This window comes from Rhipicephalus microplus, chromosome 6 (assembly GCF_043290135.1).
Source record: "Rhipicephalus microplus isolate Deutch F79 chromosome 6, USDA_Rmic, whole genome shotgun sequence".
NCBI lineage: Eukaryota > Metazoa > Arthropoda > Arachnida > Ixodida > Ixodidae > Rhipicephalus > Rhipicephalus microplus.
Window position 1 is genome coordinate 157,301,864 of NC_134705.1, and position 71,332 is coordinate 157,373,195.

Sequence of the window (71,332 nt, forward strand, 5' to 3'; positions counted from 1 at the left end):
CATAGTTACGTTTTTACCGGTAACTTGTGACGGCGCCCGGTTGTTATTTTGTAACATGTTCGTTACGGTGAACGGATAAACAGGCACATCATTTTCATAACTAGCAGGAAGTACAACGAGCGAACAGCGAGTCAGATAATGATGAGCCTAAACGGGTGGCGCCTGTAGCTGGCGGTACACCTTATAGCGCAGCAATGTTGAAACATTTTGTGCTAAACCCTGCATTTCACCACTTTTTTTTCCTTAGCGTGCCTGTCTAGTACGCCTGGCGCTGTTCTCAAGAAGGCTGTACGCAGCGAACCTCACGGTGAGTGAATTTTCTCCAACATCGCACGAGAACAGCTTGCTAAACTGCTTTCTCCAAGTTTGTATGGGCGCATTTGCGTTAAGCAAGCGAATTACTCGTTAACGGGCAGTGCTCTCACGCAAAGCAGTGGACAGGTTGAGGCTCCTAGATGAGGCGAAAAGCTTAGATACCTCGTCATTCGTGAGAAATGACTGTCAGCGTTCCTCGACATCGGCGTAAACAAGACTAATGCAAATATACGTTCAAATAATGATCTCACCGTACGACGTCACCGGAACGCCGTATGTGAACAAAGTTAGTAACGTAATCATGGCGTCAATACAGCGTCTCACCATACCACGTGATATTGCCACACGCTTTTCCTAGTTCACTTTTGCGGTCTCTACTGGTTCACGCGATACTTCACGAGAAGCTTCGCGACTGTAGCAGATAATTTCGTTATTATTGCGCTCAAGACGCGAACACTCGAGCTATTCAAGAGTTTACGCGAGGACCAGCGATGAGGCTGGAAAATTTGATTTGTGGTGTATAAAAGACGACGCATTTCAACCATCACCTGTTTTTATATGACCGACGCTCTGTGCGCCAATATCCACGTTCATCGTGCATTGCTTGCTGTAATTTGAGTTGTCATTTCGTGGCCGCAAGTCGGACCAAATAAAAAGTTTCACCTAGGAGAAGCTGACTGCTGGCTTCGTCACCGTCAAGCCCGCATCACAATATGATGACATTATCACATGCCACCGTCTGTGGCTCGGAGGAGGCCCGATTATGCAGGTAGTGCAAAACCAGTCAAGACGCAGAACGCTAGCGATGCCTCCGATTCTCGAGGCAGCCAAAAAAGAACATGTTAGGTGCACAAGGCTTCCTGAAAAGGATGAGCACGGACCAGTGCATAGTCTGAGAAGAAATACAAACCCTCTTAATCCAGTGCCTAATCTCGCACTAATTCTGCTCCAATTCAGCGCAAATTATATGTTAATACCGTGGTAATCTATGCGTAATTGTTGCTCTGTAGTATTGGTGTATTTCTTTATCCTGTGCTTAATGCAGCTGCACTACTGTGCAATTCGAGACACAGCGTAGTGCGGGCAAGCCAGTGTTTTCCTTTTAAACTGTACGCTTGGCAAGGCGGTGGCGTGTTCTCTAGCGTAGCGTGGTTATCAGCTGTGTTTAACAAACATTCTTCGTGATTTTAGGTAAATTTCTACACTTATGTCTTGATCGATTCTGTAATTTATATTCTTTCAGGCCTTGCTGGGTTATTTTGCGCTGATTTTGATTATTATTAGCCTCAGTATAGATCTGCATTGATCACTGTGTGATTGTACCATATGAAACCGTAGAAAACAAGCCAGGACCTTGAATTCTTTTTCCCGCTGCGTATATTGACGACACCAAACACACACGCAGAGTTGGTCCTGCCACCCCGAAAACAAAATTAAACGATGAGTTCTTAAGCAAGCATTTTTTCAATGGTCCGCACTGTGATCGACACTACGTTTTCGCATTTTCACTGTGTTTGCAGCCACTAAAAACAAGTAGCTTGATCAAAGTAATAGGTCACTCAAAGGCACGTACGCTGAGGCAGATGAGCGCAGTTGTCTGCGTGAGAAGACGAAGTCCCGTCTTTTCACGCACTCATATTATGGGTACTTCCCGACAACCCTCGAGACGAGGAAGCAGGAGGCCTACGCCTCAATTTTGAAGGAAGGAAGGAATGAAAATAGAGGGAAAAGAAAGGAAGGGAGGTTAACCAGTTTATAGGCATCTGGTTTGCTACCCTGCGCATGGGAGAAGGTTGGGAGAGATGAAAGATAGAGAGCAGAAAGGAAAAAAAGAAACAGCACATTCGGCAGCACACGCGCGCACACTCAGTCATAGTCCAGTCTTGTCTTTCGCGGTGTGTGACATTGCTGTTACAGTCGCTTGTTCAAGTCTGTGTCGCGTAAAAATTTCAACAGAGCTTTCGTCACCTTCTGTTGCAATGTCTTCTCTCGGGCACTTGACAGAATAGTGTCCACAGACGTTTGGCTGTTGTCGATGCGCGCAAAAGCGGACGCCAGTGACTGTCTCTGGATTTCATACAGCGGACAGTCACACAGGATGTGGTCTAGCGTCTCTTCGCAATTACAGTCATCGCAGAGAGCGTTGTTGGCCATTCCTAGGACGAAGGAATAAGATTTTGTAAATGCCACTCCTAGCCATAAGTGATGAAGAAGGGTGGCTTCTCTTCGGTTGAGTCCAGTGGGCATGTGGAGAGCCATCAAAGAGGACAGGTCGTGTTGACGATTCGTATCGATGCTTGGTGGGCACCATAGTGAAAGCGTGATTTCACGCGCAAGTCGTCGAAGATTACTGGCAGCATCGGTCCGCGAAAGTGGTATGGCTTCTCGTGTTCCTTCAAGGGCTGCTCGCGCGGCAGTATCTGCATGTTCGTTCCCTATGATGCCGCAGTGACTTGGCAGCCATTGAAGCGTCACAGAATGCCCTTTCTCGTGTGAAGTGTGGAGAAGGCATCGAATTTCAAACACAAGCTGTTCGTATGGCCCGCGACGCAGTGCTGAGAGCACAGAATGTAGGGCAGCCCTTCAGTCGCTGAAAATCGACCATTGTTGTGGTGGTTCCCGATTGACCACACAAAGTGCAGTGCGCAAAGCAGCTAGTTCCGCTGCTGTAGCTGCCATGGAGTGGTCAGTTCTAAAGCTGATGGTCACCTCTTGCTGGGGTAACTACTGCCCCTGACGAACACTGGCGGTTCGTGGAACCATAGGTGTATACATGTATGCTGTCGGAATATTTCTCGTGCAAAAGAAGAAGAGACAGTTGTTTCAGCATGGGCGACGAAAGCTCAGATTTCCTCCGGATCCCTGGTACACTAAGATTCACTGTGGGTCGAATAAGACACCAAGGCGGTATGCATGGTTTAGATGCAGGAGTGAAGCCCGAGGGAAGTTTATCGTTGTATTTCACAATCATTTTGGCGAACGATGCTTGGCGCCTCTCTGAAGGCAACAGTGCAAGGTGATGGCTGGGAGCACGTGCGAAGTGTCTGATGTGGGTTCTCAGGACTTCTACAACAATGTGAATTTGTATCGGATAGTCACCAGCAATTGCAATTGTAGCTTCCGTTGACGTAAATCTGGGCAGACCGAGACACACTCTCAGCGCTTGGGCTTGTACTGCCTGTAAAACACGAACATTGGCCTTGCAGGTATTGCTAAGCGCGGGCAAGCTATATCTAAGGAAACCGTGAAACAGGGCCTTCATTTCGAAATATCTAAGGCTCTTATAAGGCTAATAATCATTCACAATGCAGTCCTGCTGTAGGTTTGGAAAATGCGCATGAACGTGTTCTCCTGAGACCATACTCTGCCCCGCTATAGTGAAGCATTCCTACAACTATGGTCATTGGCACCAGATACCCACCACAAGGTCTTGGTCTGGCAACTGGATCACACTGTAACCTATCACCGATCTGAATAACTGGGAGGTGGTCCTAATTGCGTGCTCTGACCTTGAGGCCCAGAAGACATTAGTTTGGAGGAGTTTGCTGGCGGCTTCGACCAAAGGGGTCCTAGGCACACCACCTATCACGTATAGTGTAACTGTGAAGCTTAAACCACCCATTTTTGTGGCAGACACGTTTCACCACCATGACCGATTTTAGGTAAAAAAACTTTCATACTGTCAAATACAAAATCTGCCCTGATTTCGGATGTTTCAGTGAGTAGAGGGAATAAAAGAACCATTTTCTTTGTTTCACGACCATTGAGCCCTGATGAACTAATTTGACACCATGTTCGTACTTTTTCAACTTCTGGTTTGACGCCATGCATGCATGCTTTCTACCTCTGTCCCAGTTGTTGTCTTGTGAGGTCATAACTGTAGTAATAGTAAAACATATGCAAAGCGTTTTCGACATAGACAATTTTAAGGCAGAAAGGGCTACCTGCTGCGCACCTGAAAAGTGAAGGTGACTCTCGCCTTCCAGTCGTGGTTTACGGTTGGGAATATTTTCTCGGAAGGAAATTGTGGTACGTCTGGTTTGTAGAAGTGAAAGGACTGCCAGAGCTGCTTATCATTGTAATACGTAATATCATCGGTAAGCAATTGAAGCCTACGCTTGTCCTTGACTAAGGTGGGTGGCAGTGGCAAGCGCTCGTCAGCTTTCATGTGCACGGCCACGCTATTCCTGAACGAGGATACAAGCGAAGAACAAGGAGAGTTGTGTCTATTGTATCTTCGTAATTTGGTTGTGACCCACTAAAGAATAGACCTGTGCCTCCGCACCCACGGACACCCACTTCTTCTCTACACATCCCTAAACAAACTCGCCCAAACTGTAGTTTTGTTGCCGTTGTTGGCTTTGGCCTAGTTGGTTGCGAGCGAAAAGCCGGTGTTGTTCTTGAGAGAAAACCTAAGATCCATAACCGTAAATAATTATTAAAAAACGTCGGCTTTTGTGGGATTCAAACCCAGGCCTTCTGCGTGCCACGCAGGTTTTATTCCACAGAGCCAAGCCAGTTCTTGACAGTGCTTCGTAGAAGAACGATATAAAAATATCCTGCAGTGGGATGCATCTCCTGAACGAATGTAACCTTGCGGAAACAATCGGAGACCAAGGTGTGACAAAGCATGTAATTTGCGCAATAACCGGCTGGTTTAAAGTGGTCGAACCATTGAATATTCTGCAGGTCCACTGGTTCGCGGTTCCCCTTGCTGACACGTAGTGATTATTTAGCCAATTCGCGAAAGGAAACAACTATTGGTGTAGTGTGCGGTTCGGAACTGTACTTGAAGTAGGCATTAGGATAGTTGGAAACGGCCATTGTTAGGCCAAGAAGTGTTTCATTCTTTTCGGCGTGCTTGAATCTGAAATGCATGGGGTCTGCGTACTGTATTGCTTTCTGCGCTTCAAGGCGAAACTTTAGCGCTTTACTTTTATTTTTCAGAGTCAATGTAGTCAACGGCCCCTTCAAAAGCCTAATGCAAACACCTAGTTTTTCACTCAGTTCACGTTTATTCAGCATATTATTGAATAAAATCGTGAAGACACGTTGTATGACATCGCAGATACTGACAACACTGATACCAGGATGACTTCATTGGCTGACGTCACCACATCATGGTGATTGCTTGCGTTTATGATTTCTTGTTGACTATTTCTTGTTGACAATGGTGCAGCGGGAGACCACCGACGCCCGCGGTGAATTTTCGCTTTGGACAAGACATCCCATATTATCTGTGGTTGATCATTCCAAAACCACGATATGATTATGAAACACGCCGTGGTGGAGAGCTCAGAAAATTTGGACAATTTGGTGTTCTTTAAGTGCGTGTACATCGCACACGACACGGGCCTAACCGTTGTTTCACTGAGCCTGGCTATGAGACATCTATATTATGGTCACCTTGATAAAACCTTGCGCAGAACACAAAAAAAAGCAAAACACCGAGTATTCCTTTCTTTTGCATTTCGCGAAGCACAATAAGAGTTAAGTATTAACAAACTTAGTCGGACAGGAAAATTTCCCCGGTAGTCGACGCTCCTCACCAGCAGAGTTCTACATTAAAATTTACGAGCAGATCTTGGAGAAAGTTTTGGAAGATTGCGTTCTCATTTATTCACGACTCACGTGCCTCGTGAATGTCAGAGCAACACAATGACCGAAGACCATAAAGAAATACCGGCTCGTTTTTTCTTCTTACCATACTTCTCGTTAGTGCAGCAATAAGAAACCTCCAATTTCAAGCTCCGTGTTGTGTGCAGAAGACTGCCACCGAGATTGCTATATATGCGATGAGAGTGGCTGTCTAGACAGGTAGAAAGTGGCGCAGGTTGCGAATATTGGTGCACTGCGACAGCTTTCAATGTTAAAAATGAAAGAAATCATGACTCCTTCGAAGCAGTGGTTACTTTTGGCGAGATAATGTTAGCTGATGCTGGCACACATTACTGCTACTGTGTCACGGGGAGATATTTACATTTGAATTACTGTCGTGAGTGGTTTTTCGTGCAGGAAACAATATTGAAAGCAAACACATTTAAAGGTAAACGGCATTTTTCGTCTAGAAGACGTTTCTGCATGTTGGTTTTTTTAAGCCTTTATTTCTTGTGAGAAAATTATGTTTTTACAAGAAAATATGTAACAAATTATGGCGTTGACAGACGCAAGCGTTGTTTTATTTTACAGATGTGCTACCATAACGTTCATGATGTGCTACCATAACAATGCCGCAGATAAGCAAGGGTGTCTGGAAGGATTAGAAATATCCATACGTGATAAGACACGTACGCTCTGGCTACATTAAGAGCCGGTCTTATAAAAACTAACTACTAGAGAGGTTCGGTCCAGTTCTGTGTGAGGCCTGCGGGATGGCTTTATGCTCTCGCGTAGTAGAGTACCAAGTACTCTAGTTTGTTAACTTCTTTTTTAAACACACCATTGGAAGATGCGTTGGCACTTGGTTCGACGAAGGGAACATGGAAACGTGGAAAATTACTTTGCGGAACACTAGCACCTTGTATACTCATGTTGAGTACTGCGGCAACTCGCGCGAGCTTCCGTGTTCCTGAGACCATATCCCTCGTGTTCCTCAGAAATGCATTGAGATGAGTTGCTGTCCGGGTAAGAAAGTCGGAGGAAGCGTGGAGTTTCATGTATCTCCTTCATTCCTTCTTGGGATAAAGCTGCTGCATCTACAGTCGGAAGCGAGACGTGCTCGCGGAATACGAAGGCAATTTTCTCATGGAATGAAAGCACGGTGTTTCCTGAGGCGAATTTCGTTTGTCTTTCATCTCGTAACACGAAAACACGACCAGGATCCTTCGCATTTGAATATTTATATTGATGAATGTTTGCGTCTAGGGTTGAAACTGCCATGTATAATGGCAAGCTCTGTGTGAAATATTAATCTTGAACGGACTGTACCGTCCTTCGGTGTATCATTGAAGGAAAGCATGACTACAAGGAAAAAAAACTATAGATACGTACACAAGCGTGCAGGAGAAGTCATAAAGATGGCGTTCGCGTTGTCTCCATCTCTTGTCTCCGCATGCCTTCCTTCTTTTATATTTAACGACTACTTGGTCCGCGTAGACATTCAAAAGAATATCAGGTGTTGATTCTTCACGTCAGCACGTGTAAAAAACAAAGGTAAAAACTAGATATTAGACTGTGGCGAGAGGTATACCGAGGCTGAATTTCAAAGCATGACGCTATGTACGGAAATGGACAGGACTGATTGTTCGTGCTGTAGTAAAGACACACCTAGAGACGGCATGTGTGCTTAAGTTAGGGATTCGCCATTTAGTAGGCACACCAATGAAGGGTTCGTCACTTTACAACTGCACTGGAGTAACGGGTTCTGCAGTCGTCATACACGTCAAGTAGCTGAAGCGTATTGTGGCACAGCATTCATCTTTAGGCTTGAGGACTCGGCACGTGTCACTTGGGTGTTCTGATATACAGTTGAAGTCTCCACGTGTTTATGATGAGCCCTCTCCGGTAACCATAGTGAAGTGGTTGAAGTAAGAGGCGGCGTCAGTGTAGTCATTTCTAATGCTTCATAATATGAAATTTACATAGTAATTCAGTGAAAAAATGTTGCATGAAAAAAATCAGTATTGTGGATACAAAAGGCTCAGCTACTGTCCAGTTTTGACCTAAACTTATGTCAATATGGGGAAAAAGACCAGCAACCAAAGAAACAAATAGGGTCAGTGCATTCAGCAGACCATCTTCACTTTCTACTGGCTTCACTTTGAAGCCAGCTGAAATCCTGTTAATAAATAAATAAATAAATCTTATTCAAATAAGACCTATCGGACCCTACTCCAGACAACACTGATTCTGTGCCCTTCATTAGCGAAGCTTTTTGGCGATTATAGAAAAAAAAGCTTACTTACGAGATTAAAAGTCTTAAGAATTCCGTCACAGATGCATGTATACACAGTTTTATCAGTTTCTGCCAATGCGCACTAAAATGGGTGGCGTGACATCATCGGGAGCCTTCCCAAATTCGAGCGAATTGCGCCCTCTAGGCCGTACATAAGAGTGGTCACATTAGACCAAATGACTTGCCCCTTGATGTCGCGAGCTTCGTCCTTGTTAGCACCACTGGCGCACGTTCATTAAGAGCGTTGATGAGATCGCCTCAAATGTACACCGTCTTTTAGTGCCGAGATTGGGACATCCGACGCGCAAGCCAGGTCTGCCAGTTAAGCTCATTTCCCCACTGGGTACACACACTAGACATATAAAGCTTTTACCCCGGTCCGACTGGTAAGAGTCCACAAGCACCGTGGCATTAGGACTAGCTAATTGCATGCTTACTCGTTTATCTACACCAACAACCATACTCCCCCAACTACTGCCTTCGCGGGATGCGTTACGAAATGTATGTGACTTAACAATGAGACTTTTTTTTTCGGGAAGTTGGGGTGGGGGGTGGTATGCATTAGGTTGTGAAACTTTCAGGCGAAGAACAGAATACCTGAACGGCGCTGTGTAAGAAGGGTTCGTCAAAAACGTCGCTACGTGCTGTGACCAGGTATGATTCGTGTTTATTGGCCAAATATCGCTGATGGCTTGCATGCTCTTACGAATGGCTAGGTGGACAACAGTGCGGATTATTGGGAGAGCCATGTATAAGTTTTGGAACATTTAGGGATGGCATTCCGATTAACACGCCCAGGAATAATACTAGCACGCGTAACAGTATCGCGCGTGCTATTTATAAGGCGTCCGTATGTCTCCCGCCGGTGGCCAGATGCTTCATGATGACCTGACATCCCCTCCGTTATTATTTTCATTCATGCTCTCTCAAGGTGCGTTGGCTTCACTGTCGTATATTCACACACAAACATAAGCGCACGCACGTACACTTGTCAAGTTACCTCGCGTCTGGAAAGAGAAACAAGGAGAGAAAGAGGACAGCTTTATTAAAAAGAAAGGAACCCCTGTCCGGGTCACTCTAGATCTATAATGGTCCATGTTATGCGAGCCCTGTCTAAAAGAAAGAGGGGCGTAGGAGAGAAAACTACAATAAGCACTTCGACGAGTATTTATTTGGTTTACAAGCCTCTCTTCTAAGTACTAATATGTTCTTCATACAACAATTCTGATACAAAAACGATGAAGAAATTTTACTCTGGAACGGAAAAAAGAACAAAAACTTGTGGGTGAACAAAAAAAAAAACACGGCGACCTGCAAGCAAAACTGAAAAAAAAATTGAAAGGAACAAAATCAATAAACCATTTTTCCTCTATTGTATAAAATTGCAATGAGATAATCACGTTCTTTCGTATTTCACTAATTTCGTGCAACTGCTGTTGCTGTAATAAGGATGTCAGTCGTACTTAACCTGATTCTATTGTCACCTACGTAAACATGGCGAAAACGAAAGAAAAAAATTTTGCCCGAATGCGATAATGAAGTGGGAATTTCAGCCGTTAATTATGCTTTGCGCTTCTATAGCAGCTTCGATTACACCATTTTTGACGTACTCTGAATACCTTCTCTCCGCTATGAGTAGGAAATCAAATCGCTTTCTTGCTTTTAACCTTTCTTGTGTTTTATCGATGTACTTGAATACATGCGTCCAATCAATGTCGTTTAATCATCCTACGAGCATTTTTAACTATAAGCGCAGTCACTTCCTAAATACTGAAAGCAGTGTAAGAATTGACATGCAAGGGCTGCGTCTTACAGTATATTGATGCTTACGAAAAAGTATGTGATGTCTGACGGTGTGTTGAAAAGTTCCTCACGAAAATGTATAGCTGCAGCTTTGAGATTGAACAATTACTCAATGTAATCCCTCCTCAAGCGGATGCTTTTTGTATTATTGATTCATTTTTTCTTGTGGAATATAAGCAAAAACATATGACAGGTCGCCAAAAAAGATTTCAACTGCATTTTTTACTTGATCAATGATTTTTGTAACTTTTTATCCCGTCCAGGCTCACTGTTTTTCACGCAGCATGTCTCCGAGTGTCTCTTTCAATTACAAATAGATGGTTTTTCGAAGGAGCAATGTCCAGTGTCGGTGGGCACATTGAAAACCAAGAGTCTTCCATCTGGCAGCGACATTATTGGACGTGGTTTATTGGTCCTTATTTGCTGTTCAAAAATTTTCTATCACAATTAGCAGACTTCTGAATATTGTGTAGAATAATTAATTGACATGTGGGTTACAACGTACCAAAACCACCATACGTTTACGAGAGACGCCGTAGTGGAGGGCTCCGGTAATATCGAGTACCTGGGGTTTTTTAACGTGCACCCAAATCTGTGGACAAGGACCTACATTTCCGCCTCTATTAAAAATGCTGCCGCCACAGCCGGGATCCGATCCAGTGACCTGCGGGTCATCAGCCAAGTACCTTAGCCACTAGACCATGGCGCGCCGGGGCAAATTGTGTAGAATATTAGTGCAGATAGTAACAACACGTTACCGTCGAATTCCGAAAAACCATCCCACCTTTTTGGCAGATAGACGCATAGCTATTATCAAGATTTACATTGCAGGCAGCTCGATTTTTAGCTGATCCCTCTAAAATATTCGCAAGCCACAGCGTGGTTGATATTTCATTGTAAAATGTGATGGCATGCAATGAGCGAGCCAGCTCTCAGTATGCTTTTATAGGAAAGCCCTTCTCCCCCAATGTTTATGGATTTCGTCTCAGCGCTTTTTGTAGACCTTTAACTAGAAAAACCAACATCATGTCAGGTGAAGAAGATACCTTGAAGATACCTGCTTACACGTTTCACATCTCACGTTCAGTTCCACATGGAGTGTAGTTATGAAACTCAGACACATCTCTCACTTGCACAATTTCCTAACAAGGTATAAAGCTTTTGTGTGCTTCTCTGTTTATATTTCGATTCTAAGCGAAAGATTAAAAGGTCTGGAACTCTTGTAGGTGAGGCACGCTATCTGGCAGAAAATTCCATTTTATACAGAGCAAGAAAAGAAAGTGAGATAGATGGTTTCCAGAAAAATGGTGCCAAGAATTAAACGAGAGTGGTTGGGGAAGTTGCGACTCACGTCGGAGACCTGACTAGGTGAGGTGCTTTTGTTAAGGCGACAAATGGCTTTCTAATTAATGCATTTCACATGGAAATGTTTTCATCTTCGCCTGTCGTTTCGCCGCCGATGAGTGGCTGGGGCTTTGTGAAGCTGTCGTTGGACAGCTTTTTTCCCGGCCACCTTTTTTCACCGTAAATGTTTTTGTTTTTGGTGAAAATAAAGTTCTTTGATTGATTGATTGATCTTTGTCAATGGTTGAGGTGAAGCCGTTAGAGGAACTGAATTTTGTTGAACTTGAAGCATTGAGTAAAACTGGAAAGTAAAAGGCAGCGAATAGTGTGTCACAGGCAGGTGGTTTTGTTTTTGCCTAATGCCTAAGAAAAATTGCTGTGGGGGCTGCTGTTGGTTGTTCCAAGAAGCAGGGTTGAGTTATGCTGAAGAGATTGAATGCGTATCAACCGGAGGCTTTGTGGGTATGCTTTACGGTGTTTTGATATGAAGCAGCATCAAGCTGTTCAAAGCAAATTTGTCAAAAACCCCCTATCTCCCTCCTCTCTCTCTCTCTCTCTCTCTCTATATATATATATATATATATATATATATATATATATATATATATATATATATAGTCCAGTAGATTCTCCGTGAGCAGTCACAACGTGGTTTATTTCGACGTTTCAGCCAGAGTCTGACTTTCATTAGGATTGAGGGTACAGTTTGCTGGTGCTCAGCTTTATACATCTTAAATGAGAGAGAGAGAGAAGAAGGATAGAAAGGAAGAAAAAAAAAGCATTGAGAACATGAGATGGACTACCCGGGCCACTCCCGTCCACCCTTTCTCTTTCTTTTTTTTTCTTCTGAAGTTTACCTTTACGATGTCCGCGGTCTGTGTATCCTTCCTTCCACTTCCGACCAGATGGCGCCGCATGACTCTGGTGGTACGGTGAGGAAAAAAAATAGTTTTTTTAAAGAAGTTTAAGCCTCTAACTACTCAGTGCCTGGTGATTATCTCGTCATTGAAAGAAGGGCACCGCGTATTGCGTATAAAAAAGGCGCCGCGTTCGATGCTGTTCAGAGCATCGAACGCGTTATTCGAAGGTAGCAGGTTCGGTTCCTGCCAAGGGCAAGTTATCTTTTTACCCAATTTTCTTTATTCACAGTTTCCTTACAATTAGGTCCAATAACCTCCCCTTTACTTTCCTTGGCATCATTCTCTGTTAGAACTCACTATATATATATATATATATATATATATATATATATATATATATATATATATATATATATATATATAAGGGAAATAAGCGTATACCTAAGGGCTCGTTTTTCCGTGTTTTTAACACAATAATAATTTATTTATTTATTTATTTATTTATTTATTTATTTATTTATTTATAAATACTGCGATCCTTCAGCTGAAAGATCATGGCAGGGTGGGAAAAAAAAATGTTCGAGAATCGGTACATACAAAAAAATAATGAAAACACAATAAATCGTACGATTTGAATATACAAGGCGAAGGTTCACAAACGCTTATTTCAACAAATTTTTCGAGTAACATAACACATAATAACGTAACACGTAGAATACGGGTTATAGACTAACACAATAATTACAATAAAACAAATAATACAATGCAATGTGTAGTGATGGTTTAGGCGATGCTGTTTTCAAACAATGACAGATTCTTCTGTAAAACGACATCATTTGTCAGGCTATTCCAGTCATTAATAGTTCTAGGGAAGAACGAATACTTGTGGCAGTTAATCCGTGAAGGTAAAGGAGTTATCGTTTTACTATGTCGCTTGCGAGTTGCGTAACCGGAAGAATACCGAAGAATGCCTGCATTGTCAACATTTAAATGACCATTTATTAATTGATAGAAAAACTTAAGCCGGCAAGTGCGGTTTCTGTCCACAACGGGTTGCAGACCGCTTTTTACCAATAATTCAGATACGGATGTTCTACCGTAGGAGTTATAAATAAAACGTAAGCCCTTGTTCTGCACTTTTTCTAATTGATTAATGTTACGTTTAGTGAATGGATCCCATATTATTACAGCATATTCCAACATTGGACGAATGAGTGTTTTATATGCCAACATGCGTACAGACGGGGTAGAATATTTTAAGGATCGCTTTAGAAAAAAAAGTTTCCGTAGACATTTACCTGTAGTTATATCGACGTGTTTGTTCCAGTTTAGATCATTAGTTATCCATACTCCAAGGTACTTGTATTCTGCAACTTCTGTAAGATTGACGCTATTTGTGCCGTACTGATAACATAAAGGATTTTTCTTTAGTGTTATTTTCATATAAACAGTTTTGTTGTAATTAATTGACATTTGCCATTCCTGGCACCAAGAGACGACCTTGTTGAATTGATTATTGAGCCTTATCTGATCTCCAGCAGTTGATACCTTCGTGTATAATACACAATCATCAGCATAAAGCTTTACACTTACAGAAAGGTCATTCATTATATCATTTATATATAATAGAAAAAAAAGAGGGCCGAGGACCGAGCCCTGAGGTACGCCGGAATCCACAGGTAGTTTGCTGGAACAACTGTCATTAAATGAAACAAATTGTTGCCTGTTTTCAAGATACGCTCGTATCCATACTATAAGTTTCGGATTTTTCAAGATATATTGCAATTTATGAAGTAATTTTTTATGTGAAACTTTATCAAAGGCCTTTTGGAAGTCCATAAAAATGGCATCTAGCTGTTCACCTTCATTTAGTGCGGTAGCAAAATCATGGATGGTTTCAACCAGCTGTGTAGTGGTAGAATATCCACGTCTAAATCCATGCTGCGCTTTTGTTAGTACTTTGTGTTCATCAAGAAATGTAACAATCTGTTTGTGAATTATGTGCTCGAGAATTTTACAAGCTGTAGAGGTTAACGAAACTGGTCGATAATTCTTTATTTGAGTTTTATCACCTGCTTTGTGTAGAGGCTTAATTCGGGCAATCTTCCAGTCCTCAGGGAGTACACCTTCGTTCAAAGACCTAGTATATAACACACACAAATATTTCGCGCACCACTCTGCGTACCGTTTTAAGAAGGCATTCGGTATCTCATCTGGTCCAACAGATTTCTTAACATCCAGATTTAGCAATAAATTAAAGATACCCTCTTCAGAAATAGTGACATCTGATATTGGTGGTAGGTTCGCATCGAAAGGTGGGAGATGATTATTATCTTTTGTATAGACGCTGTTGAAATAGTTATTAAAGGCCGTACAGACAGCTTTTTCATCACTCTCTAATTTTCCATCTAAAAGAAATACATCGGTAGAGCACGTGCCCGGAGTGACCTCTTTCCAAAATTTTCTTGGACACGTTTTAATAAATGACGGCAATTTTTCGTTAAAATACTTTTCTTTGTCACGAAAAGATTTTTCTTTAATTTCTTCACGTATATTGCAAATAGTTGTTTTTAAATTAGGACTGTTAGCCTTGTTCGACCTTTTTTTTTAACCGTTTCAACTTTCGCTTCAGCTGTAACGTCTCTCTTGTTATCCAGGGATTGTGATTCTCTACTTTCTTTGTAATTAAAGGGATAAAACGCTGCACACAATCTTCAATCATTCTCTTAAAGCAAAGCCACAGATCTTCAACGCTACGATTACTTACATTGAAATGATCATATTCAAAGGCCAGAACATCAATTATAGATTCATCATCTGCTTTTGAAAAATTGGGAAATTTCTTCACCATCCTCTGCTGACTAAGTTCAACTCCCTTTAGCTTTAGTACCACAGCCTTGTGATCCGATATGCCATTTGTGACGCTGCACAACATGCTTTCTTTTATATTGCCACTTACAAGATATATATCTAGGATAGATTTCGTCCCCTGATCTATTCTGGTAGGGTCGGTGACTATTTGCGTCAAATCATATTGAAACATGATATCGGATATTTGAGTATCCGCAGCTTGACATGGGTCTGATATAAACGTTTCCCAATTCATATTTGGCATATTAAAATCTCCCGCTATGATTAATTTATCTTCGGTTTTTACGTGACAATGAAGGTAATCCTTAAGCTTTGCGATAACATCAAGGGAAGCATTTGGTGGCCTGTAAACGACACCAAGAAGATATTTAATATTGCCAATATACACTTTACAGAAGATGCTTTCTATGTCTTGAACGTCTGGCATTTTTACGACACGTGTATTATTCCTAAAAAGAATAGCAACGCCCCCTCCCCTCCCATTTCGATCCTTACGGAACACTCTGTAATTTTTCGGCACAAACTCACTATCAAAAACATCATCTCGTAGCCATGTCTCAGTTAGTAATACAATATCTGGGTCATGTGCTAAATTCATGCCTTCCAACTTCTCAGCCTTATTAACAATACTGCGGCAATTTACATTTAACACCACTAAGCATCGTTCATCTAGTTTCCCCGAACCTTAATTTGGTTAGATAACTTATATCTTGTATTCTTATTATCATCCCAGCAAAAAAACTTTCCATCAATGCTTATTTTGTCAAAAACTAACTTCACTTTAGATCCACTTGCACGCTCGCGCGACGAACTTTGCCACAACTTTTTTCTGATATCACGTACACGAGCGGAAAAGTCTTCACTTATCGACAGCTCGGTGCCCTTCAGCTTGGAACACCTCTGCAGAATAGCTACCTTGTCTCGGTAATCGAGTATTTTTATAATTACTGGGCGTTTTTTGCCATTCTTTTTTCCCAATCTGTGACATCTTTCTATGCCCCTGACATTCACTCCCAGCTTTCCCTCAAACAAGTCCATTTTTATTGTTTCAGTAAGGTCAGCAGTCGTTTCATTAGCTTCTTCCCCCAGGCCAAAAACAATCAAGTTATTTCGTCGACTTCTGTTCTCTAACTCGTCAATTTTTTTGACCGCGAATTCAAAGTCTTTCTCAAGCTGTGTTGCTCTTTGCTTTAAGTCGTTTACATCTGTTTTCAGTTCAATCAAAGGTTTTGTCTGTATTTCGACGGAACTCATCCTTTCAGTCAAGCTAGCAACTTCTTTTTCGATTTTTTCTTGTTTTGATAAGACACTGTTCATCATATCAGTGATGTGTTTTTGTCCTGAAAGAAGCTGCTGCAGTATTTCTTTATCTGAAGGGCCTGGGTTTGCTTCAATATCCCCGCAAACTAACAAATCCACGCCAAAAGCACAAATGCATGAAAAAAAGCTACCAAGTGGGCGTGGCAGCAACACTAAAAAGCGGTTTTCACTGCGGTAACATGGCGCAGGCAAGTAGGAACTAACCTGCACCACAAAGACGAATGGTTTGGTGAGCATTTCGCCCTGAGTGCCGCTGCCTGGCCCACTGAAGTTCAACGGAGGTACGTGGCTTCTTATAGCCGTTGGAAGGTCCGAGGTTGCTGACGTCACCGATGTTGGCGCATGCGTCGGAGTCGGGACTAAGGAAAGGGCGGCTTCTTCGATAGGACAACGGTGACCACGCAGCGGAATCTCGATGCCGTGAAGCTCCTTCCAGCCATGTGATGGGTCTGTCAAAACGGATGTATATTCAGCAGCTTCCGTTCCGAAGATGGTCGCCACAACCTGCACCACAAACACGAATGGTTTGGTGAGCATTTCGCCCTGAGTGCCGCTGCCTGGCCCACTAAAGTTCGACGGAGGTACGTGGCTTCTTATAGCCGTTGGAAGGTCCGAGGTTGCTGACGTCACCGATGTTGGCGCATGCGTCGGAGTCGGGACTAAGGAAAGGGCGGCTTCTTCGATAGGACAACGGTGACCACGCAGCGGAATCTCGATGCCGTGAAGCTCCTTCCAGCCATGTGATGGGTCTGTCAAAACGGATGTATATTCAGCAGCTTCCGTTCCGAAGATGGTCGCCACAACCTGCACCACAAAGACGAATGGTTTGGTGAGCATTTCGCCCTGAGTGCCGCTGCCTGGCCCACTGAAGTTCGACGGAGGTACGTGGCTTCTTATAGCCGTTGGAAGGTCCGAGGTTGCTGACGTCACCGATGTTGGCGCATGCGTCGGAGTCGGGACTAAGGAAAGGGCGGCTTCTTCGATAGGACAACGGTGACCACGCAGCGGAATCTCGATGCCGTGAAGCTCCTTCCAGCCATGTGATGGGTCTGTCAAAACGGATGTATATTCAGCAGCTTCCGTTCCGAAGATGGTCGCCACAACCTGCACCACAAAGACGAATGGTTTGGTGAGCATTTCGCCCTGAGTGCCGCTGCCTGGCCCACTCTTAATGAACTTATTATGAGCGGGCAGCTGATTAATTGTCCCTCTTATACAACCTAAACACACCAAGTCTGCCAGTACGAGACCCTCGTTCAATGAAATAAGGGAAAGAAGCGTATACCTAAGGGCACGTTTTTCCGTGTTTTTAACACAATATTAATGAGATATAAGAGACAGTAATGCCAAGGAATGTACAGGGGAAGTTATTAAAATCAATGGAATATAAATAAGAAGAAAGAAAAGTGGATGAAAAAATTACCAACTGTGAGCAGGAATCGAACCTACGACATTCGAATTACGCGTTCGATGCTATAACCACTGAGCTATCACAGCGGCCCTCCCTCCATCCACTTTTTTTGGTTTATCTGTGAATTTAGAAGTAGGAGCGACAATCAGCACCATCTATAAGCCAAACAACGAGTGTGAAAACAGTCTTATGCGCATGTTTGGCGTCACGTAGCACGTGAACTTAATATGAGCGGGCAGCTGATCAATTGTCCCTCTTATACAACCTAAACACACCAAGTCTGCCTGTACGAGACCCTCGTTCAATGAAATAAGGGAAAGAAGCGTATACCTAAGGGCTCGTTTTTCCGTGTTATTAACACGATATTAATGAGATATAACAGACAGTAATGCCAAGCATTGTACAGGGGAAGTTATTAAAATCAATGGAATATAAATAAGAAGAAAGAAAAGTGGATGAAAAAATTACCAACTGTGAGCAGGAATCGAACCTACGATCTTCGAATTACGCGTTCGATGCTCTAACCACTGAGCTATCACAGCGGCCCTCCCTCCATCCACTTTTTTGGGTTTATCTGTGAATTTAGAAGTAGGAGCGACAGTCAGCACCATCTATAAGCCAAACAACGAGTGTGAAAACACTCTTATGCGCATGGTTGGCGTCACGTAGCACGTGAACTTAATATGAGCGGGCAGCTGATTAATTGTCCCTCTTATACAACCTAAACACACCAAGTCTGCCAGTACGAGACCCTCGTTCAATGAAATAAGGGAAAGAAGCGTATACCTAAGGGCTCGTTTTCCCGTGTTTTGCACACAATATAATGAGATATAACAGACAGTAATGCCAAGGAATGTACAGGGGAAGTTATTAAAATCAATGGAATATAAATAGGAAGAAAGAAAAGTGGATGAAAAATTACCAACTGTGAGCAGGAATCGAACTTACGACCTTCGAATTACGCGTTCGATGCTCTAACCACTGAGCTATCACAGCGGCCCTCCCTCCATCCACTTTTTTGGGTTTATCTGTGAATTTAGAAGTAGGAGCGACAGTCAGCACCATCTATAAGCCAAACAACGAGTGTGAAAACACTCTTATGCGCATGTTTGGCGTCACGTAGCACGTGAACTTAATATGAGCGGGCAGCTGATTAATTGTCCCTCTTATACAACCTAAACACACCAAGTCTGCCAGTACGAGACCCTCGTTCAATGAAATAAGGGAAAGAAGCGTATACCTAAGGGCTCGTTTTTTCGTGTTTTTAACACAATAATTATGAGATATAACAGACAGTAATGCCAAGGAATGTACAGGGGAAGTTATTAAAATCAATGGAATATAAATAAGAAGAAAGAAAAGTGGATGAAAAAATTACCAACTGTGAGCAGGAATCGAACCTACGACCTTCGAATTACGCGTTCGATGCTCTAACCACTGAACTATCACAGCGGCCCTCCCTCCATCCACTTTTTTGGGTTTATCTGTGAATTTAGAAGTAGGAGCGACCGTCAGCACCATCTATAAGCCAAACAACGAGTGTGAAAACACTCTTATGCACATGTTTGGCGTCACGTAGCACCTGAACTTAATTTGAGCGGGCAGCTGATTAATTGTCCCTCTTATACAACCTAAACACACCAAGTCTGCCAGTACGAGACCCTCGTTCAATGAAATAAGGTCCCTCGTTCAATGAAATTCGAAGGTCGTAGGTTCGATTCCTGCTCACAGTTAGTAATTTTTACATCAAATTTTCTTTCTTCTTATTTATATTCCATTGATTTTAATAACTTTCCCTGTACATTCCTTGGCATTACTGTCTGTTATATCTCATAATTATTGTGTTAAAACACGGAAAAACGAGCCCTTAGGTATACGCTTCTTTCCCTTATTTAATTGAACGAGGGTCTCGTACTGGCAGACTTGGTGTGTTTAGGTTGTATAAGAGGGACAATTAATCAGCTGCCCGCTCATATTAAGTTCACGTGCTACGTGACGCCAAACATGCGCATAAGAGTGTTTTCACACTCGTTGTTTGGCTTATAGATGGTGCTGACTGTCGCTCCTACTTCTAAATTCACAGATAAACCCAAAAAAGTGGATGGAGGGAGGGCCGCTGTGATAGCTCAGTGGTTAGAGCATCGAACGCGTAATTCGAAGGTCGTAGGTTCGATTCCTGCTCACAGTTGGTAATTTTTTCATCCACTTTTCTTTCTTCTTATTTATATTCCATTGATTTTAATAACTTCCCCTGTACATTCCTTGGCATTACTGTCTGTTATATCTCATTAATATTGTGTTAAAAACACGGAAAAACGAGCCCTTAGGTATACGCTTCTTTCCCTTATTTCATTGAACGAGGGTCTCGTACTGGCAGACTTGGTGTGTTTAGGTTGTATAAGAGGGGCAATTAATCAGATGCCCGCTCATATTAAGTTCACGTGCTACGTGACGCCAAACATGCGCATAAGAGTGTTTTCACACTCGTTGTTTGGCTTATAGATGGTGCTGACTGTCGCTCCTACTTCTAAATTCACAGATAAACCCAAAAAAGTGGATGGATTGAGGGCCGCTGTGATAGCTCAGTGGTTAGAGCATCGAACGCGTAATTCGAAGGTCGTAGGTTCGATTCCTGCTCACAGTTGGTAATTTTTTCATCCACATTTCTTTCTTCTTACTTATTTTCCATTGATTTTAATAACTTCCCCATTACATTCCTTGGCATTACTGTCTGTTATATCTCATTAATATTGTGTTAAAAACACGGAAAAACGAGCCCTTAGGTATACGCTTCTTTTCCTTATTTCATTGAACGAGGGTCTCGTACTGGCAGACTTGGTGTGTTTAGGTTGTATAAGAGGGACAATTAATCAGCTGCCCGCTCATATTAAGTTCACGTGCTACGTGACGCCAAACATGCGCATAAGAGTGTTTTCACACTCGTTGTTTGGCTTATAGATGGTGCTGACTGTCGCTCCTACTTCTAAATTCACAGATAAACCCAAAAAAGTGGATGGATTGAGGGCCGCTGTGATAGCTCAGTGGTTAGAGCATCGAACGCGTAATTCGAAGGTCGTAGGTTCGATTCCTGCTCACAGTTGGTAATTTTTTCATCCACTTTTCTTTCTTCTTATTTATATTCCATTGATTTTAATAACTTCCCCTGTACTATCCTTGGCATTACTGTCTGTTATATCTCATTAATATTGTGTTAAAAACACGGAAAAACGAGCCCTTAGGTATACGCTTCTTTCCCTTATTTCATTGAACGAGGGTCTCGTACTGGCAGACTTGGTGTGTTTAGGTTGTATAAGAGGGACAATTAATCAGATGCCCGCTCATATTAAGTTCACGTGCTACGTGACGCCAAACATGCGCATAAGAGTGTTTTCACACTCGTTGTTTGGCTTATAGATGGTGCTGACTGTCGCTCCTACTTCTAAATTCACAGATAAACCCAAAAAAGTGGATGGATTGAGGGCCGCTGTGATAGCTCAGTGGTTAGAGCATCGAACGCGTAATTCGAAGGTCGTAGGTTCGATTCCTGCTCACAGTTGGTAATTTTTTCATCCACATTTCTTTCTTCTTATTTATTTTCCATTGATTTTAATAACTTCCCCATTACATTCCTTGGCATTACTGTCTGTTATATCTCATTAATATTGTGTTAAAAACACGGAAAAACGAGCCCTTAGGTATACGCTTCTTTTCCTTATTTCATTGAACGAGGGTCTCGTACTGGCAGACTTGGTGTGTTTAGGTTGTATAAGAGGGACAATTAATCAGCTGCCCGCTCATATTAAGTTCACGTGCTACGTGACGCCAAACATGCGCATAAGAGTGTTTTCACACTCGTTGTTTGGCTTATAGATGGTGCTGACTGCCGCTCCTACATCTAAATTCACAGATAAACCCAAAAACTTGGATGGAGGGAGGGCCGCTGTGATAGCTCAGTGGTTAGAGCATCGAACGCGTAATTCGAAGGTCGTAGGTTCGATTCCTGCTCACAGTTGGTAATTTTTTCATCCACTTTTCTTTCTTCTTATTTATATTCCATTGATTTTAATAACTTCCCCTGTACATTCCTTGGCATTACTGTCTGTTATATCTCATTAATATTGTGTTAAAAACACGGAAAAACGAGCCCTTAGGTATACGCTTCTTTCCCTTATTTCATTGAACGAGGGTCTCGTACTGGCAGACTTGGTGTGTTTAGGTTGTATAAGAGGGACAATTAATCAGATGCCCGCTCATATTAAGTTCACGTGCTACGTGACGCCAAACATGCGCATAAAGGAGGCAATACACTCCGACGTAGCGCGCGCGCGCGCGCGCGCGCGTCATGGCGACGTTACGTTGGCGAAAACGCGACCCTCTATAGTCCAGCGGCACCTGGCGCCGACGCGAACGGCGGCATCTAGCGCGCTCTGGCGTCGTCCGGCGCCGAATGCAACCGAGTGCATTTCGCGCCGACCACGCCAAGAAAGTTAGCGCCTAGCGCCCTCTCTCGTCGAAGTAGAGACTCGCTACTCGGCGAGCTGTCAGAAGAAGATGGCGTCTTCGCAAGCAAGCGTACCGGACCTGTGCGGCTCTCAAATCGAGAGGTTTTTGGACGCCGTCCAGCAACATCCTTGTGTCTACGACACCAAAAGAATGGATTACCGGTATGCGGAGCGAAAAAGCAACGCGTGGGAGCAGATACGTGTGTACTCCGGCCTCTCAAAAGGTACGTCGGTGCAACACACGTGTGTGTATTGTCAGTGCCTCCTCTGGCATTGTATACGTGTCCGGACATGCTGTGCATTCAGCGCCTGTTTGTTGTCTTGTTTTCCCTGTTTCAGTCGATGAGTGCCTGAAACTGTGGAAGCGGCTGAGGGATCGGTACACTCGCGAACTCAAAGCTATTGAAGAGACGAAAAGGAGTGGCAGCGGCTACGTGTCTCGACGGGCCTGGGAATTCACAGAGTCCATGGCCTTTTACAAACACTGCGGCCGTCAGAGGAAGTAAGTTAAGCATTTTTGAAGTTGTGTGATCACATTCATACCTGCTTATATTGCGTACACTTAGACGACTATGTTTTTATGACTGGGTTTCTTGCTTTCTTGTATAAAGGTTTCCGCACACCACAATCGTGTCATGCAGTGAAGCAGAGGGAGTTTTCTGTGCCCTTTACGCGATCGTGATTCGTTTTGCGTTTTCAGAGTGCACATCAGTAACATTTTTTGTGTGTTCACTTAAGATATACGAGTTTGTTGTACTTGCCTCGGCCCGCGCCCACTTATTTCATCCTCCATAGAATGTTCAGGGTACTATACAACTGTCCCTTTAATCCTTGCACGAAATAGCAAACACTGAGTACTTCGACAAAATTTTTGCTCTCATTTGAGTTTCTTATTGCACACATATAAGAAACTCAAACCACCTGTCTGATCGCTCCCAGTTTGTGTGCATTAATAATCAGAACTCATTTCTTCTGCCGGTTACTTCAGGTGTCCCACAGGGCAGTGTACTCGGTCCCCTACTATTTTTGATACACTGTAACGATGTAGTAAATTGTGTAAACCCACCTGTTAACGTTCGACTTTTTGCAGATGATTGTATTCTGTTCAACTCGATAAATAGTTCTAATGACCAAGCAGCTCTCCAGTCCACTCTAAACAATATATGTTTATGGTGCAATCAATGGGGGATGAAACTAAACTTGGATAAATCAGTTCTGCTCCGTGTCACTAACAAGAAAAAGCCAGTACTAACTGACTACACGCTCTCTAACCTACCTCTTAAAGAAGTTAAGGAATACATGTATCTTGGTGTCACTCTAACGAATAATTTAAGTTGGAATTCCCACATTAAACAAGTTTCTTCCGCAGCTTTCCGCAAATTATGCATGCTAAGGCACAAACTTAAGGATGCTCCTACGAAAGTGAAATTTTTAGCTTACAAATCCTTGATTCTCCCTAAATTAGAATATGCATGCATTGCCTGGGATCCTTATACTAAAACTAACATTGATGCATTAGAAAAAATTCAGCGGAGGGCAGTTCGTTTCATTTATTCTCTTTACAAGCCTGGTAGTTCTGTAACTAGTGTAATGCTTTCAAATGGTATCATATCTTTGCAGTCGAGACGCAGATTCTTACGTCTCAAATTTTTGTACCAACTTTTTAACCGCAAATTTGCTCTAAACCCTGACCCCTACCTCACACCACTAAGAACACTCCAGACTCGGCATTCACACGCACTTTCTTTAACACCATATTTTGCTCGTACTAACTTGTTCAAATTTTCCTTCTTTCCTCGTATCATTGAAGAGTGGAACGATTTGCCTGCAAGCAGTTTACACTCTCCCGATCTTATTTACGCTGAAATTTGAAGTTGTTTTTCTAAACTATTCCAACTATTTCCTCTTTTCTCTCCCCCCTCTTTCCTTTTGTTGCTTTTATATAAATATGTCACGCTTTCCACTTTCTTTATTGTTGATGTTGTTTTGAAATGTGTATGAAGACTGTATTATCTTGCCCTTCCTGCTTTGGCCTCTGGCCAGCAGTATTTATAAATAAATAAAAATAAACATATGTTATACAAAATAGGCACAAACTGTACGGTCCCATAGCCAAAAGCTAGTGCCGATTCCCTTGGAAGTATACATAGCTGAGTTATCCACGTGTGGATGGCTCCGCGATTGGCACGCCACTTATGAAACCCGTTTTTTTTTTTTTTAAGTGAGTAGAGCGGTATTGTAGTTTACACTTGATACTATTGGTCCGAATAATCGTTCGGCATTCTGAGCGAGCGATGCATCCAAATTTAAAGGGGACAGAAGTATGCTTTTAGTTGACAGTCGTGCACCTGTTTCCCTTTACAACAATGTATGCATTTTCTCTGCAGAATGACATGCAGTCTGGAGCTAGCCACTTATGGTGATGATGGCGAGACGGCCGAGAGCATCTTTGCAACCATGGGAAATACGCCGCCATCACCCTCAGGTGTTGAAAGTCCCATGGATTCCCTACAGGAGCTATCGATGCCAGCAACGTCGCCACCATTGGCAGAACGGCCACCGGAAACCGGTAAAGAAGAGGCTGCAGCAAAGCATAAAAAAGGAAAAAAGAACGACAACTTTGAAGAGCAGCTGTTGAGCAAACTCGACAGCAAAATGGGAGAAAATGAGGCCTTTGGAATATCCATTGGCCTCAGCTTAGACAACATGCCACGTAAGGTGGCACTGAAATGCAAAGCACGAATAATGACATTGATTGCAGAAATGGAGGAAGAAAACGATGTGCACACCATCAACATTAGTTAAACTTTGGTTATGATAATTCTTGAATATGTTTTTTTCTCTTTAAGTACTGCTGCACTTTAAAAATTATAAGTTTTCTAGAGGTAACAGGATAGCGTAAATGTACTATGTTCGCATCAGAAATCATGTAAGGTCTACTTGCTTTCTTGTTTGTTATGCTTCTCTTTTTGCTCGTGGGCGATGCCGACACCGAATATTCTGCGAAACAATTTCCTAAATGCTATCGCATTAAAAAGTAGCAAATCGATACAAATGCAATTTATGGTTTCCTACATGCCAAAACCATGATCTCATTATGAGGCACACTCTAAATGGAGTTAATTTTGACTGCCTGTGATACACTATGAAGCTGCTAAATTCAAGTACATGGGTGTTCTGCCATTTCGCCCCTATCCATATGCGGCCACAAGGTTCAGAAACAAACCATCGTTATTCGCAGAGCTACACTTCGCCTGCTAAGCTTCCATGCCGGGTTATCAATACAGAGAATACAAATGTGATATAATGCAAGTGTGATACGCTGTTTACCAATGCTGTGAAAAAATATATTAAGTGCCAGTACACGGACAATATGTATACAACATTATGTATCTTGAACGCCACATAGTATGTTACTGTGAGCATTTCTTTCTTGGTGATGTGTGTTCCATTACTATCCAAGATCTCTTTCTGGCATTAAATTAAGAGTGGTATTCTGTTTATTGCGCGAATTTCCAGCATGACATGCTTTAAAAAGTGCACTTGTTTTGCATGTCTAGTCTGTCTTTCCAATGTGGCAATGTCTTAGAATATGTGACAGATATTTTTGCCTATTTTTCATGTTATTGTGCACCTTATCAAACGTTTAACTTTTGCCACATGCAATGTATTTGAGCATTGTATATAGTAGTACAAAAGTTTCACAATATGTCTAATACATAGGGAACAGACTTCATGCAGCATCAAACAAAGGGCTCCATTCCACCGTGACAATGAATGTTTTATTCTCAGGTGTTTTTTCTACACATTTCAGAGGTTTGTTCATATTCTTCCAATGCAACATCCCAGAACAAGCAGACAACGCAGGCTGGCAGTTGAGATAACACGCATACGTACGCCTTGTGTGTGTGTGTGTGTGTAAAATTATCTGAATATCTCCATTTTTGTTTTTCACTTGCTGCATTTTTATCTCTGTGTTGCACACAAGTATATCATGTTATTAACACATCATCATCATCATCAGCCTGACTACGTCCACTGCAGGACAAAGGCCTCTCCCATGTTCCGCCAGTTAACCCGGTCCTGTGCTTGCTGCTTCCAATTTATACCCGCAAACTTCTTAATCTCATCTGCCCACCTAACCTTCTGTCTCCCCCTAACCCGCTTCCCTTCTCTGGGAATCCAGTCAGTTACCCTTAATGACCAGCGGTTATCCTGTCTACGCGCTACATGCCCTGCCCATGTCCATTTCCTCTTCTTGATTTCAGCTATGATATCCTTAACCCCCGTTTGTTCCCTAATCCACTCTGCTCTCATCTTGTCTCTTAAGGTTACACCTACCATTTTCCTTTCCATTGCTCGCTGCGTCGTCCTCAATTTAAGCTGAACCCTCTTTGTAAGTCTCCAGGTTTCTGCTCCGTAGCTAAGTACCGGCAAGATACAGCTGTTATATACCTTCCTCTTGAGGGATAGTGGCAATCTACCTGTCATAATTTGAGAGTGCTTGCCGAATGTGCTCCACCCCATTCTTATTCTTCTAGTTACTTCAATCTCGTGGTTCGGCTCTGCGGTTATTACCTGCCCTAAGTAGACATAGTCTTTTACAACTTCAAGTGCACTATTACCTATCTCGAAGCGCTGCTCTTTGCCGAGGTGGTTGTACATTACTTTCGTTTTCTGCAGATTAATTTTAAGACCCACTTTTCTGCTCTCCTTGTCTAACTCCGTAATCATGAGTTGCAATTCGTCCCCCGAGTTACTCAGCAATGCAATGTCATCGGCGAAGCGCAGGTTACTAAGGTATTCTCCATTGACTCTTATCCCTAACTGTTCCCATTCTAGGCTTCTGAAAACCTCCTGTAAGCACGCGGTAAACAGCATTGGGGAAATTGTGTCCCCCTGCCTTACACCCTTCTTGATTGGTATTCTGTTGCTTTCTCTATGAAGCACTATGGTAGCAGTTGATCCCCTGTAGATTTCTTCCAGAATGTTTATATATACTTCATCTACGCCCTGATTCCGCAGTGTTTGCATGACGGCTGATATTTCTACTGAATCAAACGCCTTCTCGTAATCTATGAAGGCTATGTATAGTGGTTGGTTATACTCTGAGCATTTCTCTATTACCTGATTGATAGTATGAATGTGGTCAATTGTTGAGTAGCCTGTTCGAAATCCTGCTTGTTCCTTTGGTTGATTGAATTCTAATGTTTTCTTTACTCTGTTAGCAATTACCTTTGTAAATAGCTTGTATGCTACAGAGAGCAAGCTGATCGGCCTGTAATTCTTCAAGTCCTTGTCATCTCCTTTCTTATGTATTAAGATGATGTTAGCGTTCTTCCAAGACTCTGGTACTCTTCCCGCCAGGAGACACCTCGTAAACAGGGTGGCTAGTTTTTCTAACACAATCTGTCCTCCATCTTTCAGCAGATCTGATGTTACCTGATCCTCACCAGCAGCTTTGCCCCTTTGCATGCTCTCCAAAGCTTTTCTGACTTCTTCTATCATTACTGGTGGGGTGTAATCTGGGTTACTGCTAGTTCTTATAGTATTAAGGTCGTGGTTGTCTCGGCTACTGTACAGATCCCTGTAAAACTCCTCCGCTATCTTAACTATCCTATCCATATTGGTAGTTATTTTGCCTTCTTTGTCCCTTAGTGCATACATCCGACTTTTGCCTATCCCAAGTTTCCTCTTCAATGCTTTGACGCTTCCTCCGTTTTTCAGAGCGTGTTGAATTCTCTCCATGTTATACCTTCTTACATCGCGTACTTTACGTCTATTAATCAACTTCGAAAGCTCTGCCAGTTCTATTTTGTCTGTTGTACTTGACACTTTCATGATTTGACGCTTCTTAATTAGGTTCTTCGTTTCCTGTGAAAGCTTGCCAGTGTCCTGTCTAACTACCCTGCCTCCAACTTCCACTGCACACTCCATAATGATACTCGTCAGATTATCATTCATTGTATCTACGCTAAGGTTGGTTTCCTCACTGAGAGCCGAGTACCTGTTCTGCAGTGACACTCTGAATTCCTGTACTTTCCCTCTCACTGCTAGCTGATTGATTGGCTTCTTGCGTATCAAGTTCTGTCGTTCCTTCTTCAAGTCTAGGCGAATTCGAGACCGTACCATTCTATGGTCACTGCATCGTACCTTGCCAATCACTTCCACATCCTGCACGATTCCAGGGTGTGCACTCATTATAAAGTCTATTTCGTTCTTATTTTCGCCATTAGGGCTCCTCCATGTCCACTTGCGGTTTTCTCGTTTTCGGTAGAAGGTATTCAAAATCCGTAAATTATTGCGTTCTGCGAATTCTACTAGTAGCTCTCCTCTGGCGTTTCTAGTACCGATGCCATAATCTCCTACTGCCTGGTCTCCAGCCTGCTTCTTCCCTACCTTTGCATTAAAGTCGCCCATCACTATAGTATACTGTGTTTTTACCTTACTCATTGCCGATTCCACGTCTTCATAGAAGCTTTCAACTGAAGCGTCATCATGGCTGGATGTAGGCGCGTAAGCCTGTACTACCTTCATCTTGTATCTTTTATTCAGTTTAATTACGATACCTACCACCCTTTCATTAATGCTATAGTATTCCTCTATGTTGCCAGCTATGTTTCTGTGAATGAGGAACCCCACTCCCAGTTCTCTTCTGTCTGCCAAGCCCCTGTAGCAAAGGACGTGCCCATTCTGTAGCACCGTATAGGCCTCATCTGTCCTCCTAACCTCACTGAGCCCTATTATATCCCATTTAACACCCTCTAGCATAGGTAAGTGTAACTGCTCTTGATTTATTGTGCACTTCATTCAAAAGTTATCATTAAATTCCATTTTTTCTACGTGATGCTCTCTATGTTATCTATGCATGCGGTAAATGTTTTAAAAACAACGAGCTCACAGACCTCTGCCATGCACACTTGATATAAAAAGACACACAAATGCCTCGCGGTTCAAAACATTTGCTACAGTGTGCTTTTAGCTTACATATAACAAAATAACAGCTTGTTGGTCATCGATTTTCACTTACTGGCGTACATTGCTAACAAACCCGATGCAAGAAGGGTTTGAAATTAACCTGTCAGGGTGACATTTCCGAAATCACATTGTATTAGTTGAAAGACTAAAAAAAAAACGTGAATGCTTTATTTGTTTATTTCAAGGTACCTTAGGAAAGGGGGCACCACAGAAAAATGGCAGAAAAAACACATAAGAGCCAAAAATGCTTAAAATAATGTGCTTGAAAAACAGTGTTACAAATATAACTGAATGCGGAAATAATCAGATTACTCAGAAAAAGAATGAAAACTACAATTCTTGGTAACATAAAAAGCGGTGGATTGCCTGCGTGTAAAACCAGCAAAATATGCACATAGTTCAAGCACATAAACAAACAGCAATGAAAAATCCACAAAAAATCTGTAAGGCAGTGCTAAACTTAAGAGAGATGCGGCAAAAATACTTAAAGTATTACATATAATACAGTCTTACAAAACACAGTACTTAAATGCACTGTATTCTGCTAGGAATAAAGGAAGAGAACATTAAGGGTACAAACTATGCATGTATGTTTACAGGAGATTTTAGCATCGCCTGACAACCTTCAGCTGCCACGGCAATGAACCTTCTGGAGACATAAAATAGTCTGCTACTTCGTCCCTCATTGCCATGGCAGCTGAGGTGGGGCGGTTGTTTGACGGCACTGTCTTTGTGCCAATTTCAGTGACAGTGTGGCGCCATTCTCCGTCATGCACCGTCTCGCCGCACAGCGTGTCGCTGTACTCGTCAGGGCAGTAGGCAGTGTCCTCCATAAGAAAATTGTGCAAACATACGGCAGCCTGAATCATGTTGTGGAGGAGCTCTGGCGCGCCTTGCACCGTTCCAAGAAACACCCGCCACCGGGAGACCAGAATGCCGAAAGCATTTTCAATGCACCTGCGTGCCCTCGACAAGCGGTAATTGAAGACCTTTTTCCTATCATCCAGCTTTCTCCCAGGGTAGGGCCGCATCAAGTAGGTCCGCAAAGGGAAGGCTGCATCACCAACCAAACAAAGTGGCCACTGCGAAATATTTGAAGGCAGCCCCAAAGCACCCTTTTCAAAAACTGCCTGGAGGGGACTTCCCTTGAATAAAGAACCGTCTGAATATCGACCTTGGGCTCCGATGTCCACCATTAGAAATCTATATTTGGCGTCTGCTATAGCCAGCATAATTAGTGAATAGAAACCTTTATAATTGTAAAAGTCGGAGCCACTCTTGTTAGGACATTTGATCGCAAAATGCTTGCCATCAATGCTCCCTATTGTGTTTGGAAAATCCCATTTGTCATGGTATTCCTTAGCTATGTCGCGCCACCTCTGTGTGCTTGGGCGTGCGAGTACCAGGGGCCTCAAGCAGTCCCAGATTGCTGGTAATGTCTCCTTCAGTATCCTAGCTACAGTAGAAGCATGCATTCGGAAGCTCAATGCAATGTCCTCCATGGACCCTCCTGTGGCCAGAAATCTGCAAAGTTGTTAAAAGAACAGTCCATATAATTACGGTTCAAATATTTTGACATACATGTTTACACTAAACGAAAGTGTTATCAGCATACATATATTCTTTAATGTCTGCATCGCGTTTCACAGACGCCATAGGGCCACAGACAGTAGCGAGAATAGTTCGTCGGTGACTCTATATAGGCTGGATAGGAAGAACTATTATACGCGGTGAAACTTTTCGGAAATATAACCGATCAAGAAAAAAAAGAGTTAACGCCAACCAGTGTTTACTTTAATGTCATGCACGGGGAAGTTTAGGGAGGTGAATACGTGGGTTCCGTATCTTCGAAATTACGAAAAGTAGGGACCACGAAAAAAAAAAAGCATATTACGGGAACGAATTCTTGCGACATGTCAGCAAAAAGCGTAATTTTCTAGAACAACAGTACACATGCATGCACGTCGGCTCGTGGCCGCATTGGCTAACTGCTAGCAAATATGATCAGCATATATTTTACCTCAATGTCACCGCGAGCCTCTCTGCCGGTGAAATGGGTCTCCTGTGAGTTGGAGGATGAACAAGCCTGTGGTAAACAAGGCTCAGCAGCTTGTCGAATGATGCCTTTGTCATCCTGCGTGCGACAAATGCATGACAGTTACGTATAACATACTTATCCGAGCTGAGGCTACACAATTCCGAAAGGAGCAACGTTTTCACTTACCTGAAATACTTGAAATGATATTCAGGATCACTGTGCCGAAGCTCCTGTACTAGGTGGTGGTATTCTCCATACTCTGGACGCTTCTCAAATATATCCCTTATGTAGAGAGACCTGTTTCTCTTGCGACGCAGACGACGCACCAACAACGCGAGAATAATCTTTCGTCTTGCCGCATGTGTCTGTGTCCGTGCCATCGCCGAGAAAACAGTCCGGTGGTGGTGGTGATGAAAAACATTTATTTACAAAAGAGAGGTGTAGGACCTCTGTAGAGGCCCCTACAGACTAGGTGGAGTCTCTATTCCGGGACCCCATTGGTTAAAGCCGCCGTCTTGGCTCTCTGGACCAAGGCCTGCTGGGCCTGAAGGTCTGAGCAGCCGAGCAGGGCCGCCTCCCAGTCCTCTCGCCTAGGGTTTGGGTTAGGAGTAATGGCTGCGTTAGCTTGGCAGGCCCACACCATGTGGTAGGTGTCTGCCACCTCCCCACAGTGCTGGCACTGTCCTGTGACCGTAGGGTCGAAATGTTTGACTATGGCAGGACATAGCAATGTATTCGTCTGGAGGCGAAGCAAAATGCGCTCCTCTGCTTTCTTCAACCCCCGTGCGGGGGGAGGGTAGCGGCGATGACTTTCCCGATAATAATAAAGAATTTCCTTATATCGGAGGAGAGGGTAACCCTCCTCATCGGTCTCCATCGGCATTGACGAAGGTAGCCCGGAAATGAGCGCTCGGGCAGCCGCATCTGCAGCCTCATTTCCCCGCAATCCCTGATGGCCCGGTGTCCATATAATGCGTTTCGGATGAGGGTCCGTGTCTCTTATGCAGTTGCGCAGTATTGTCTCGGCTAACGGTGATATGTACCCGGCTGTATAATTACGACACGCTCGGCGCGAATCCGTGATAATATACCGGGAATTACTGTGAGAGGCCGCAAGGGCAATGGCGACCTCCTCAGCCTGTGTTACAGAATACGCCCTAAAGGTTAGCCCATCCACCTGTGTGCCCTCGTGAATAGCAGCCGCCGTGTACCACCCCTTGGAGGTGGGGCCAGCAACGTCCACGTAGTACACACCTGGCTTCTGTCCAAATTGTCGTTCCAGCGCCCGAGCGCGTGCGTCACGTCGCGCTGTGTGTTCATCTCTGTCCATTTTAGTGGGTAGAGGTCGGACCAGAAGGGCTGTGCGCCACAGTTCTGGCACTTTGACCCGTTCCTGTTGTTCGAAATCATGTCTTATGTGCAGACGTGCAAGCAGGCGTTGGCCAGAGTTGGTTTGGGCTAGCCGTGTGTACTGGTTTAAAAGATGGGCTTCCTTCAGCTCTTGGTATGAATTAATCACACCCAATGCCTTGAGACGGCTGTTGGATGTAGAGATCGGAAGATCAAGAGCCCGCTTTATTGTCTTTTTAATGATTGCCTCGATTCGTTCTTCCTCATGTTTGCGGAGGGAGAGGTAAGGGACGGAGTACATGACCCTGCTGGTGACAAAAGCGTGCGCTAGCCGCAACGCATCTGTGCACCGAAGTCCCCCCCTCTTGTTGGAGACCCTGCGGATCATGCGACCCACCTGGTCTCCTATCTTCCTTAATTTCGTCAATGTTGTGTCAATCCGGAGCTGCTGGTGAATGTATAGGCCCAGGACCCTGATCTCCTCCGCTCGTCTGATTGGGCCCGCAGGAAGAGTGATGGAGATATCTGTGTTGTCTTTAGGCATGCCTCTAATGTGAAGGAATTCGGATTTGTTGGGTGCGCATTCGAGTCCGCAACGCGCCGCGTAGGTGTGTACAATTTCGGCAGCCTGTTGCAGACTGGTCTCAATGGCACCTAAGTTCCCTTGAGTTGCCCATACCGTAATGTCATCGGCATAGAGGGCATGATGAATGCCCTCTATGGCCGCCAGCTGACGTGGCAGGTGCATCATTGCGACGTTAAATAGAATGGGGGAGAGAACAGCCCCTTGCGGTGTCCCTCTGGTACCCATTTGATACGGCCCGAATTCGGAGTCTTCAATGCGGAGCAGGGCGGCTCTGTCCGATAAAAAGTCCTTGACGTAATTAAATGTGTTCTGACCACAGTTAGTGAGGCTTAGGTGTTCGAGTATGACGCTGTGTTTAACATTGTCAAAGGCCCCCTTCAGATCTAAGGCGAGGATGACCCTGTCGTTATGTTTCATCGCCACCGGTTGGATGACCTCTCGGTGTAGTTGCAGGAGTACATCCTGTGCCGATTTGTGAGGACGGAATCCGAACATGGTAGGGGCGAAAGCCCCTTTCTGTTCAAGATATTCCGAAAGTCTGTCCCGCACCATCGTCTCCATCAACTTGCCAACGCAAGACGTTAGAGAGATGGGGCGAAGGTTGTCTATGTTTACTGGCTTCCCCGGTTTGGGAATGAATGTGACCAGTGATGTCTTCCACTCTGAAGGGACCGATATCCGACCACTCCAGATGGCGTTGATGTATTCCAAGAGGTGTGCCAGCGCAGGATCGGCCAAATTTGCCAGCGTCTTGACCGTGATTTTATCCTTACCAGGGGCTGTTCCTCTACGCATTTTAGCCATTGCCGCCTTCATATCATGTAGAAGAAAAGGGGCATCTAGGGTCTCGTTTTCTTTTCCCGAATATATATACTCCGAACCTCTCGGATCGTGCACCTGGCAGAGATACCTGTCGCGAAGAGTTTCCGCGAGTTGCGTTGAAGTACCCTGAAATCCGTGAAGGGCTCTTCGCAGGTGTCGTTGTGTTTCTCCTCGCGTTTGCGTGGGGTCAATGAGGCTGCGAAACAGCCCCCATGTGCTTTTGCTTGACATCTGATGAGCGATATCATTACATTTGTCTGTCCAGTTTGCATCTGCTAAGTGCGTAGCGTATTCAGCTGCCTGTGTAGTTAGCTCCTGAATACGTTTTCGAAGGGGTCTATTATGCTTCTGACGTTTCCAGCGTCGCGTGAGGCTCCGACGGGCCTCCCACAAATGCAGAAGGTGGTTGTCAACGGCTGGGTGTTCATCCGATGTTCGCACTACGGTTTCGTATTTCTTCTGAGTAAGCATGATGTGTGCAGCCCAGTCTGCGTAATTGCCGGAACGGAGGATAGGCGGTATAGTTTCCGTGCGCATTTTGTCCCAGTTAACTAGTCGCGCTTGTGTGTCCTTCCGTTTGAAAGGATGTGTGGAGAGTGTGACGTTTAGGAGGCAGTGGTCACTGCCCAGGGTCTCCTCTAGGTTAGTCCATGTAACGTGTCGTGTGTTCTTAACCAAAGTGAGGTCAGGACAGGTGTCCCTGGTCACCGAGTTGCCAAGGCGCGTGGGGGTGGCCGGGTCGGTGAGAAGGGTGAGGCTTAAGGTGGAGATAAGCTCCGCAAGCCGCCTTCCCCTGGCCTCCTCGCGTGTGTACCCCCAGAGTCGGCAAGGGGCATTGAAGTCCCCAAGAATTATCAGAGGTGCTCTGTCGGCACATTTCAGTGCACGGCAGAAGATCTCTGCATAGGTGACGTGGAGTGTTTTAGGCGGAGTGTAAATGTTCAGTATATAAACCGCGTGATTTATCCTACGGAGAGGCAGTATCTGCACCATTGTGTAGGAATGCTCCGATTTAAGCTCGAGATCAATCTCCTGCGCAGTGTAAGATTTATGCACCAGAACACAGGTGGATGGGTCCCTTTGAAACGTGTTATAGCCTGAAAGTTTAGCCTGCAAACCTGGCTCTTGAAGGGCCAGCACTGCGGGCATCACGTCCAAATTTTGAATATAGAGGTGTAAATGAGACCTTTTGCGCCGGTCTCGGAAACCTCTGCAATTCCACTGTATTATCGAGAGCGATTCTCCTTTTATCCGTGCTCTGGAAGGAGTACCTGCCATATTTATTGTATTTGTTGAGGTGGGCTAGTGAGCGGTTCAGCGACGAGAGCTGCACCGCCACTTTGCGCATTCTCTATGGAGTCGGTAGATTCCTGCTGTTTTTCGCCCTCCGCTGCACGGAGGATTTTACTGGGGCGCCCTACCTCACGGATAGGCCCTGCACGCCGTGCAGATCTCGGGTTACTGCTGAGCCATGTCTGAATGGATTGCGTTACTTGCTGCGTTACGGTGGCTATAATGAGCTGCGTCTGCATCTGGATAGCCGTCTGCACAGCTTGACTAATCATATTCGGGAGCTGGGCCATCTGTTCAGGGAAATGTACTAGCTGTTCTTCGATATTAGAGACCCGGGACTCCAGATTTTCAATCAAGGCCGAGTGAGACGTTACTGTATTGCCCGAGCACACAGAGGCCGAGTCACACTCGTCATCCATGTGCGGTAGAGGTTTCTCCGCCCTAGCTTTTTCAAGTGCCTGAATTTTGGATGCAAGCTGCGCATTTTGCTTCTTTAAGGACTCCAACTGATTACTCATCTCGAGCGTGAGAGGGTTTGAGGAAGGAGATGACTGTGAGGCGGCCACTGCCCAGCCACTCACCTGTTGGTTTGGAGCACTGCTGAGTGGAGGGAAAACCCCGGCCGGGAGTGTCGGGGCCTGTTTCCCTATTCCTGGCTTGACTTCTTGAGACACGTGCTTGTTTCCGGCTTTCTGTTGCGGTGGTTGCCGCTGTTGCTGGCCTTGCTTCCCCTTCTTCGAAGGTCGGGGCGACCGCTTGTGCCGTGTTGTGGCGGGTCCTGCCTTGTTCGTTGCCTCCGGACGTTGCAGCTTACGGAACTTTCCAGTGCAGTCCGCGGACCCTGTGAGGTGGGCCCCATCGCAGATTATGCAGGAAGGCTGACACTCGTGTTCTCTTAGGCCGTCTGTAGTGGCCCCAACTTGTTTGCCGCAGTATCCGCAGCGCCCGTCTTCGGGGTGAGGGCAGTTGTCCACCCGGTGGCCAACCGTACCACATCTGTAGCACGCCGGGATTGTTTTCTTATAGGTGTGTACTGGGACACATTCATAGTTGTACTGAATGTAACGGGGAAGTCTTCGGCCCACGAAAGTCACCACCGCTATATTTGAGGAGCCAAGTTTTCGGATGAAAGCGATGTCGCCCTCCCTCCAGCGAAGTTTCGGCTTGAGTGAAGCAGAGGTTTCGTCCTCGCGGACACGGATGACCCCTTTGCAACAGTCGCCATTGAGTTTGAGATGGCCACGGAAGGGATATGTCTGTTCCCCAACCTTGAGGTCGAATTCCTTGATAAGCTTGTCCACCACGGATGGGGTCTGAGTGCCACAGACAATGACGTTCTGTTCCCAGACGGGCCAGACGCTGAGGTCGTCGGCTGCCAGGTCACCAACGTAGCGAGCTACTGCAGAACCCACTTCTCCGTGCTTGAAAACCATCTTCAAATCGAGGGTTCCTCGAGGTTTCAGGACCACGATGAGGTCTTCCGAGCGTAAGCGTGGCGTCTGTTTCGGGCGCCACTGCTGTGCTGTCTTCTTACTTCCTTTTGGCGAAGCAGCGCGAGCACCGCCGGGAGTCACTGAGCGGGGAATCCCCGCCTGGGTCAGCGACGCTGTGCTGGCGTCTCCCTTGGTTGTCGGATTTGCCTGTGTCCTGCGTTGCCGTAGACGCATCAGGGCTTGCAAACACTCATCTTCGGTGGGTGGAACATCTTCATCTTCATCTCGTTTTGTGGCGTCGATTTCAGTCCATTGCATGGTTACCGGGTCATACCCGGTGATCTTAGTTGCCGCCATACCCGGGAATCCGAGACGCCAGCTGCGTCGAGCCTAGCCCTTGAAAGGGCCAGCTCAACCGCGGCGTTGCAGGACGCGGTCGGCGTGAAAGTCTCGAAAATTGGCCCACCTGTGGAGAATCGGTGTCCACAGACTCCTTGTGGTGTTAGGCGTCCAATGGCATCAGTTTCGTTGAGGTTCAGCTTAGAAACCGACGGTTCCAGCCGAAAAACGACGGAGCCGATGCGCTGCACGTCCGATCACTTCGCGCGCTTGCAGCGCCCCCCCAGTCCGGTCCGCGGTGGTGATCGCTACCGACAGAGATAGCGCGCGAAAAGATTTGTTTCGATGTTCCACCACAGGCGGCGCGGAGCGGCGTGGTTTTCTGCGCATGCGCTACTCCGGCTGCGGCAGCTGCGCGACGTTGAACTGTAGGGGGACGGACATACGCCTGGCGCGGCGTAGCCAACCTGGCGTGACGCAGCGCAACCACCGCGCGCGCGCGCGCCGGGTCACGTCGAAGTGTATTGTCGCCTTAAGAGTGTTTTCACACTCGTTGTTTGGCTTATAGATGGTGCTGACTGTCGCTCCTACTTCTAAATTCACAGATAAACCCAAAAAAGTGGATGGATTGAGGGCCGCTGTGATAGCTCAGTGGTTAGAGCATCGAACGCGTAATTCGAAGGTCGTAGGTTCGATTCCTGCTCACAGTTGGTAATTTTTTCATCCACATTTCTTTCTTCTTATTTATTTTCCATTGATTTTAATAACTTCCCCATTACATTCCTTGGCATTACTGTCTGTTATATCTCATTAATATTGTGTTAAAAACACGGAAAAACGAGCCCTTAGGTATACGCTTCTTTTCCTTATTTCATTGAACGAGGGTCTCGTACTGGCAGACTTGGTGTGTTTAGGTTGTATAAGAGGGACAATTAATCAGCTGCCCGCTCATATTAAGTTCACGTGCTACGTGACGCCAAACATGCGCATAAGAGTGTTTTCACACTCGTTGTTTGGCTTATAGATGGTGCTGACTGCCGCTCCTACATCTAAATTCACAGATAAACCCAAAAACTTGGATGGAGGGAGGGCCGCTGTGATAGCTCAGTGGTTAGAGCATCGAACGCGTAATTCGAAGGTCGTAGGTTCGATTCGTGCTCACAGTTGGTAATTTTTTCATCCACTTTTCTTTCTTCTTATTTATATTCCATTGATTTTAATAACTTCCCCTGTACATTCCTTGGCATTACTGTCTGTTATATCTCATTAATATTGTGTTAAAAACACGGAAAAACGAGCCCTTAGGTATACGCTTCTTTCCCTTATTTCATTGAACGAGGGTCTCGTACTGGCAGACTTGGTGTGTTTAGGTTGTATAAGAGGGACAATTAATCAGATGCCCGCTCATATTAAGTTCACGTGCTACGTGACGCCAAACATGCGCATAAGAGTGTTTTCACACTCGTTGTTTGGCTTATAGATAATGCTGACTGTCGCTCCTACTTCTAAATTCACAGATAAACCCAAAAAAGTGGATGAATTGAGGGCCGCTGTGATAGCTCAGTGGTTAGAGCATCGAACGCGTAATTCGAAGGTCGTAGGTTCGATTCCTGCTCACAGTTGGTAATTTTTTCATCCACATTTCTTTCTTCTTATTTATTTTCCATTGATTTTAATAACTTCCCCATTACATTTCTTGGCATTACTGTCTGTTATATCTCATTAATATTGTGTTAAAAACACGGAAAAACTAGCCCTTAGGTATACGCTTCTTTTCCTTATTTCATTGAACGAGGGTCTCGTACTGGCAGACTTGGTGTGTTTAGGTTGTATAAGAGGGACAATTAATCAGCTGCCCGCTCATATTAAGTTCACGTGCTACGTGACGCCAAACATGCGCATAAGAGTGTTTTCACACTCGTTGTTTGGCTTATAGATGGTGCTGACTGCCGCTCCTACATCTAAATTCACAGATAAACCCAAAAACTTGGATGGAGGGAGGGCCGCTGTGATAGCTCAGTGGTTAGAGCATCGAACGCGTAATTCGAAGGTCGTAGGTTCGATTCGTGCTCACAGTTGGTAATTTTTTCATCCACTTTTCTTTCTTCTTATTTATATTCCATTGATTTTAATAACTTCCCCTGTACATTCCTTGGCATTACTGTCTGTTATATCTCATTAATATTGTGTTAAAAACACGGAAAAACGAGCCCTTAGGTATACGCTTCTTTCCCTTATTTCATTGAACGAGGGTCTCGTACTGGCAGACTTGGTGTGTTTAGGTTGTATAAGAGGGACAATTAATCAGCAGCCCGCTCATATTAGGTTCACGTGCTACGTGACGCCAAACATGCGCATAAGAGTGTTTTCACACTCGTTGTTTGGCTTATAGATGGTGCTGACTGTCGCTCCTACTTCTAAATTCACAGATAAACCCAAAAAAGTGGATGGAGGGAGGGCCGCTGTGATATGTCAGTGGTTAGAGCATCGAACGCGTAATTCGAAGGTCGTAGGTTCGATTCCTGCTCACAGTTGGTACTTTTTTCATCCAATTTTCTTTCTTCTTATTTATATTCTATTGATCTTAATAACTTCCCCTGTACATTCCTTGGCATTACTGTCTGTTATATCTCATTATTATTGTGTTAAAAACACGGAAAAACGAGCCCTTAGGTATACGCTTCTTTCCCTTATTTCATTGAACGAGGGTCTCGTACTGGCAGACTTGGTGTGTTTAGGTTGTATAAGAGGGACAATTAATCAGCTGCCCGCTTATAATAAGTTCACGTGCTACGGGACGCCAAACATGCGCATAAGAGTGTTTTCACACTCGTTGTTTGGCTTATAGATGGTGCTGACTGTCGCTCCTACTTCTAAATTCACAGATAAACCCAAAAAAGTGGATGGAGGGAGGGCCGCTGTGATAGCTCAGTGGTTAGAGCATCGAACGCGTAATTCGAAGGTCGTAGGTTCGATTCCTGCTCACAGTTGGTAATTTTTTCATCCACTTTTCTTTCTTCTTATTTATATTCCATTGATTTTAATAACTTCCCCTGTACATTCCTTGGCATTACTGTCTGTTATATCTCATTATATTGTGTTAAAAACACGGAAAAACGAGCCCTTAGGTAAACGCTTCTTTCCCTTATTTCATTGAACGAGGGTCTCGTACTGGCAGACTTGGTGTGTTTAGGTTGTATAAGAGGGACAATTAATCAGCTGCCCGCTCATATTAGGTTCACGTGCTACGTGACGCCAAACATGCGCATAATAGTGTTTTCACACTCGTTGTTTGGCTTATAGATGGTGCTGACTGTCGCTCCTACTTCTAAATTCACAGATAAACCCAAAAAAGTGGATGGAGGGAGGGCCGCTCTGATAGCTCAGTGGTTAGAGCATCGAACGCGTAATTCGAAGGTCGTAGGTTCGATTCCTGCTCACAGTTGGTAATTTTTTCATCCACTTTTCTTTCTTCTTATTTATATTCCATTGATTTTAATAACTTCCCCTGTACATTCCTTGGCATTACTGTCTGTTATATCTCATTAATATTGTGTTAAAAACACGGAAAAACGAGCCCTTAGGTATACGCTTCTTTCCCTTATTTCATTGAACGAGGGTCTCGTACTGGCAGACTTGGTGTGTTTAGGTTGTATAAGAGGGACAATTAATCAGATGCCCGCTCATATTAAGTTCACGTGCTACGTGACGCCAAACATGCGCATAAGAGTGTTTTCACACTCGTTGTTTGGCTTATAGATGGTGCTGACTGTCGCTCCTACTTCTAAATTCACAGATAAACCCAAAAAAGTGGATGGATTGAGGGCCGCTGTGATAGCTCAGTGGTTAGAGCATCGAACGCGTAATTCGAAGGTCGTAGGTTCGATTCCTGCTCACAGTTGGTAATTTTTTCATCCACATTTCTTTCTTCTTATTTATTTTCTATTGATTTTAATAACTTCCCCATTACATTCCTTGGCATTACTGTCTGTTATATCTCATTAATATTGTGTTAAAAACACGGAAAAACGAGCCCTTAGGTATACGCTTCTTTTCCTTATTTCATTGAACGAGGGTCTCGTACTGGCAGACTTGGTGTGTTTAGGTTGTATAAGAGGGACAATTAATCAGCTGCCCGCTCATATTAAGTTCACGTGCTACGTGACGCCAAACATGCGCATAAGAGTGTTTTCACACTCGTTGTTTGGCTTATAGATGGTGCTGACTGCCGCTCCTACATCTAAATTCACAGATAAACCCAAAAACTTGGATGGAGGGAGGGCCGCTGTGATAGCTCAGTGGTTAGAGCATCGAACGCGTAATTCGAAGGTCGTAGGTTCGATTCGTGCTCACAGTTGGTAATTTTTTCATCCACTTTTCTTTCTTCTTATTTATATTCCATTGATTTTAATAACTTCCCCTGTACATTCCTTGGCATTACTGTCTGTTATATATCATTAATATTGTGTTAAAAACACGGAAAAACGAGCCCTTAGGTATACGCTTCTTTCCCTTATTTCATTGAACGAGGGTCTCGTACTGGCAGACTTGGTGTGTTTAGGTTGTATAAGAGGGACAATTAATCAGATGCCCGCTCATATTAAGTTCACGTGCTACGTGACGCCAAACATGCGCATAAGAGTGTTTTCACACTCGTTGTTTGGCTTATAGATGGTGCTGACTGTCGCTCCTACTTCTAAATTCACAGATAAACCCAAAAAAGTGGATGGATTGAGGGCCACTGTGATAGCTCAGTGGTTAGAGCATCGAACGCGTAATTCGAAGGTCGTAGGTTCGATTCCTGCTCACAGTTGGTAATTTTTTCATCCACACTTCTTTCTTCTTATTTATTTTCCATTGATTTTAATAACTTCCCCATTACATTCCTTGGCATTACTGTCTGTTATATCTCATTAATATTGTGTTAAAAACACGGAAAAACGAGCCCTTAGGTATACGCTTCTTTTCCTTATTTCATTGAACGAGGGTCTCGTACTGGCAGACTTGGTGTGTTTAGGTTGTATAAGAGGGACAATTAATCAGCTGCCCGCTCATATTAAGTTCACGTGCTACGTGACGCCAAACATGCGCATAAGAGTGTTTTCACACTCGTTGTTTGGCTTATAGATGGTGCTGACTGCCGCTCCTACATCTAAATTCACAGATAAACCCAAAAACTTGGATGGAGGGAGGGCCGCTGTGATAGCTCAGTGGTTAGAGCATCGAACGCGTAATTCGAAGGTCGTAGGTTCGATTCGTGCTCACAGTTGGTAATTTTTTCATCCACTTTTCTTTCTTCTTATTTATATTCCATTGATTTTAATAACTTCCCCTGTACATTCCTTGGCATTACTGTCTGTTATATCTCATTAATATTGTGTTAAAAACACGGAAAAACGAGCCCTTAGGTATACGCTTCTTTCCCTTATTTCATTGAACGAGGGTCTCGTACTGGCAGACTTGGTGTGTTTAGGTTGTATAAGAGGGACAATTAATCAGATGCCCGCTCATATTAAGTTCACGTGCTACGTGACGCCAAACATGCGCATAAGAGTGTTTTCACACTCGTTGTTTGGCTTATAGATAATGCTGACTGTCGCTCCTACTTCTAAATTCACAGATAAACCCAAAAAAGTGGATGGATTGAGGGCCGCTGTGATAGCTCAGTGGTTAGAGCATCGAACGCGTAATTCGAAGGTCGTAGGTTCGATTCCTGCTCACAGTTGGTAATTTTTTCATCCACATTTCTTTCTTCTTATTTATTTTCCATTGATTTTAATAACTTCCCCATTACATTTCTTGGCATTACTGTCTGTTATATCTCATTAATATTGTGTTAAAAACACGGAAAAACTAGTCTTAGGTATACGCTTCTTTTCCTTATTTCATTGAACGAGGGTCTCGTACTGGCAGACTTGGTGTGTTTAGGTTGTATAAGAGGGACAATTAATCAGCTGCCCGCTCATATTAAGTTCACCTGCTACGTGACGCCAAACATGCGCATAAGAGTGTTTTCACACTCGTTGTTTGGCTTATAGATGGTGCTGACTGCCGCTCCTACATCTAAATTCACAGATAAACCCAAAAACTTGGATGGAGGGAGGGCCGCTGTGATAGCTCAGTGGTTAGAGCATCGAACGCGTAATTCGAAGGTCGTAGGTTCGATTCGTGCTCACAGTTGGTAATTTTTTCATCCACTTTTCTTTCTTCTTATTTATATTCCATTGATTTTAATAACTTCCCCTGTACATTCCTTGGCATTACTGTCTGTTATATCTCATTAATATTGTGTTAAAAACACGGAAAAACGAGCCCTTAGGTATACGCTTCTTTCCCTTATTTCATTGAACGAGCGTCTCGTACTGGCAGACTTGGTGTGTTTAGGTTGTATAAGAGGGACAATTAATCAGCAGCCCGCTCATATTAGGTTCACGTGCTACGTGACGCCAAACATGCGCATAAGAGTGTTTTCACACTCGTTGTTTGGCTTATAGATGGTGCTGACTGTCGCTCCTACTTCTAAATTCACAGATAAACCCAAAAAAGTGGATGGAGGGAGGGCCGCTGTGATATGTCAAAGGTTAGAGCATCGAACGCGTAATTCGAAGGTCGTAGGTTCGATTCCTGCTCACAGTTGGTACTTTTTTCATCCAATTTTCTTTCTTCTTATTTATATTCTATTGATCTTAATAACTTCCCCTGTACATTCCTTGGCATTACTGTCTGTTATATCTCATTATTATTGTGTTAAAAACACGGAAAAACGAGCCCTTAGGTATACGCTTCTTTCCCTTATTTCATTGAACGAGGGTCTCGTACTGGCAGACTTGGTGTGTTTAGGTTGTATAAGAGGGACAATTAATCAGCTGCCCGCTCATATTAAGTTCACGTGCTACGGGACGCCAAACATGCGCATAAGAGTGTTTTCACACTCGTTGTTTGGCTTATAGATGGTGCTGACTGTCGCTCCTACTTCTAAATTCACAGATAAACCCAAAAAAGTGGATGGAGGGAGGGCCGCTGTGATAGCTCAGTGGTTAGAGCATCGAACGCGTAATTCGAAGGTCGTAGGTTCGATTCCTGCTCACAGTTGGTAATTTTTTCATCCACTTTTCTTTCTTCCTATTTATATTCCATTGATTTTAATAACTTCCCCATTACATTCCTTGGCATTACTGTCTGTTATATATCATTAATATTGTGTTAAAAACACGGAAAAACGAGCCCTTAGGTATACGCTTCTTTCCCTTATTTCATTGAACGAGGGTCTTGTACTGGCAGACTTGGTGTGTTTAGGTTGTATAAGAGGGACAATTAATCAGCTGCCCGCTCATATTAAGTTCACGTGCTACGTGACGCCAAACATGCGCATAAGAGTGTTTTCACACTCGTTGTTTGGCTTATACATGATGCTGACTGTCGCTCCTACTTCTAAATTCACAGATAAACCCAAAAAAGTGGATGGAGGGAGGGCCGCTGTGATAGCTGAATGGTTAGAGCATTGAACGCGTAATTCAAAGGTCGTAGGTTCGATTCCTGCTCACAGTTGGTAATTTTTTCATCCACTTTTCTTTCTTCTTATTTATAATCCATTGATTTTAATAACTTCCCCTGTACATTCCTTGGCATTACTGTCTGTTATATCTCATTATATTGTGTTAAAAACACGGAAAAACGAGCCCTTAGGTAAACGCTTCTTTCCCTTATTTCATTGAACGAGGGTCTCGTACTGGCAGACTTGGTGTGTTTAGGTTGTATAAGAGGGACAATTAATCAGCTGCCCGCTCATATTAGGTTCACGTGCTACGTGACGCCAAACATGCGCATAATAGTGTTTTCACACTCGTTGTTTGGCTTATAGATGGTGCTGACTGTCGCTCCTACTTCTAAATTCACAGATAAACCCAAAAAAGTGGATGGAGGGAGGGCCGCTCTGATAGCTCAGTGGTTAGAGCATCGAACGCGTAATTCGAAGGTCGTAGGTTCGATTCCTGCTCACAGTTGGTAATTTTTTCATCCACTTTTCTTTCTTCTTATTTATATTCCATTGATTTTAATAACTTCCCCTGTACATTCCTTGGCATTACTGTCTGTTATATCTCAATAATATTGTGTAAAAAACACGGAAGAACGAGCCCTTAGGTATACGCTTCTTTCCCTTATTTCATTGAACGAGGGTCTCGTACTGGCAGACTTGGTGTGTTTAGGTTGTATAAGAGGGACAATTAATCAGCTGCCCGCTCATATCAAGTTCACGTGCTACGTGACGCCAAACATGCGCATAAGAGTGTTTTCACATCGTTGTTTGGCTTATAGATAGTGCTGACTGTCGCTCCTACTTCTAAATTCACAGATAAACCCAAAAAAGTGGATGGAGGGAGGGCCGCTGTGATAGCTCAGTGGTTAGAGCATCGAACGCGTAATTCGAAGGTCGTAGGTTCGATTCCTGCTCACAGTTGGTAATTTTTTCATCCACTTTTCTTTCTTTTTATTTATATTCCATCGATTTTAATAACTTCCCCTGCACATTCCTTGGCATTACTGTCTGTTATATCTCATTAATATTGTGTTAAAAACACGGAAAAACGAGCCCTTAGGTATACGCTTCTTTCCCTTATTTCATTGAACGAGGGTCTCGTACTGGCAGACTTGGTGTGTTTAGGTTGTATAAGAGGGACAATTAATCAGCTGCCCGCTCATATTAAGTTCACGTGCTACGTGACGCCAAACATGCGCATAAGAGTGTTTTCACACTCGTTGTTTGGCTTATAGATGGTGCTGACTGTCGCTCCTACTTCTAAATGCACAGATAAACCCAAAAAGTGGATGGAGGGAGGGCCGCTGTGATAGCTCAGTGGTTAGAGCATCGAACGCGTAATTCGAAGGTCGTAGGTTCGATTCCTGCTCACAGTTGGTAATTTTTTCATCCACTTTTCTTTCTTCTTATTTATATTCCATTGATTTTAATAACTTCCCCATTACATTCCTTGGCATTACTGTCTGTTATATCTCATTAATATTGTGTTAAAAACACGGAAAAACGAGCCCTTAGGTATACGCTTCTTTCCCTTATTTCATTGAACGAGGGTCTCGTACTGGCAGACTTGGTGTGTTTAGGTTGTATAAGAGGGACAATTAATCAGCTGCCCGCTCATATTAAGTTCACGTGCTACGTGACGCCAAACATGCGCATAAGAGTGTTATCACACTCGTTGTTTGGCCTATAGATGGTGCTGACTGTCGCTCCTACTTCTAAATTCACAGATAAACCCAAAAAAGTGGATGGAGGGAGGGCCGCTGTGATAGCTCAATGGTTAGAGCATTGAACGCGTATTTCAAAGGTCGTAGGTTCGATTCCAGCTCACAGTTGGTAATTTTTTCATCCACTTTTCTTTCTTCTTATTTATATTCCATTGATTTTAATAACTTCCCCTGTACATTCCTTGGCATTACTGTCTGTTATATCTCATTATATTGTGTTAAAAACACGGAAAAACGAGCCCTTAGGTATACGCTTCTTTCCCTTATTTCATTGAACGAGGGTCTCGTACTGGCAGACTTGGTGTGTTTAGGTTGTATAAGAGGGACAATTAATCAGCTGCCCACTCATATTAGGTTCACGTGCTACGTGACGCCAAACATGCGCATAAGAGTGTTTTCACACTCGTTGTTTGGCTTATAGATGGTGCTGACTGTCGCTCCTACTTCTAAATTCACAGATAAACCCAAAAAAGTGGATGGAGGGAGGGCCGCTGTGATAGCTCAGTGGTTAGAGCATCGAACGCGTAATTCGAAGGTCGTAGGCTCGATTCCTGCTCACAGTTGGTAATTTTTTCATCCACTTTTCTTTCTTCTTATTTATATTCCATTGATTTTAATAACTACCCCATTACATTCTTTGGCATTACTGTCTGTTATATCTCATTAATATTGTGTTAAAAACACGGAAAAACGAGCCCTTAGGTATACGCTTCTTTCCCTTATTTCATTGAACGAGGGTCTCGTACTGGCAGACTTGGTGTGTTTAGGTTGTATAAGAGGGACAATTAATCAGCTGCCCGCTCATATTAAGTTCACGTGCTACGTGACGCCAAACATGCGCATAAGAGTGTTTTCACACTCGTTGTTTGGCTTATAGATGGTGCTGACTGTCGCTCCTACTTCTAAATTCACAGATAAACCCAAAAAAGTTGATGGAGGGAGGGCCGCTCTGATAGCTCAGTGGTTAGAGCATCGAACGCGTAATTCGAAGGTCGTAGGTTCGATTCCTGCTCACAGTTGGTAATTTTTTCATCCACTTTTCTTTCTTCTTATTTATATTCCATTGATTTTAATAACTTCCCCTGTACATTCCTTGGCATTACTGTCTGTTATATCTCAATAATATTGTGTAAAAAACACGGAAAAACGAGCCCTTAGGTATACGCTTCTTTCCCTTATTTCATTGAACGAGGGTCTCGTACTGGCAGACTTGGTGTGTTTAGGTTGTATAAGAGGGACAATTAATCAGCTGCCCGCTCATATCAAGTTCACGTGCTACGTGACGCCAAACATGCGCATAAGAGTGTTTTCACACTCGTTGTTTGGCTTATAGATAGTGCTGACTGTCGCTCCTACTTCTAAATTCACAGATAAACCCAAAAAAGTGGATGGAGGGAGGGCCGCTGTGATAGCTCAGTGGTTAGAGCATCGAACGTGTAATTCGAAGGTCGTAGGTTCGATTCCTGCTCACAGTTGGTAATTTTTTCATCCACTTTTTTCTTCTTATTTATATTCCATTGATTTTAATAACTTCCCCTGTACATTCCTTGGCATTACTGTCTGTTATATCTCATTATTATTGTGTTAAAAACACGGAAAAACGAGCCCTTAGGTATACGCTTCTTTCCCTTATTTCATTGAACGAGGGTCTCGTACTGGCAGACTTGGTGTGTTTAGGTTGTATAAGAGGGACAATTAATCAGCTGCCCGCTCATACTAAGTTCACGTGCTACGTGACGCCAAACATGCGCATAAGAGTGTTTTCACACTCGTTGTTTGGCTTATAGATGGTGCTGACTGTCGCTCCTACTTCTAAATTTACAGATAAACCCAAAAAAGTGGATGGAGGGAGGGCCGCTGTGATAGCTCAGTGGTTAGAGCATCGAACGCGTAATTCGAAGGTCGTAGGTTCGATTTCTGCTCACAGTTGGCAATTTCTTCATCCACTTTTCTTTCTTCTTATTTATATTCCATTGATTTTAATAACTTCCCCAGTACATTCCTTGGCATTACTGTCTGTTATATCTCATTAATATTGTGTTAAAAACACGGAAAAACGAGCCCTTAGGTATACGCTTCTTTCCCTTATTTCATTGAACGAGGGTCTCGTACTGGCAGACTTGGTGTGTTTAGGTTGTATAAGAGGGACAATGATTCAGCTGCCCGCTCATATTAAGTTCACGTGCTACGTGACGCCAAACATGCGCATAAGAGTGTTTTCACACTCGTTGTTTGGCTTATAGATGGTGCTGACTGTCGCTCCTACTTCTAAATTCACAGATAAACCCAAAAAGTGGATGGAGGGAGGGCCGGTGTGATAGCTCAGTGGTTAGAGCATCGAACGCGTAATTCGAAGGTCGTAGGTTCGATTCCTGCTCACAGTTGGTAATTTTTTCATCCACTTTTCTTTCTTCCTATTTATATTCCTTTGATTTTAATGACTTTCCCTGTACAATCTTTGGCATTACTGTCTGTTATATCTCATATATATATATATATATATATATATACATATATATAGATAGATAGATATAGATATATTGAAATGAATTAATGAATCTGAATAACGGACGCTGTGCTGGCACTGAAGAAGACCATGATGATCGGTTTCTGTGGTAGTAGCTCGCGCACGCCGCTCGCCATTAGCCAGACCAGCCTGATAAAGCCCAATTTGCCAAGTGGCGTCTGAACCTTTTTCGACGTACAACACCTCTATTTTAAGTGGTTGAGGTGCCGGGGTACCCTCAACCTGGAACTTCGCAATCGGACGCTACCATCACCGTTCACCATGACTGCTCCTGGCCCTTCTCAAGCTGCCTTACAACGATAGTCTACTGTACTGGCGTGCCTCGGCAACGCGACCCACCAATTTTTCGCGGCAACGACGAACAAGACGTCGAGGACTGGCTCGTCGAGTACGAAATCGTAAGCGCTTCCAACAAGTGGAACGCCTGCGACCAGTTCACAAACGTGCGCTTTTACCTCGCTGATGTGGTCAGCCTCTGGTTGAAGAACCACTAAGGCGAAATCACCAACTGTTCCGCCTTCAAAACCACCATCGCCGCGGTCTTCGGTCGTCCCGCCGTGCACCGGCTTCGCGCGGAACAGCGTCTTCGTAGTCGAGTCCAGGGCAGGGACGAGACCTTTACAAGTTACATTGAAGATGTCTTGTCTCTTTGCAAGCGCGTCGATGAATCTCTAACCGAACGCGACAAAATCAAGCACATCATCAAAGGAGTTGACGACGATACCTTCCAGATGCTCGTCGCTAGAAATCCCCAGACCGTCACCGATGTTGTCCAGCTCTGTCAAGAGTACGACGAGTTGCGTAAGCAGCGCGTCTCTACGCGCAGGGCCGCTGAAGATACGGCTGAAGTTTCAAAGTTTCAAAGTTTCAAAGTTTATTTTGCAGGAAAAAAAAATACAAAAACTTCCCTGCGGGAGGCAAAGACTAAAGGCTAAATAGCCTGACGAGGTCTTGACCTCCTGATACAGTCTGCATCAGTGCCATATTACACATATTCACACATCAGTAACATACATATACAAATAAGTGACATTATACATATCTTATTTAGTTACATAGCTTATTTCTACATGGTATACATTCAGAATATGTTTTACATAAACAGGAAATAATTTTGGTATCAAACGATTCTGTTTAAGTATCATTGTTCACAGTAAGAAAAAAATCAACTCAGTATACAAGTATTCCTAAATATAAAAGCCTATGGATCTACTATGTCTTTAGTCAAAAGAAGAAAGGATTTATGATGACATTTAAATTGTTTAGTTTTCAGAGTAAAGTCTATATTCGATTCGTGAAGGTTTAGCAATTGTATGATCTTATAATCAATAGCCTGCTTGCCATAGTTCGTGCGTGTTTTCTTAGTTTTGCGGGTAGAATTTCTGAAGCCATATGTTGTTGATACAGTGCGTGGAAAGGAATCCTGTAGTTTATGTTTGTGGATGTGTTGCATCAGTGCACTCCGCCCTCGTGCACGACGTCGCTGCTGAGCACACCGTCTTACTGCCCCACATCAAACAATTCATTCGTGAAGAAGTTGCGCGTCAAGTTTCTCTTGTGGCCGAAGCATCCGCGCCAGTGACCTCGTTAGACCCACGTCTACGCCAGGTCATTGAGACACAGGTCATGCAGACACTGCCTCCATCGCCATCTCCCCCTACGCCGCTGACCTACGCTGCCGTCGTTGCTAGACCCCCAGCTCCACCTGTCTCTGGCGCATACCGGGGCACCGGGTCCTCCTACCCTACGACGCTGCCTACATACACGGCACCCCATCCCGTTTCGCCCCCAGCACCTTCTGTCGTTAACCCATGGCGCACCTTGGATAATCGACCCATCTGTTTCCCATGCGGTTTCGTGGGACATATATCACGCTACTGTCGCCGTCGCAACTTCCAGCCTACCAAACCACGGGAATTCTGCAAATTACCAGGCTACCCTCCTATCACCTTCTCCTATCACCGACTCATTGTCCCCACGACGCCCTGTCGATTCTCGCCGGTCATTACCACCCCGTCGCCGATCTGTCTACCCGATGCTTCAGCGCACGAGCCCCGCTCGAGAGGAAAACTGACAGCCGCAGTTCCGGAGGCAAGAACTGCGTCGTCGTCGAAATTTCTAAGACCTCCTCTTTGTCCGACCAACGAAATTGATGTGCTCGTAGAAGGTGTTGCTGTACGTTCACTTGTTGACACAGGCGCCGTCGTTTCTGTAATTAGTGAAAAACTATGTCGCGATTTGAGAAAAGTTACAACGCCGCTTACGAATCTTGCTCTGCGTACAGCCACCTCCTATTTCATCGCGCCGACAGCTCAGTGCACAGCACGCGTTCTTATTCAAGATGTTTGGTACGCCGTCAACTTTGTTGTTTTCCCACGTTCATCTTACGACGTCATACTAGGATGGGATTTCCTTTCTTCCCATCAGGCCCTCGTCGACTGCGCTCGTGCTGAACTCACGTTGACGAATCCGTGCCTTGATATCGACCACCACCGTCCCTCGAAAGTGTTTGCCGCAGCTGACGTCCGCATCGCGCCGTTGTCCGCCGTCCTAGTGCCTGTGTTTTCCCCTGCTGCCACTAACTCGACACTCCTGTTCCAACCATCTATAGCTAGTGTGCAACACCGAACCATCGTCCACCCGTTTGCCGTAATCAACTTTTCCAATGGTTCGGCGGTACTTTATGCTTGCAACGTTTCTGCTTGCCCGTACATCCTGCTACACGGCGAGTGTCTGGGAAGCCTCGAGACCTTAAATTGTATTTTCGAAGACCCGATCTATCCAGACAAGCCATTTTTACCGACTTGTGCCATTACACCCGAAACTGACGCCAATGAAGTTATGGATGTATTCCGCAAGTCTATTGATTGCAACCTCACGCCTGGGCAGCAGGAACAGCTGATCAAGCTCCTACAGCATTTTCGAGTCTCTTTTGACCACAATCAGCCTTCCTTAGGTCGAACGTCATCTGTTGTTCACCGTTTAGATACCGGTCAAGAGACGCCATTACGGCAGCGTCCATATCGTGTGTCAACTACCGAACGCCGCGCCATCAATGAACAGGTTGACGACATGCTGACACGTGGCATAATCGAACCGTCAAGCAGTCCCTGGGCCTCTCCAGTTGTGTTGGTCAAGAAGAAGGACGGATCCATCAGGTTTTGCGTGGACTACCGACGTCTCAATCGAATCACGCGCAAGGATGTCTATCCGCTGCCACGCATTGATGATACCTTGGACTGCCTACAGGGAGCCGAATTTTTCTCTTCTTTAGATCTTCGCTCTGGATATTGGCAGGTACCCATGGCAGAGGCCGATCGCGAGAAAGCAGCTTTCATCACGCCCGACGGGCTTTACGAATTCACAGTCATGCCCATCGGCCTCTGCAACGCGCCAGCTGTTTTCGAGCGAATGATGGACTCTATCCTTCGAGGCCTCAAATGGAACGTTTGCCTTTGTTATTTAGATGACATTGTCGTCGTTTCAACTGATTTCGCAACCCATTTAACCCGCCTCGAGAAAGTCCTCGCGTGTATTTCTGCCGCGGGGCTGCAACTGAATCTGAAGAAGTGCCATTTCGCCACTCGAAAGCTTACGATCCTTTGCCACGTGGTTTCAAAAGACGGCATTCTTCCTGACCCTGCCAAACTTACAGCCGTTTCAGCGTTTCCCAAACCGACCACCATGAAAGAGCTTCGAAGCTTCATAGGCCTGTGCTCTTACTTCCAGCGCTTCGTCCGCAATTTTGCGACGATCATCGCTCCTTTGACCAAGCTCCTTGCCGGCTCTAGAGACCTTTCAGCCTGGTCTGCCGCCTCTGACGATTCTTTCAATGAACTGTGCCGCCTCCTCACGTCACCGCCTATTCTGCGACACTACGACCAATCGGTACCCACAGAGATCCACACCGACGCTAGTGGTGTCGGGCTAGGCGCTATTCTTGCACAGAAGAAAGATGGCTTTCAAGAGTACGTGGTTGCCTACGCAAGCCGAACTCTTAGCAAAGCTGAGATCAACTATTCCGTCACTGAAAAGGAATGCCTAGCCATTATTTGGGCGATAGAGAAATTTCGACCTTACTTGTATGGGCGCCCTTTTGACGTCGTGACTGACCACCACGGCCTCTGCTGGTTGTCGTCACTGAAGGATCCAAGCGGTCGCCTCTCCCGATGGGCATTACGCCTCCAAGAATATAATATTCGCGTGGTCTATCGCTCCGGCCGGAAACATTCGGACGCGGACGCCCTATCTCGTTCGCCCCTACCCCCTGACCCGGACTGCTGCGAAAGTCTAACCTGCGATGCCACTGTCGTCACCATCGCCGACATGCCATCTGAGCAACGCAAGGACCCTTGGGTTGCTTCGATTCTAGACATCCTGGCTGGGCGGACGGCTTCCCTCGCTTCTCGCACGTTGCGTCGGCAAGTCGAGCACTTCGCCACTTGCGACGACGTGCTGTACCGACGCAACTACGCACCCGGTGGACGTCAGTGGCTACTCGTGATTCCACGTCATCTGCGATCCGAAATTTGTTCCACGTTTCATGACGCCCCCCAATGTGGCCACGCAGGTTTCCTGAAGACTTATTCTCGCATACGTCTCCGATAATACTGGCGTGGCATGTACCATTTTATACGACAATACGTTCGGGCCTGCTCGACGTGCCAGAGACGAAAAACTCCCCCTTATCACGCCAGTGGTACCTTTTTACCCTTACTATGCCCATCCCGACCATTCGACCGCGTCGGCATCGATATCTATGGTCCCCTTCCCAACACTGCTGAGGGTAACCGCTGAATCATAGTTGCCGTCGACCATCTCACACGGTATGTCGAAACTTCATCTGTTCCCTCGTCTACAGCAAAAGACGTTGCGAGTTTCGTACTGCACAACATCGTATTACGTCATAGAGCACGTCGGGAGTTACTGAGCGATCGTGGTCGCGTATTCTTGTCAGACGTCATCACAACATTGCTGCGTGATTGCCGCGTCGTTCACCGCACTACAAGCGCCTATCATCCCCAGACCAATGGAACGACAGAGCGCTTCATCCGCACCCTTGGTGACATGCTGTCTATGTATATCTCGTCAGACCACTCCAATTGGGACCGAGTGCTCCCGTTTATCACGTTCGCCTATAATACCGCCATTCGAAGCACTACTGGATTCTCTCCTTTTTTCCTCCTTTACGGACGCGAACCTTCTTGCACTATGGACACCATTCTTTCGTACAAACCTGACTCCTCAGAGTCCACGACTTTGTCTCAAGCCGCTACATACGCTGAAGAATGCCGCCAACTCGCAAGATCATTTACAACTCAAGACCAAGGACGCCAAAAGCACCACCATGACGCATCAAATAACACTACTTTCTACAATCCAGGTTCACGCGTCTGGCTGCATGTCCCTTCTGCTACACCTGGCCTTTATACCAAGTTGGTCCCCAAGCATCACGGCCCATATCTTGTGGTACAAAAAAACGTCACCAGTGAATTACCTCATTGAGCCACTGGAACCATCTTCTGACCAACGTCGTCGTGGCCAGGAAGTTGTCCACGTCTCGAGACTTAAGCCCTGCTACGACCCTCCCGTGTTTACTTGTCCATAGGTCGCCAGGATGGCTCCTTATTTCGCGGGGAGTAATTGTAATGAATTAATGAATCTGAATAACGGACGCTGTGCTGGCAATGAAGAAGACGATGATGATCGGGGGCTGTGGTAGTAGCTCGTGCACGCCACTCGCCATTAGCCAGACCTGCCTGATAAAGCACATTTTGCCAAGCTGCGTCTGAATCTTTTTCGACGTACAACACCTCTATTTTAATATATATATATATATATATATATATATATATATATATATATATATATATATGTATGTATGTATATATATATATATATATATATATATATATATATATATATATATATATATATATATATATATCGTCGGCGCTAAAAAACGTAGCACAGGAGGTCGACAGTTCAGCATCAGCATAAGCATACCGGCGTGACCTTTGTAAAGGCACGCGTCAAGTTCCGGTGCTTTTTTTAATCTAAAGAAGAAGACGCGCATTGAGGAAAGAAGGCCCTATTGAAGGCGAGATGAAAGGAGCCGCTTCACCGGCCCAAGGAAGTCAATGGGAAAGGAGGAAGAGCAGGAAATGGGATGGCTTCCCCATTCGCGGCTCGGATCAAGGCATAAATCGATGAGCGTTGAACGCCACAGGGGAGGCGATGAGACCCGGGCGGGCAGAAACCGTGACGATACCTCTCCTGGAGCCACTGAGAAATGAGGTTGTAATAAGTTCGGAAAGGTTAAAAAAATGAAGTTAGAGCATGAGTACGGGACGCACTAGGGAATTAATGTTGACTACCAGAAGAAATTTCTCGCTCACGTGGTGGTGATGGAAGAACAAGGAAATACTATAGTAGCTTCTTGTTCTGTTGCATTGCTTGAATTGTATATTGACATAGCGATAACGTTATTTTTTAGGTGCACTTAGGTCGTATCGGATGGCTACGCTTTACGATGTAGTACGTGCGGCAAGATTTGCAACGCAAACATGTTTACTGTTATACGAAGGCGATAAGAAAACAACAGGACGGCGTCAACGAGTCGGTTTTTCCACAGGCAATTGCAATTGTGGGAAAAGAGTTGGAACTCTTCTGGCTAGTTTTTGTAGTTAGACACGGCTCTGAGGTGTAGTGGCACATAGAAAAATAGTGATAAGCTATTAGACAATCTTTGTAGCTCCACTGAATACTTTATTCTGTCAGCTTACTACATTTATCTTTATTCCTATATATGACAATTGAAAAAAATGTGAAGTGAAAAGGCTAATCATGACTGGCAGTTTTCCATGCACCGTTATTTATTAACCTTTATTCTTCATACTTTCGTGTGAAAAAAGAATCTCTATGTGTGTTAAATAGGAAAGAGGACTGGGCATTTTGTACAACTGAAATTTGCGGTCTTTCAGAATCTCTTGCATTAGACATTCTTTCTAAATCATAACTCATTTCTTCAAATGAAGTTCCTCATGGTTCGTGTTTAAAAAGAAGTATTCATTACCTTATAAATGATTTAATTATTTAGAAGACAAATGAGTGAAATGTAGACAACGTGAAAGCCAAATACAGAAATTGTGTGGCTACTATGAATTGTGGGTTCCCTACTTCAACGAAGCTATATTTTCGCCCTCCCTCTTCACTAACTTGAAAGATATCAATCCGCATCTCTCGGTGCGACGGGAAGCTTTTCTCAGTCCGAGCGAATAACCTTCCATCTGGAGTAAGCCTCTCATTAGGACGAATAATTAGGCTTGCTGAAACTGATTAGGCTTGAAGGGGCGCCCACTTTCACAATGAAACGAGGGTTTTCAGCTGGTAGGATCAGGTGGCTTTCCTGAAAGGGTAACGGTGTTGTTGGTGCCACAGCAGCATAGTTTATCAACGGCAGCAAATTGAGAATCCTCGCGCTTCGGGCCATTATTGATGTTTGAGGTTCGTGAGCCTAGATTTAAGTGCCCCTTTCGAAGCCAATGTGGTCAAGTTTTCGGAGCCTGCACTACAGCGTTTTTCATAATGATATCGTGCATTTGGAACAAGAAACCCTGTTCACTTTAATAATAATAATAATAATATATTATCACTAAAAACATTACAATAAGAATCACACCACTTTTTTGTCTAATGGCATACACGCGTCATACAAACTGAAAAGTGATTGTTGGCCTCAGAATAAACACAACTGTTGCAACATCTTGCCCTGATATTGAGAGAAAAACTTATTTTCGTGCAATGTATGACTACATCGATTTTGAACCAAGTACGGGCATTCGATGATTGATATTTGGGGTGTAACGTCTCAAAACCACCATATGATTATGAGAGACGCCGTAGTAGAGGGCTGCGGGAAGTACGGGCATTCAAAGTAAGGAATACTGTTCCTTCATGCAGCAGTAAATGCAAACCAAGTGCAGTTAATAAAAAATATGCCTTCACTGACAAACTAACTTCCTGTTGTTGAATAAACAGCCTTGTCCTCTCAGGGTCTTTTTTCTCCTGTGGAATTCAATGGAAATGTAAATAACGATAACGAACTCACCTCTCCGTTGGAATAAATTAGAACTCCTTTGATCGCTCGCTTAAAATAAATGGGTGTGTTATGCCTCATTTATGTCGTACTCAGCTACTGGCATTCTCGAGGAGGAATTATTCTTTAATTAAAGCTTTTCCGAGCCATCAATCGAACGATTCGTGTGGGCCCTTGCAGTCATGACTCTTCCGGATGGCGACGTTTGTATGCGGTAGAGTTAACTTAATAAACGATTCGGGCACAGCGTCAAAAGGTTCGTCTGTTTGTCTAATTCAGCCGACTCTAGTCTAACTCTACAATAAAGGAATGCTAGAAAACTGATAAAGCATAGTGCTACAAAATTTAAAAAAAAACTTAGTGAAAACTGTCTGTTGAAGAGAAGAAGGGGCGTCTTCGAAGTTAAGGAGTTCTAATCTAGTCTCGAAGTCAGGTTGCGTGATTGTGGTTAGCGAAATTAGAAATGAATTCTTTCACGAAGAAATAAAAGCCCGGAATAGGCAATGATCACGCCTTCTCTTCTTGTGTGCCACCGAAACGTTTTCTGTGCATTTCAAGGTATCGATAGCAGCAGCCAGTGTCGTACACCCAAAAAACTTCCGGTCACTTTAACGATCACTCTCTAACGCTGAGGCAGAAAGCTTGTTTTATAAGTTTCGCTAGAGTAAGCAAATAATCTTTTCCTGCTTTCAATGTAAAGAAAAGCGCCTAAACTTTAGGACTAACTCTTTTATGCAGGTGTTAGGCAGCTAGCACACATTTTTTAAACATTTGGCCTGATACAAAGATAAATGTGGTGAAATCGAGTGGCCTACTCACTGAGGCTTTCGTTCTCGGCCAATTCAACAATCCTGCATCGGCACAAAAAACTGGAAGCCGTACAGCATCTATGTTTGTGAACAGCGAAGAGGCAAGAACAAGTAGACAACAGTCAAGGGTATACTTCAGCTAGGCCACGTCACGTCATGTGTCGCTTCGCGTGTGAACTATCTGTGAGTTTTTGTGACTTCGCGATTTCAGTCTTGTTACCACAATGCGTGTTATGCATAGCACATTCGATGTTGGTGCGACTGCATTTAATGAGAACTTTAACGTCATGCAACTGGACTGGCTTTTTGTTCCTCTAGCAGCCGGGCTGTTTAGTCACTTTCTCCCCTCCAGTTCTCAACGACTGTCGTACTCCTTTCTTAAGTTCTTTCCACAGCATTGAGCACAGGTATCGCCTAACGCCCACCTTTCCCTTCTTTTCTTATTACCTGTCTCCTGCCCGCTCTTCAACCTTCCAGCCGCCACTCCTCATTATTTATTTATTTATTTATTTATTTATTTATTTATTTATTTATTTTACGCAAAATAAATATTGCCTAGGTTGAAGAGGCTAAAGGAAGATTACCTCTGCCAGACTAAGGTCCCTTCACCCGTGCATTTGCACAAATGAAGTAGAGCAAGAACAAAAAAAGGAGACTTCCTAATTTTTTAGTAACACAAAAGCATAATCAGTGAGTACAAAACATAACTGAAGCAGGTGTTAGAATTGCACGTTACAATCTGCACAAATTAACTTTTCGGCAAAATGAAATACTACGTCGGAAAACAAAGTACCATACTCTGATATGCTCCGCCCACTCCTTGTTACTTCTTCGCATTTTCGCGCACCTCCCGTACTCGGTAGTGGGGATTTTCTTAATTCCTGTAGCACGTGCCCACCTGAGTTTTCGCTTAGGATTTGCACGAGTAGCTCAGACCGCTACGCAGTTAACGGTGGCCATGCTAGCAACAGCGATCAAACTCTTGCAAAACTCACTTGATGTGGTCGCAGCAGGTCTTCGATACATGCCTGGCGGTGATCTCTGCACGTATGCCGAAAGCAACCGAATCTTACGACATGCATGTACAAAAGACCATGCATAAATGATTCACTGCTGCCACCTATATTGGATGCAATGACACAAGTGTCGCAGTTTATCGCTAAGCCGCAAAGGAAAAGGGTGTACTGTTGCATAATACAGAACTGCAGCGTGGTTTCAGAGAAGCTTTTTCTTGCGACCGCGTCTTAGAAGGACCTCTACCATGGCGAGTCTCATAGAATGCGAGCTGACGCCAGGAAATCAATTGGACGGAGCCTTAGGGTTATTGATGCGAAGAGAAAAGCACCATAAGCATATCATCCTCCTGTCTTTGGCTTGTACAGACTGTCATATATAATTTTTTTCATTGTAATATCAGACTCAGATAGCCATTTATTTTTTTTTCAGTAAAACTTAAAGATATAGTCTCTACACCAGTCGCTAGGAAGAGGACTTGCTGTAGGATTGCTCACGCTAAACACTGAATAAAAAAATAAGAGACAATACCTTAGTTTTTACTTATCTGCCTGTTAGAGGCACTGGTACTACGGTGTACATCAACTCAGGTGCTTTTCTTTGTCTAAATTTATGTTTCTTGACACTGTCAGAGCAGATATGTGTGAGCAAGTACAAAGAAGCACTTGGTTGAGATCTGCTCAGCCAAGTGGCGCAGCCACACCTAATCGATTGGCGGAGCATTGGAGAGGTTTTGTCCTGCAGTGACCGTAGACAGGCTGATGATTATGGTGATGATAGTTGAGGCTGTTTCAAAAGTTCTTTCAAAAGCCTTGTTTCAGCAAGAACATTGTCGCATCTTCTTTGGTCGTCCGTCTACTTCACCTATGCTTCCCACTTTGGTGCGTTGAATGCACAACCGAGTCACGGAACTTAATATTACATAGAAGCTAAAAGAGACTCCTGTCAAAAAAAAGGCTACCGTTTTTCTTGAATATGCACACCTCGAACACTGACAAATACCAAACAGCTCACTGAAGCGAGTCACAGCGTATCGGTTCGCAAGTTTTGGGACCAGTTTTCGAGCAGATCTTACGAGCTATACTATTTAGGGGAGGCTTTCAGGTAGGCGACACTTCCAGCGCATAGGGAGGCCCTGGAAGGTTCACCACACTGATGCATATTTCCATGCACCAATTTCCAATTACTGATGCTCTCTCGTTCATGGGCTTGTCATGTGCATTGTTCAAAATTTTAACATAGTTCGATCTTGGCTTCATTTTTATTTTTCTTCTTCACAGCTACTCCGAGTCAAATAAGACCTCTGTGTTACAGGGAAGCTCTGTGTTTTAATTTTATCATTACCGCCAGTGAAAAATTTCAATTTGTATTCGCGGTATGCGCTCATTGTAAAGAAGGAGAACACAGCGCTTCAAAATTTAAAGGGGCCCTGAAACACTTTTTCAAGTAACCATAGAATGAATTCACTGGAAGAGCTTATTGCCCCACGCATTTAATGCCGCAAAAAGTTTAGAATTGGAACAGTGCGAGTGGAGTTACACGGGTTGGTCGCATGCTGCCATCGTATTCTCTATTTTCTTGTCCCGGTGAAAGCACTGGAAGCTAAGCAGGAAGAGATGGCAACACAGAAAACGTCACGCAGGCCTCGTGACCTTGAGCACTTTTTTTTTCTTCGAATGCACGGCTTCTTTAGTGTGATCGCGCGCACGCGCGTGTACAAGTAGCTGCCTCCCATGGTGACCTCTGTAACGAGTGAACACGCCATGTTCAAATCAGCCAATGGCTGATAGATGGGCTTGCTACGTTGTGATTTCTGGGCATATTCCGTCATTTGTTGAGGTAAGAGAAAGCAATTTTTAGCTGATTTTGATAATTTATTGGGAATCGCCAGCCGCGTGCTGCCATTTGGCTCGCCTGTTGTCGGGAGCCTCTACTACTGATCGGCAGTATTTTCGTACCATGCTCAAAAAGTGTTACAGGGCCCCTTTAAAAGCAGGGACATAAATTAACGCTATCAAAACCATTTGAATATTTGGATACAATGGACGCGTGCACTCCCTGCAAAGTGTGATTGATTGCCCGGAAAGAGTCACTTTATCTTTAGGGGAGGCGTTCTAGCGTTGATGACAGGATGATAGAAGATGCAAATAGGATGGATTAATTTTCTGGCATTCTTCCTTCATGCTTTTCACGCTAGGGCCCTTTTTTTCTGCTCGTTGTGTCTCAGTACCATACATACCACTTGATTTTAAACTATGAACACGCCTAATACGAAAGACATAATTAATGAATTGAAATCTTGCATACAGCACAAACGAACAGGCGCTTTCTTTCTATATTTTTCAGCTTTTTTTTATGGTGCACTCAAGTTTACCATACGCTCTTAGTCAAACCATGAATGTGGAAGACTTAAAATACTAAGTAAGTCGGGATTAGTTGAATAACAATTTGGTTGGTTGGTCGTTTTATGGAATTAGACGTAAAGCTGAGACTCGGGCTATAAAAGGCATCGTCGTAGGGTGTTTCGGATTATTTTTTGCCGTGTTGTCTTCCTTAATTTCTACCGAAATCACGCAGTACAAGGTGCTGCAACATTTCGTACTTATTCAAGTACATATGAAGTCTATCAGAGCCCTACGATAAACAACAGCTCTACCTGCGGCAAGTGCTGTCCCATGCAGAAAGAATCTGTGTAGACATTCTGTTCGGTCAGATTGAAGAAGGGAAATTTCATTGTACCCGTAACATGCACATATTCAAAAGAATAAACGAAAACAAGTAAATACAGCATATACATCTTACAAATGAGCACTAAAAAACTAATTTTTTTTGTGTGCCTTCAAATGTTACAAGTTAAAGAGAAACTGAAATGGATGGAGTTATTCACTATCCAGAGAAGGCCACACAGGCATGCTTAATCTAGGGGGGGGGGGGGGGGCTTTGCTACACGAAACAACTTGAAACTCTAGTTGTTTTTATTTATTTATTTATTTATTTATTTGCACTTCACCTACATCGCCGTAAGGCATTACGTAGGGGAGGTACACATAATAATTGACTATATAGTTTTCAATCGGAACATTAGAAACAACAAATACAACAGCACTCACGATGTTTTAAGAGAAAAAGAAAAACACTCAAATTTTGGTGAGAGAAAACAACGTCACAGTCCTGTATTTGTAAACACCCACATGCTTCGAGACAACAAACCATTCTTAGTGGCAGTGATATTGTAGACGTTGTTACAAGGAAGAAATAAAAGATTCGTTATCAGTTTCATTGACGAGATCATCCGGTAGACGGTTCCATTCCTGCATTGTTTTTACGAAAAAAGAAATACCGAAAGAGTGGGTTTTGTAGTGGTATTCTAATATTTTTCGTGAATGATCTTGATGATTAGAGACGTACGTTGGTGTGAACAGATAATCAAGAGGGTTAATAGCGTTTTTAATATAATATATACAATGAAGAAATTTAAGCCTCAGTTTCTGCCTCCTTACCATCAGTGTCTCCCATTTCAATGCTCGTTTCATTTCTGTGATGCTTGCAAAGAAATTATAGTTGTTGCTAACAAATCTGGCTGCTTAATTTTTGAACATTTTTCAGTGTGTCAATCAAATATTGCTGATGAGGATACCAGATTACGCAAGCATAATCTAGAATAAGTCTTACATACATGAGATAAAGGGTTTGTTTCAAGGTCTGTGAAGCTTGCCTAAAATTTCTGCGTGTGAAGTATAGCATCCGGCCTGCCTTGGTCACAGTTATGTCTATGTGTTTATTCCACTTGAAATTATCGGAAAAATAGACGCCTAGATACTTATAATAGGATTCATTGCTAATTATAGAATTATTTATTTCGTATGTTGTGTCTAGTTTACGATTACGGTTGGTGAATGATACACAGCAACATTTACGGACGTTTAGACTCATTTCCCATTTTTGGCACCACGTTGATATTCGGTACAGATCATGCTGCAGAATTTCAGCATCCTTGTGTGATTTAATCACTCTAAACACTACACAATCATCTGTGAATAACTTAATGAGATAGGTAAAACCTTCAACTATGCTATTATTATAAATCAGGAAAAGCAAAGGTCCTAATACGCTCCTCTGTAGTACACCGGACGTAACGGTTCCCGCAGATGATTTTGAGCCATTAAGCACTACGTTCTGCTGTTGATCGTTTAGATAGTTCTTCACCCAATTGATAACTTTAAAGTTTATGTTTGCAGAGAGCATTGCGAATTCTAACAGATTGTGTGGGACAGTATCGAAGGCTTTCCGGAAGTCAAGAAACACTGCATCTACTTGAGCGCCACTGTCTATAGATTGTGCGATGTAATGCTGAAATTCGACTAGTTGAGTTAGGCATGAGCGTCTATTTCTGAAACCATGCTGAGATGGAGTGAGGAAGTTGATTGACTCTAGGTACTTAACTGCTTCACTTTATATGATGTGCTCAAATAACTTACAACAAATTACTGTTAGCGAGATGGACCTGTTTTTTCGACAAGCTTTTTATCACCTGATTTATGAACCGGAATAACCTTTGCAGCTTTCCAGTCATGTGGGGCAACTCCAGTATTCAGTGTAATTTCATATATAACGCATAAGTACTTTGCAATGACGCTGTCACAGTTTTTAAGAGCAAATGGTGATAGACCATCTGGTCCAACTGCTTTAGTTGTGTCTATCTGCCGTAACAAGCAATCAACACCAGTGATGTCAACCGCCACGTCTTTCATGGAAGACCACGTGACCGGAAGCACCCCCACATCGCCAGGTGTGCTTTGAGTAAAGACTGGTCGGAAATATTTGTTGAAAGCTTCAGCTTTTTCTTCATCGGTGCACAAAGTATCACTTTCCACGGTCAGAGCAGGAATACTCATATCGTCTTTTCTAGTTTGTTTCACATACTTCTAGAACTCTTTCGGGTTTTGCTTTAACCTATCGTTTAATTGGGCAAAAAAAGTATCCTTCCTTGTTTTTATTGCCGATTTCAGTGTCAGGATTGCATGCCTAAGCTCTTGTTCATTAGACGTGGTACTCCTATCGCGACATTTTCTGTACGAACTTCGTGCTTTCCTAATTAACCTGCGAATGTCTTTTTTACACCAAGGCTTTTGTTTTGTTCTCCTCTTTAGTATTCTGTTTGGTACATGAGCTTCAACTGCATTAAGTAGCTTATCACGAAAATAAGATCACAGAGCTAAAGAGCAACGACTTTCTATCAAAAGCAAGAATGTTGGGTCATACAACTCTAATTCTGCAGAAACAGAATCCTAATCTCCTTGTTCATACAAGAAAATTTGTCGGCGTATTGCCTGTGCTACTTGGCAGTATTTTATCTTTAAATCTGCCACAATGGCCCTATCGTCACTTATACCAGGAATCACCGACACAGTGGAAACAATATTTGGGTCATTACAAAATAATAAATCCAGAATGGCATCATGTCTCGTTGGAACATTCACATATTGACAAAATTCAAACACTCTCAAGAATTCACCAAACAAAGTATACGCTGACGACCTGTTTTGTGTACCACTGGTTATCCAGTCATAATCTGGTAGATTGAAACCTCCACTCAGGAGTACACTGTCTGGAATTAACGGTACCATTTCAGAAAGCAGCGTCATAGGAGTATCACTACTGTCTGGTGGTCGGTAAAAACAACCCAACACGACAGTATTTCCCTTCGGTAAAAAAAACGCGGCACCAAACTGCTTCGGCAGAATTGTGGAAAGAAATTTCCTCGCTAGTCCACTCGTTCGCTACAAGAATAAATACGCCCCCACCATGGCGATTTCTATCTTTCCTATATGTTCCTTTCTTACTCTGAAGAAAAGTGTGTGCCAGCGTCGAACGAAAGCTTCTTCCCCGAGTTTTTGAAGCTGGTCATCGAGGTATTCCAGACAATAAGCTGTAGTTTCTCGAGTACAGGATTGGCGCCTCTATGATGCTTGTGTAGTGCTTCCACTAAACATCATCGCTGCCACAGTACTATACAAGATAACTGTAAAAAGCCATCTTGCGAACCACCCACATTCTCTTTCCATGTGGATTGTACAAAAGCCAAAGAGGCGTTGCTCCATGTGTCAGACGCCTCTCGCCACCGAGCACTCGGACATAGCATGTTGTGCCACCTAACTTATGCGGCAGTTTGGAACAGGGGTAATTTGTAACGACTCTGTATACACATTTTGCTAACCTTTCACGCGTGGGCAATGTCCTCCATCTTCCGAACCAGTCAAACTCACGCACCTCGTAAGGTACGCGATTGCCACTTCATCTTATCTATTTTTTGTGCAGGTTTTTTTCTGCCTCTTTTGTCAGTGTGCTACTTGTTACCACTTCACTTATTTAGTCCGGTTAAAAGTGTTTTTAGACTATACACGGTGACAGCATTTCTTGGCACTGGAGCGAAGGCTACAGATCCAAATTGCGTGAATCTTACTGCCAGCGAATGTAGCTCCACAATAGCGCTCGTATTTTCAACGTGAAAAAAATACGCCTTTATTTTCTACGTGAAGCTATCTAAGACAGCCCGCAGCTCGCACTAGTAAGATATTCAGAAATGCTTTATTTTTTCGTTGTGTCTTTGCGTTTTTGAACGCGCGAGGCTATCCCGCCTTTTTACATGTACCTAAAATCGTTAGAGGCGTCTGCGTCTAGACGAAACTCTGATGTTGCGCCCCCGTAACTTTCCACAGCGTTACGAAACGCGCGCCCAACCAGACTAGTTCACGTAGTCCTACATGTGCAGAAGCTCCGCCCCCAAGTACCATGAAAAATTGTCGCCAACTATTCATGGGCCCACTGGTTCAACTGTTCTTTTTAAGCCAGCAGCAGCTCTGTAAGCCTAAGCAAAATTTACGCGCGTATGCCAATGTACGGAGTGGGCGTCAAAGTTCCTTTAAGCGCACTACTCCAGTACATCAACAGCCTGTACCCGCTTGCTGTGCTTGGAATATCGTTTAAGAGAATTTCATTTCCGGATATATCATACACAGCTTATGTGCACACATAAAAATGGACAATGGTGAACTATGCATATGTACAATGCAAGCTGTTATATACAGCGAAAGAACTTATAGCGTATGCAGTGGTGTACAATGCGAAAAATTGTACAACAAAAACAGGGCATCCATGCCATCGAGATGATTAAACTTAAATAGACAGTAAGGCTCTATGAACAAACAAGGGGAGGTCATTCACAGTGAAGGGCGATGTTTTGCATTCACCTGTGAGGACAATTGTTTAGAAAAAATTTATTGCCACAAACGTCAATAACACTCAACAGAACATTTCCTTCTTAGTCATACTCTAACGATGATAACAAAACAGACGTCATTTACATGAACATGAACATGAAATGACGTTGAATTTGCTACGATTTCGAGTATTTCGTACTCAACTATGGAAGAGCAGTGAGCCGTCCCCGGATAGAAACTGGAAAAATCGCTGGTGTTGGTGTATCTGATTTCAAGTGCTAAAAATGAGCGCCCTAGCGAAACTAGTGGGTGATTCTAACATCTCTGCTAAGGCAATGGTTGTGTTTTATGTAGGATCTACTTTCTTCTATTGCTCGACATGGCTGGTAAATAATTCAACAGAGAAATAAAAGAAGTGACGCTTTTATTATCGATTCAGCCGTTACACGTCCCTTGCATTTATGACAGACATGCGTGTGGCGATTCCGTGGATGGCACTTGTAAGACATTTTAGTTTGCAGCCGGCTACAGACAATTTTGTTTCTTTCGACATGGTCACGGTCTAATGCACACAGCCATTAGGGCATGTTTTACATAAGTTGTGTTCGAAAAAATAGGGGCGGGTAATGCGTTATTGTACTGGAAGCATGAGGTAGCTATATTATAGGGTCGTTCAATTAGGAACGTATCCGACAGAAATGGCTTCTTAGCAATCGTAAGTACACTGTCACACCGACGTTCGGGCAGCAATACATATCTCTGGCTATTTTCGCGTTGCGTCATGCGAACAAAATACAAAGTTAAAGTTCAATGCAGTTGTTTGTAAGCAGGTGCAGTTCAAAGAAGAGGCACCATGTGTTGAGGGCGGACTGGCGGGCCCTTCGCTGCCACAAGATGCACGCGTCGCTCGCTGGAACTGTCGCATTTGCATAACGACATTGGCTGAAGAAAAAAAGCACAAACGGCTGTCGTACTCTCGCGAAGGTTGCAGACAACGGGGCTCTTCCTCCAAGTTTACATAGAGAAGTAAAGAGTGAGCAACTACTTGGAGAGGTTTGCAAGAAAGGAAGCTAGCGAAATATCCAGCATAGCGTCCACATTCGAATGCAAAATCAGCGCATCTCTTGGGAAACCTTCATCGCATTCTAGTTTCTATAGGCAAAGACATCCAGACAGCATACCTTCACTTTTTTGGATAGATGGAATAACTGAAGGGATCAGTGTTTTTATGAAAAAAGTGGGTTAATGCAATACAACCTTGCTAAAACATACTTTATATTTTCTCATGCGAAGAATCATTCCGCAGGCATGCAGCACTGGGCGTCCTAATTAGGTTATAAAAAAAAGGAAAAGGTTCCATGAGTGGTTTGACTTAAGTGAAGTAGCAGTACTGCAAGTTTTTCTTCGTAATATCAAGAGGAGGAAACATATTTTTGAAAACGCCTATATGATATCTATGCCACCGTTATGATGTGCATTCCTGTTGAAGTATGCAGTGCTGTGAAAAATATGAATTTCCGTTCACTATTATTCTCTAAAAAACGATACTTGGGCACCAAGTGTAATGTATGATAGAAAATAAAATAATTTGGAGTGGCGTAAAATTTATTTCTTCACGTCAACGAAAGCAAAACATTTTATTTTCTAAATATTTTTATTTTTCTAGACTAGAAACATCTTTGGAATGTTTTTATTTTATACCAACTGGTAGATATTTATTCTGATTTCGAATAACCACCCAGGGCTAATTTGTCAAGAGACAGCGTTTGAAGCTTGGGCCAGAGCTCTACCTCTTAACTGTTGTCACATAATGGGGGTATATATATATATATATATATATATATATATATATATATATATATATATATATATATATATATATAGAGAGAGAGAGAGAGAGAGAGAGAGAGAGAGACCTTAGCGCCCAAGTACGACGCCGGCTACTCCTTAGCCCTTCAGTGAAATTCGAACTCATATCTTGAAGATAAACATAAACAGCAGTGCATGTAAATTAGAGCACCCGAGCTCCCATGTGCACAAACGCACTCACATGCACATACGAAACAGCACTGGCAAAATGATAAGAAAACGTTGAAAGCCAACGAATAAAGTCTCTGATAATGTCCCTCATTGAAGTTCAATCCAACGGCCACAAAACAGCACAGCACACGTCTGTTTTTTATGGAGATGTATTCGCTCATGTGTACATAACAGTCGACACGCCATGCACTTCAGCACACACATATGATAGATGTCGTATACTACTGCGCATAATAAGTATGACGTGTTACACAAATGGAAGTTAGTATTTTTTTAGTACTCGCCAACAATACCACTGTCTTGTAAAAAGCGAACGCTTTCAAAGCATACGTCTGCAAAGTCCCAGTTGGCCACGGGCCCAGAAGGTTCTTGATAGTAAACGGTCTGCGGTCTAATGCCAACAGCTCCGATTTAGGACAACGTCTGGGAGTGTCAAGATGTGGACTGTGTATGAGAAGGTGACATAGTATTCATCTATAAATTTACATTCACATTCGGAAATTTCAGCTTTACCAATCCTGTGCAAAAAATGTCTTGTGTGTGCGGTGCCTAGTCTCAACCAATGAATAAGCGTTTTCATACTTCTATCTAGTGCTTGCGGAATTTAGAATTCCACAATTTATATCATTGATGTGTTTTATATCACATCAATCCATTGATTGTGAGTGTAATGTCTTGAATAAAACCGTCTGCTGTCGCCATTACAGCATGGATTTAGGAAAAAATTATCGACCGCAACGCAGCTAGTCACAACAATTCATGAGTTCACATCGTCGCTTGATACGGGGAATCAAAATGATGCTATTTTTTTAGATATTAGTAAAGCCTTCAATCTTGTCACGCATAGCAAACTCATTTCTAAATTACATATTATAGGTCTACATGTTCACCTCATTGACTGGATCCGTTCTTACCTTCACAATCGCAAGCAGTATGTTAAAATAAATGACTGCATCTCTGGTATTCTACCAGTATCATCCGGAGTTCCTCAAGGTGGTGTTTTGGGACCTATTCTCTTTCTAGTGTATATAAATGACATTGTTAAAATAATACACATCACAAGTCCACATAAAGCTTTTTGCAGATGACTGCATACTTTTTAAAACGATTACTTCTCCGAATGACCAGAAATGCCTGAAATCCAACCTTTGGGCCATTTCTAAGTGGTGTGAAGATTGGTCAATGAAATCAAATAGCGATAAATCAGTTGTCACGCATATAACAAATAAGAAACACCGTTTTAATTATACGTATTCTCTCAAAAACTCTCCATTCACTGAGGTTAACGAATATAAGTATTTGGGCATCACAATTACAAGCCACCTAACATGGTCATACGCAATATATCTGGATGGATATACGCATATCCTATACAATAATCTACGGAGGTGTTTCAGTGCTGCCATGCTGGGCTGTAAACTTTTGTGCTTGGAATCCCTAAATACTAAACGAATAGTGTTACCGTACACGCATACACATGAAAATGGTTGAATTGGTGCAAGGAATGTCTTACGGTCTTAGTAATTTACGCTGCAATGTAGCAAAACAAGAAAACATTGACTTAAGAGCCCAAATGGTAGCACCCGTATGTCTTAGGTAACATAGTTTATACTCTATAGAACTACACAGATAGAAAAACAGTTAACCAAATAGGCAGTTCTGTTCGTTGGGAAAACCCCAACAAAAGCGACACATATCCACCAAAAAAAAGCGTGAGTTGATGTATGCGTATAAATCAAGCCACACACGCTATGCGGTTGTGAGATAGGGCAATAAGAAAAGCCGAGAAAGTTGCGCACGAGTGCTTGCAGAGAACGAGTCCGCGCACATTCGCACGGCGCAATGGTCCTCGAAGCAATGCTTTAGGGGTCCGTACATGCAAGGAAGCATCTTAGTGCCGTCTGGCGGCCCAAATGAGAGGCGAAGTACGGGATTACGTTTGCGGCACGATGGTTGAGAACAATGGTGAGGAGACCACGAAAAGGGAACGAAAGACCAAAGCATCACGAGTGAAAGACCTCCTAATAACAAGAAAAAGTGCTCAAAATAGGTTATCCTGGCCGTTCCACCGTTTCCCGCTCCGTCGCTCTTATCTGAATATCTACGTTCGCGGCGTACTTCCATCTCGAAAGAGCGATGTCGTCTTCGCTCTCAATCTCTTCGTCTCTTTTTTTGCCATTGTTACTATCTGAATTACGATTGTTTTTTCGCGAAACACACAATTGTCTACGTTCCATTTTTTTTTCTTTCACAAATATCTACCTCTAGAACTGCAAGTCGCATGCCCTTACCTACACACCCTACTACTCATTCTCCCTCGTGCACGTGTCTGTGTTTTTCTTTTATTTTAAAGAAAAGTTGCACAACCACAACAAAAACTGAGAGAAAAAGTACGTGTGAAACTTTTCCTAGCCGGGGCGATGCGAAAAGGATGTCCAGGATATCGGTGACCGCAAAGGAACCACGTTAAGCAGTAAGCGTAACTACGCAAGGTTAGTTAGCATTGTTCACGCCTATAGATTTTGATAGGAGGAAGAGCTAAATTGATACTTTTCTCAGTATACTTTATTTTAGAGCAGATAAATGATTATCAAATGTTGTGAAAGCGCCAGGTCATCACAATCTGTCAAAATTAGTTCTTATCGACAGCTGTTCAGTTTTCTACAACACAATACTGACAAAAACTTAAGAAAGCAAAGTTGTCTCTTCAACGTGTAAATGAAAGCAAATTACTATTTCTTCCTCACAATAAACAGGATGTTGATACTAAATACCGCGAGGCGAAATCTCTTCGAGTTTAAACACAAAAAACGACAACAGTGCCAGAGTGCGTTTTTTTCTGTGGCATGATTAGATAGTTCGCCAAGTCGATGCCGTGCCACGACATGGACGCTTTGCGTAGCCATAACCTACACAGGGAAAAGTCTGTCACACCAAATTTTCCTATCGCGAAATTTCCTATGCGAAGTGTTTTCAGAAAAAGAATGCCCGTATTAGTGATTCAGAAACTATGCAAATTGTCTAGATTTTTGACGTTGCTCCACCCTGACCGCAAAACTGCAGCAACTTATGCACTGGCGACCACGCTGTAGCGTAATCTTCATCGTCATCGCATCACCACTTTGCAGAAAACGACATACACTGCTAGCTGCGAAAGTTCTTGATAGAGTGGTTAACTTAAATGCCCACGAAGTGCAAGGCCCA

General features: G+C 43.6%; 1 protein-coding gene and 15 non-coding genes across 16 annotated transcripts; all 16 read left to right on the forward strand.

The window, feature by feature from the left end:
* Positions 1-19,933: 19,933 nt before the first annotated feature.
* On the forward strand, positions 19,934-20,006 carry TRNAT-CGU (transfer RNA threonine (anticodon CGU)). Its single transcript has one exon. It is a non-coding gene; the product is annotated as a tRNA-Thr (tRNA).
* Positions 20,007-20,389: 383 nt separating this feature from the next.
* On the forward strand, positions 20,390-20,462 carry TRNAT-CGU (transfer RNA threonine (anticodon CGU)). The gene has a single exon. It is a non-coding gene; the product is annotated as a tRNA-Thr (tRNA).
* A 383-nt stretch (positions 20,463-20,845) lies between these two features.
* TRNAT-CGU (transfer RNA threonine (anticodon CGU)) lies at positions 20,846-20,918 on the forward strand. Its single transcript has one exon. It is a non-coding gene; the product is annotated as a tRNA-Thr (tRNA).
* Positions 20,919-21,301: 383 nt separating this feature from the next.
* On the forward strand, positions 21,302-21,374 carry TRNAT-CGU (transfer RNA threonine (anticodon CGU)). Its single transcript has one exon. It is a non-coding gene; the product is annotated as a tRNA-Thr (tRNA).
* Positions 21,375-21,757: 383 nt separating this feature from the next.
* Positions 21,758-21,830, forward strand: TRNAT-CGU (transfer RNA threonine (anticodon CGU)). Its single transcript has one exon. It is a non-coding gene; the product is annotated as a tRNA-Thr (tRNA).
* Positions 21,831-22,209: 379 nt separating this feature from the next.
* On the forward strand, positions 22,210-29,162 carry LOC142765615 (uncharacterized). The gene is made up of 3 exons (XM_075866877.1): positions 22,210-22,544; positions 22,660-22,822; positions 24,708-29,162. Exons 1-3 carry the CDS (start codon positions 22,370-22,372, stop codon positions 25,123-25,125), a joined length of 756 nt encoding a protein of 251 aa, XP_075722992.1. The 5' UTR covers positions 22,210-22,369; the 3' UTR covers positions 25,126-29,162.
* Positions 29,163-37,796: 8,634 nt separating this feature from the next.
* Positions 37,797-37,869, forward strand: TRNAT-CGU (transfer RNA threonine (anticodon CGU)). Its single transcript has one exon. It is a non-coding gene; the product is annotated as a tRNA-Thr (tRNA).
* An 839-nt stretch (positions 37,870-38,708) lies between these two features.
* TRNAT-CGU (transfer RNA threonine (anticodon CGU)) lies at positions 38,709-38,781 on the forward strand. Its single transcript has one exon. It is a non-coding gene; the product is annotated as a tRNA-Thr (tRNA).
* A 1,295-nt stretch (positions 38,782-40,076) lies between these two features.
* On the forward strand, positions 40,077-40,149 carry TRNAT-CGU (transfer RNA threonine (anticodon CGU)). Its single transcript has one exon. It is a non-coding gene; the product is annotated as a tRNA-Thr (tRNA).
* Positions 40,150-40,987: 838 nt separating this feature from the next.
* TRNAT-CGU (transfer RNA threonine (anticodon CGU)) lies at positions 40,988-41,060 on the forward strand. Its single transcript has one exon. It is a non-coding gene; the product is annotated as a tRNA-Thr (tRNA).
* An 839-nt stretch (positions 41,061-41,899) lies between these two features.
* On the forward strand, positions 41,900-41,972 carry TRNAT-CGU (transfer RNA threonine (anticodon CGU)). Its single transcript has one exon. It is a non-coding gene; the product is annotated as a tRNA-Thr (tRNA).
* Positions 41,973-42,811: 839 nt separating this feature from the next.
* On the forward strand, positions 42,812-42,884 carry TRNAT-CGU (transfer RNA threonine (anticodon CGU)). The gene has a single exon. It is a non-coding gene; the product is annotated as a tRNA-Thr (tRNA).
* Positions 42,885-44,178: 1,294 nt separating this feature from the next.
* TRNAT-CGU (transfer RNA threonine (anticodon CGU)) lies at positions 44,179-44,251 on the forward strand. The gene has a single exon. It is a non-coding gene; the product is annotated as a tRNA-Thr (tRNA).
* A 1,293-nt stretch (positions 44,252-45,544) lies between these two features.
* TRNAT-CGU (transfer RNA threonine (anticodon CGU)) lies at positions 45,545-45,617 on the forward strand. The gene has a single exon. It is a non-coding gene; the product is annotated as a tRNA-Thr (tRNA).
* Positions 45,618-45,999: 382 nt separating this feature from the next.
* On the forward strand, positions 46,000-46,072 carry TRNAT-CGU (transfer RNA threonine (anticodon CGU)). The gene has a single exon. It is a non-coding gene; the product is annotated as a tRNA-Thr (tRNA).
* A 1,750-nt stretch (positions 46,073-47,822) lies between these two features.
* On the forward strand, positions 47,823-47,895 carry TRNAT-UGU (transfer RNA threonine (anticodon CGU)). The gene has a single exon. It is a non-coding gene; the product is annotated as a tRNA-Thr (tRNA).
* Positions 47,896-71,332: the final 23,437 nt, after the last annotated feature.

Bases quoted from the DNA above. Each gene is read 5' to 3' on its own strand.
- LOC142765615 (XM_075866877.1), top strand. From the start codon at position 22,370: ATGGCGTCTTCGCAAGCAAGCGTACCGGACCTGTGCGGCTCTCAAATC. The intron at 22,545-22,659 runs GTACGTCGGTGC...TCCCTGTTTCAG, and splicing joins GTACTCCGGCCTCTCAAAAG to TCGATGAGTGCCTGAAACTG. The intron at 22,823-24,707 runs GTAAGTTAAGCA...TTTTCTCTGCAG, and splicing joins CACTGCGGCCGTCAGAGGAA to AATGACATGCAGTCTGGAGC.